This window comes from Mya arenaria, chromosome 10, assembly GCF_026914265.1.
Source record: "Mya arenaria isolate MELC-2E11 chromosome 10, ASM2691426v1".
Classification (NCBI taxonomy): Eukaryota; Metazoa; Mollusca; class Bivalvia; order Myida; family Myidae; genus Mya; species Mya arenaria.
Genome location: NC_069131.1, coordinates 8045817 through 8117905, shown reverse-complemented (window position 1 = coordinate 8117905; position 72089 = coordinate 8045817). Strand labels below are relative to the sequence as shown.

General features: G+C 34.1%; 2 protein-coding genes, 1 long non-coding RNA gene and 1 pseudogene across 3 annotated transcripts in view; all 4 read right to left on the bottom strand.

Annotated features, from left to right (window-relative positions):
- The window catches only part of LOC128207046 (multiple epidermal growth factor-like domains protein 10), a 16428-nt gene extending 14941 nt beyond the window's left edge, over positions 1-1487 (bottom strand). Inside the window, exon 1 of the mRNA XM_052909859.1 lies at positions 1380-1487. Within this exon, the coding sequence (XP_052765819.1) occupies positions 1380-1446 (67 nt within the window). The 5' untranslated portion in view covers positions 1447-1487. The remainder of the gene's footprint in view (positions 1-1379) is intronic.
- An 11122-nt stretch (positions 1488-12609) lies between these two features.
- LOC128204282 (receptor-type tyrosine-protein phosphatase kappa-like) lies at positions 12610-28154 on the bottom strand. Its single transcript, XM_052905692.1, has 21 exons — positions 27851-28154; positions 26622-26751; positions 25885-25961; positions 25423-25557; positions 23904-23967; positions 23640-23775; positions 23376-23463; positions 23116-23180; positions 22931-22967; positions 22512-22615; positions 22012-22137; positions 18384-18532; positions 17323-17458; positions 16811-16939; positions 16403-16508; positions 15770-15846; positions 15372-15503; positions 14994-15131; positions 14597-14745; positions 14220-14355; positions 12610-13827 (listed from the first exon to the last, which is right to left on the bottom strand). Exons 1-21 carry the CDS (start codon positions 28152-28154, stop codon positions 13744-13746), a joined length of 2502 nt encoding a protein of 833 aa, XP_052761652.1. The 3' UTR covers positions 12610-13743.
- Positions 28155-42946: 14792 nt separating this feature from the next.
- LOC128206819 (uncharacterized) lies at positions 42947-47077 on the bottom strand. Its single transcript, XR_008256592.1, has 5 exons — positions 46892-47077; positions 45237-46390; positions 44343-44487; positions 43980-44065; positions 42947-43645 (listed from the first exon to the last, which is right to left on the bottom strand). It is a non-coding gene; the product is annotated as an uncharacterized LOC128206819 (long non-coding RNA).
- A 5935-nt stretch (positions 47078-53012) lies between these two features.
- On the bottom strand, positions 53013-70500 carry LOC128204281 (receptor-type tyrosine-protein phosphatase kappa-like; annotated as a pseudogene).
- Positions 70501-72089: the final 1589 nt, after the last annotated feature.

The window sequence follows — 72089 nt, the reverse complement described above, 5'->3', positions numbered from 1 at the left end:
CTATTTTTTGTTAAGTGTCTTTCTGGTTTATCAGTTTAATCAGCAACTATTTGTTTGGTGCAGTGTGTGTTTGTTTTGTTCTGTGTCTGTTTGTTATGTTCAATGTATGTATGGTTTGTTAATTTACGGTAGTATTCGTTTAGTACCAGTTTTGTGTGCAGTGTTTGATTTGTTAATACACTGTCTGTTTTTGTGTTGTGTCTGTTTGGTTGTTTCAGTGTTTGTTTGGTTTGTTCGGTGTGCGCTCGTGTTTTGAAATGTTTTATTATGATTCGATAAGTTTCTGTAGAGTTTGTTCAGTACCAGCTTTGTTTGTTAAGTGTTTGACTGGTTAATTCATTGTTTGTTTGTATGTTTAGTATATGTTTGGTTGAGTCAGTGTATGTTTGGATTGTTCAGTCTCTGTTTTTTGTGTATTGTACGTTTGATTTGTTTAGTGTCTGTCTTTCAGTGTATGTTTTTTTATTCAGTTATTATTGGAAATGTCCAGTGAGTCCGTGGTTTGTTCAGTGTCTGTTTTGTTCAGTGTGTTTGTTTTGTTCAGTGTGTGTTTATTTTGTTTATTGTCTGCTGTTTGTTTGGTATCTATATGTGTTTGGTCTGTTTGGTGTATTCATTTGCTAAATGTCGGTATGCATTGTAATTCAATTATGTAAACAACTATATCATTATTATTTAACAAATGTATATGGCCACCCGCTAAATCATTTATATAGAGTATATATCATTGAAACAGGTATCCAAGGTATAAAAGGTAAAGCAGGTCCGACAATCTCATAATTATGTACGACAGCATAGAATAAAAAGACATAAGGAAATAGTATAATATTGTTACTTTGATTTAGTTCTTCTAGTATATATCTAATGCAATTCTAATATAATATAAATTTTGTCAGCTACATAAGAATTTCGCAAGTTAAATGCATAATATACAAATAAAAATCTGTGTTTTCAAATTTATTAATTCTGACATGACAACATATTGTAAAATGATCGAAAAATTGGATATTTATAATTCAGGCTTGGTACATATTTAATCCCTAGACTTGGAAACAATTGACAAACAAGTAAACAAATGGATTCGTCTTCCACAATCATTTCACAATATGGAAAAATATCTTTAATACATATGCATTTTTCGACTTCATAATTATTCTTTAAATTTTCATAAAATAGAATGGTTTACTGAGTATAAATGAATACACACATGTAGTGAAATGGTTGAGAATTTGGAGGCAAACAAATTACTGTTATTGTTTGAGTCAATTAGTGATAATTTTATTAAACGAGGATTGGCTACTTCAGAGAATACATTATTCTAATTCACTTCATAGCCAATTAATATCGCATTTTTATGTAAAAGTAACGTAAACTCTTACCAGTAGACTTGCATATATCCAAAGTCAGGTATAATGTAAAAATAAAAACCACCGCGAATCGATTCATCTTGTTAAAGCATAATATTGATGAAACATGAAGTCCGAATAGGTTCCTTGTTTAAGGTAACTCGAAAGTCTTTTAAACTTTAAACAAGGTTAAGTAGGAAGTTAGAATGTAACATAAAGTACGGTATTGTAAGGCAGAGTCTATGTTACAGTCAACTGCACATTGCCAGTGAATTTAAGCGAGTACAGGCTCGATACGCTTATAAAAGAAAACCATGTTTTATTCGTCAGAAAGGATCTTATCTGATAAATACTATATATAAACATAATTTGGATTGTACTATTACGGGAGTTGCCATTTCTTAAAATGAAAGAAACCCACTGATACTTTCGTATCCAAACGTTTTAAAAAACTGTAGTAAGTATACTTTTGTACAAAAATGAACTCCGAAAAATATTCTACCACAACAGAACATAACATATCTTATTACACGTAAACTTTACATTTTATTTGGGTTAGATTTACATATAAATATATTAATATTACAACTAAACTATGCGGTGAGCGACTCATATTATTGACATATCAAGGATGAACAGAAAAAAAGTACTATTGCAATTATCAAAGTAGTACAAGAATATAATTTGACTTTCGTATATGTATACATGTTGGAACAACCATTTTCAATATATGATTGAATACATGACGAACATAGAATTAAATTCTAAACATAAGGGTAAAACGTGATCTAAATATTCTAAATGATAATGTAAGATACTTATTACGATGCACAATTAATGATATATAAAGGATAGTATGATAGGACGCTTTTCTTGTGACCTTTATCACGTCGAGTTTGGTGTGTAAACACGTATCTGTCGAGACCGCAGACATGATACAGGTCACAAGCGTTTTATCCATTTTTATTCCATTTATTATATACTTGCCTATTTAATTATTCCCTTTTTCTGTTTCAATTTGATTTACCGCCATCTGTCAATTGCGCGTATGAATTCGAATGTGTTATGTAGTTTTGTGTGATGAAGCCAAGGGAGGCTACTACAGCGAAACGAAACCAGAAATTACAGAATTCACTTTATTGAGCAAGTTAAGAACAAAAAAGTTTGTGTTTTAGCAAAAATAACAAATTGCTTGTTCGAGAACAATTATTACATGTCACAGCACAAAAGAAGCCTTCTTCTTTGTATTGGCGAGTTTCTTATATTTATGATAATAAAAATGGATAATGCATCAATTTATAAACTTCGAAATGGCAAACATCTAGTTCACTGAAGTAGCAGTCTAAATTAGAAGTGTAAATTTTTATCTCTGCTTCGTGCTTATCCTGATGGTTCTTTGAAGAACTTGAGAACCATGTTCCTGTATAATTACATGCTAGTTAGATAGTTTAATGTATTTAAAAGTTGACAGGTTTTACCATTTGATTTTGGTCATGCTATTTTTACGTGAAAGTAGTTCCGAGATTACACACACGATACTCGCATGATACGGAATCAGAAAACGACTGTATCATGATACGGAATTTTCAAAACGGCGTGCTGTATTTCTGTGCTTACTAATGCCATCAGCGATACTATTTTAATTTCTCGGCACCCACTAAATCGCGAGGTCGGTATTATTTGTGAAACATATGCCGGAAATACCTAAAGCTAATTCGTGCAACTCTAACTTGGGACTGCTTGCTTAACTACTTGCACACACGACTGTGAGTCGGAAAACTATTTAACAGACTGATGAGCATGCACATCGCCATGAGATCTAAATGCAAGAAAAAAAACCCCGCCTTTAGCTACCTTCAATTTGATTTTTTTTGACAATCTTCGTAAGACCACATAATCATGAGAAATAAAACCTGGACAATTTGCAATGTACGCACCCAATGCAAAACCACTAACATCGCACAAGACTTTCAACACATAAATTGATGTATCTTTACTCAAAAACCTATTTATGTTGTCTATACGATCCATCCAGAACTCAACTTTTCAAACACACCAATTTTCAGACGATAAAGCAATTCTTTGATCCCAAGAAATCTTAGAGATAATTTCTAAATACAGAAATATAGTTATGAGTCTAGCGATATAACCAATAATGTGCACCATGGAAACCATTTACCCTGTACATTTTGCAAGTGACCTGTTAAACGGAACAAAGCCGTTTTTAAATCTGCAATTCTCCTTTCAGGAATGCAAATAGGAAAATGTGCACTGTCCGAGACTAAACCTATCCATTCAAGTCTTTGTACTCTATCCAAACTGACTTTTCTTCATTTACCACAAGACCTGCATCAGATAAACGTTTTCTGACAAATAGGGAATCCTTCATTGTACTTTCAAAATTCTTGTTAGTACCCCAACCATCGTCGAGAAACATTGCAACCTTAATTGCATTGTATCTCCAATATTTGACAATTTCACGTAATGTTTAAACAAAACAAGAAGGGGCACAGCTCAATTCAGAAGGTACGACTGAATAACAATAGTATTTTTCCTTTAAACTTAAGCCTAAACACGTATGATGCTCTCGGAAATTGTCAGTATCTTTTAGGCAAATCAAACTTAAAAAAACAACATTTTTCGTTGTCAAAATATTCTATTACTGTTTTTCCAATCTTCAAATGTCTTTTTTTCAAATACATTTATTTACAATTCTAAGATCTAAAGTATATATTTTATACATAATTAATTGACACTTTTAAAGGACTCACCACGTGTGGAATTTTGAGCATATCACAAACAGTTTCCTCAACAAAGTCCATATCAGACAGTGCCGATTTATTATTGTTTTGAAATGATTCATCAGGACTTTTCAAAAAAGGGACTTTTATACCCATTTTCTATAGTGTCTATAAGATATGGATATGCGCCAAAACGAAACATGTGCTTTTAAATTCACATTTACACGTATGCCTAAAACTGGACTGTACTTGTCTAAACGATGCATATCAATACCATTTTGGCCCCAACAGTCACTAAAGTCATGAACATACCTCACATCGTTTAGGCCCTGCGATGCAGCATTTTCATTTGACTGACGAACAGCCGACCAACTCGCAATCACACTGGAAGTGTCATTTGCGTCCGCAACCGAAGCGGAAGGCGTTTGCGTTGGCGTTGGAACTGGCTTGGTTAGTGTGGTAGGGGCGAACAATTTGCTGTCTTTCCCCACACATGACCATGGATTTCACTCGATTGGAGAACGTGGTACTGGAAAAGTAGCCCTTGGTCAGAGTCTCTGACGTAACGGTGGCCGTTGGCGGTGTTTGAATTATCAGATTTTAGTTTTTGATTCCCTAGGACACGGCCTTGAGAATTTTCTTTTAATCATTGCTGTCTTAGCCCATGTTTGGAGTTTCGTAGTCCCTGACCCCGTTAGAATGATCTGCTAGACGCACAAGTTTGTTTCTATGATTATTTTTCTTTAATGATTCATTAGCTTTTGCTTTGGCCGTGTCCAAAATCGCGCAATCAATAGCAGCATGGCAAAAAGAAGAAATTTCCTTCTTTTCCTGAATTCAATGTTACACGTGTACAAATGTTCTAAACACTAGGAATGGCCAGTTTGTCCTACGTTCTTTTATTACTACAAAGTTAGTTGTAAAGCGTGTCTGTGTGCATCAAAGTATTCTCGGAAAAGGCAAATTACCTTTAATACATCTTCTTTGTGCGCCGAGGGCCTACCTGGCTCTCCATGGCCATGTGGCATGCCAGCTCCCCCTTTCGGTATGTCGCTGCGCCCTCCTAACGACTCCTTCCGCAAGACACTGCCTTCTGTTTAAGTTCCCGCAAACATAGCCTACCAGTGGCTTATTTAAGTTAATAAGTAATATTAAGTATTTAATTGCCAATGCCCAATATGAAAATGTTCAAGAAAAATAAAACACGCTATAAGTTTACAATGACGTAATCTTCATTGTACCCCACTGGCTTATCAAATGTTTTACCAAATCAGTACATAATCCAATACTTGTAATTTTTTCCCGTGGAAAATGTCGCCAGTAGCGTAGTCGATAATGCTATTGATTTCAGACCCAATGGAAAAAATCGAAGATTTGTTTTATATCTTATCTGCCTTGTGTTTTTTTTTTAAATTATCATATAAGTAGTTTAATTCGTAACAGTCTTACCTTATCATTTGAATGTTTAGTTAAAATGTTGAGTATAGGCTTTAAACAGGAAGTTAATAAGAGCAAGCTTTTATAAGCTCGAAAAAAAACACAGTGTTGCTTAAATATAATATTTATCGATTCCGTATTGCATTTACATCATCTTTTGGTACGTTTATAAATCACTACAGACAATAAGCACACCACCAACCACTTCAACGATCCAAGAACCACTTCCCGTTCCTTCTTTTGCCCATTAAGTTGGTTGGTTATAAGTTTCCTCAAGTTAATGCATACTTTGATAAGATTATCTTTTGCGTTTTATCTTTATTAAGAATTGTTGGGATAAGAGTGAGGTTTGTGCACATAAACTGGTTTAAACCCCCAGTAAATTTAAATTTAACTGACCGTTCCAGGGCGGTACCTAACAATTCTTGATAAACATTCCAATTAAATATATATATATATATATATATATATATATATATATATATATATATATATATATATATATATACTGTGTTGTTTGTAGAGTTGTGTGCTGTTCTATGTTTCTTGTTTGTGAATTTGTGTTCTATGTCTTTGGCGTTGCCCATTGCCACTTAACCGGGTTTATGTTTAAACTTTTTGCTCCTGAGCATGTTTCTGTATCTTTTTGCATATATAATGAGCTTCTAAAACCGCAAGATACATTAATTATTGCCCTATACTTATGAGACGTTTCAGTAACATTTCCTGGCACGAATTGATCGATTGGATCTGAAAATTATACACAGTTTTATTGTATTAACGTTATTGTAATAACCACCAGTCTAGAAAACTAAATATTAAATATCCGTTTGCAGTAACAAGTTTCCTACAAAAATTAACAACACATGGCCAATTAATTCATTATTCTATAGCCAGTTTCCGGTTAAATAAAACCATCACGTTTTACTCTGTTTAACATATGACACAACAGTCTTGGAATTCTACCTCATTGGCTGACATATTGTCAATGCAAACTGTATCACTGGGATAGTGTATCGGTTAAGTGGCAGTAGGCGGACCTTATAAACACCCGTAAAAATACTTAATGATTACGCCTAGTACTAAATGATTGCATTTCTTGATATTTATTGTCTGAAAATGTAGGTTGTATTGTAATGACTGTATGTTGTGGTAATTGTTGTTCTTATATTTATTTCCAATTCCTAAATATAACTTTGTTTTTGTTTGATCTGGCCGTGGTAAATGATGATTGATCAGCCTGTCCAACTGAAGTTGGTGTACAACATCATGTTTTAATATTTAACATTTACATTTTGGAAATGTTTCAAAACTGTTTTAATGTGTGAAATTTTGGTTCTTTAAGTAAATTCATTTTGTTAATTTTATTCATTTATGAATTGTTTCATGCCGTTTGTTGACGCCCAATATGTCTTATATTTTTCATTGCTTTGAAAACGACTTACGTTTCTTATTAAAACGACTTACGTTTCTTGTTTAAACCGACTAACTTACTCATGTAAGCTTACGTTTTGCTTATCAGGATTCTAATGATTGAATTTTGTGGTAGTTATTATTGATGATATATATTATCCAATTCCTAAATATAACTTTGGTTTTGTTTGAACAGGCCGGGGGAAATGATGACGGACCAGCCAACCCAATTTAATTGGTGTACAACATTAAGTGTTAATATTGTATTATATCACATTCACATTTCAAAATTTATCAAAACTGTAGTTTTATATGTGAGTTTGAATCTTCCATGCCGTTTGCGGGGGCGGCTTTGACATAATATCATTTTTATTTGATCTTTATCATTGGTCAGAAATGTAAATCCATTTTATCTAAAGGAATGCTGTTTTAAAGTTTTATGCGAGCATTTTATTAAATTCAAATTCTATTATAAGTTGAACAAACCTTACTTCATACATGATGTAAAATAAAGATTAATGTAGTATATATTAGATTTTCAGCTTATAGAAAAGAAAAAAACAACACAGCAACTTCAACAATCACAGCAAAACACCCCCATTGATAGTCCTTTTTGAGGAGAAAATATCTTCATTTCAATCATTTATACATTCAGTGTATTCCATTGAATATCTAAGAGTTTCTTAACGAAAATGGGGGATAGTTTTCCGGTAACATTAAGTGTATTGCTTTTCCCCTCCATCCCCCGTAAATTCACTCAAATTCCTGTAAAACATACAAATGTTTTGTTTATTTTTCTATATCCAGTCTGGTTGCCTGTGTTCAAGAGAACCTTTTAAGGACAAGAGACTGTGCTGGTCAAAGAATAGTCCTGTCCGGATTTTTATACCTCAAGAGAAAGGAACATGATCTGTAAGTTAGAGGAGATTCTAAGCATGTGTGGTTTGGACGCACCAAACTGCTTCTGTAGTATAACTACATAGTTATAGAGTTGTGTATGCCTCAAGTGATTGTTTACAGGCATTTTGCATACGTTAACAGTAGGGGTGTGTATTTTAAATATGTGTTTAATATTATTTTGATGTTATTTGCAGATTCTGATGTGCCAAAAAGCTGCCATAGATCAAGCAATCTGAAGTCGGGAGATGCAGCCCTGAATTCCATATTTCAAGAAAATGAAGATGTTAATCACCTCTGCAGGACTTGATTGTGTGTAAATTATTCAAACTTGTGACATTAACAGCAAATGTTATAGATGTATATATGAAAGACTAGAAAAGGACAAAGTTGGCAAATTTATGCATTTCAGTAAGCTTATATTGACTTAATTCATAAAATCATAATAGTTGTTCAAAATTTGCAGCTTTTTATTTGACCAAAAGGGTTGTTATGGTTTGTTTTGTCTAATTGTTTAAAGTATTGAATAGACTTTTGTCAAACTTTGAGTTGTGTTGCATTTAGCCTTAAATGAAATGAAGACTGTTTTAATCTCGGTTTTGTCAAAAACGATACTGTGATTTTGATTATATATCTCAATAACTTTCTGTTGAAATAGTAAATGTGTCGACCAGCTACCAGGAATTCACTTATTTTACCAAATTGCCACTTGATCCGTCTATTTTGAACAGCAGCTGGTTCCTTTTGAGAACACTGAATATGAAAAAATAAAAATGAAAAAGGGTGAGAAAGGTGCTGTTTTTGCTTAGAATAATATGGCGCTGTATTGCAAACATTCATCCAGATTAATCTATTTGAAGCATATTTTAAAAATAACTGTAATTTTTGTCTTAATATCAGTACATAATAAGCCTCAAAAAAGAATTAAGGCATTTTGTGTATTTAATGTAATCTTATCACTGTAAAGAATATGTAAAAATGAATGAATAATTTTGCTAAAAGTAATGGCGCTTGCTTTATTTGTATGTACAGTCAACAACAGAATAGCAACTTAACCTAAAATGCATGTACAAGTATATAATAGTGCATACTAAGCTCAGCTGCAAGTTATGATATTTGTCCTAATTCTTATTTCATAGGAAATCAGGTTCTAACTTTAAGGTCCGAAATGTTTTTTAACCTTTAAAAAATAAAAAAAAAGGTGTGTATAAACTATGATAGTCTGATGAAAACCCTGTTGTCCACACAATGCTTTATTAAACAGAAATATATTGAAGTTTCCAAAAGTACCACTGACTCGACTACGCATTCGCTTTATGCTATTTAGGCGCTTTCGGTTCTGTCTAACATTAATTATAATTGAGATAAATGCATTTCTTTTATGATCCTGTGGGTGAAATTATTTTGAGAGGATACAGAGTAGTCGTTTCTGTATAAATACTCGTTGATAAATCGGCACAACTAAAACACACTGGGATTTTAAGAAAGTCATACGATATACAAATTTGGTCTTTACTTTTTCCTTCCTAAATTTAAAATATATGTCAAAAAGGTTAAGAGAAGTCATTTGGATATGCATTCACTTTAATGTTCTGTGTTATGTATAATCAGAATATTAAGTAATTAAGTTACTGATTCTTGTGTATGTAAAGAAGTAAGTCAGACCCGAAACGGGATTTGTATAATAGGTTTATTCTGTACAACAGTTTAACAACAACCAACTATGATTCTTGAAATACATGAATATAATGCAGGGAATGCTATTCGCCGACTACTAGCTGGTAGGCGGAGCTTATCAAATTATGCAGAGTATATCAGAGACCACTACACATTTTCCTTTGTTCAGACATAGATTGTATTCATAATATAAGATTATATAACCCAAAAGTTCAATTCATAAGATGCATACAAAAAACAAGTATATTGAAAACTATATCACGTACTTTATTTCTTAAAGATGCACTCTTACTCCCAGATAAGATTTACCACAAGTAATACTATTGTTTAAATGTTCAAAAAAGGATGAATAAATGTCGAAAACAATGGTTCTTATGAAGGATACCGAGTTTAGTTTTAAAGAAATGAGCATAAAACACGCTATATCTACCTTAGGAGACTATAGTAGACCACAGTAAATATTTTAGCATTAACCAATCATTTAATGTTTTGGCGCTTTCTGCAATTAAATACACGGTTACAATCTTGTCATCAGTTATTATTATCATCCATAAATGCATTATTTAGTAAGTAGTAAAAGGTTTATCAGTCAAAATTGATGAATGTTAAACATGTGTATGTATTGATTTTGAATAAGAGTGTCTCTTTAAACACAAGTCAGGTATTATGAAACGATATTCAATGATCTATTTACATGTTTTGAACATTATCTGTAGACAGTACTATGTCCAATGTTGTATTGCATTTACTTCAATGTAGTTTGTGTTGTCCTTTTGCATTTTCTGTCAACTGTATATATCAGATACTGGCGGTAGATGGGAGAAAAGACAATTTATTGAATTGAATTGAACAAAAGTCAGCTGATCAAATAGTTGTGGCCTGTCTTAATTTGGGTTAACTTCTACAATAGCTTTGGCTTATGAGTACCTATGGTCACTGAGTGCACTCATACGTCATGAGTTATCAACACATTATTTATCTCCAGACCGATTAACGAGAAGTAATGTCACTATTACAGCTAAGACGTCTATATTTAATTTTCCATAAAGATAAAACCATGCGTCTTTATTTTCTTACAAATACCCTCAGTTAATAAATAACTTTACTTCTTAGTAAATGTATGTTTATAGATATGAAGTTTTCTTTTCAAAATGGCCACAATATTCATAAGATCACACGTTGACAAAAGAGTTGAACTTGATACAAAGCCTAAGTTTTGATTCGTGACATAGCTTGTATCATATTACGATTAATGCAATGCTAAATGTATCATATAACGATTATTGCAATGCACAATGTATCCCATAACGTATATTGCGGTGCTAAATATATCATATAACGATTATTGCAATACTCATTGTATCAAATAACGAGTATTGCAATACTCAAGAAATCATATTACGATTGTTGCAATGCTCAATTTATTAAATAACGATTACTGCAATGCTCAATTCATCATATAACGATAATTGCAATGCTCAATTTATCAAATAACTAATATTGCAATGCTCAATTGATCACATAACGATTGTTGCAATGTTCAATTTTTTATATAACGATTATTGCGATGCTTAATATATCATATAACGATTATTGCAATACTCATGGTATCATATAACGAGTATTGCAATGCTCGATTTATCATATAACGATTGTTGCAATGCTCAATTTATTAAATTACGGTTACTGCAATGCTTAATTTATCATAAACCGATTATTGCAATACTCAATTTATCATATAACGATTATTGCAATGGTCAATGTATCATATAACGATTTCTGCAATTCTCAATGTATAATATAACGATTATTGCAATGTTTAATGTATTATATAACGATTATTGCAATGCTCAATGTATCAGAAAGCGAGTATTGCAATGCTTAATTAGCAACGAATCGTACTTTTACATTTGTAATTGTATTTACTCTGTCAATGGTTTCTTATCAAAAGGAGTATTAGTGTTTACTGTGTAAAGGTAAGGTTAAAACGTTTACATGCATTTAAAACTGTTTGAATAATTTAAAGATTCCTTTTTAAATAATTGACATAGATGCCATTGTTCGAGTTCATGTATACATAGATACGAGTATAGACCACTATATCAAACACTTGCACATTTAAAAATACTGCGGTGATTGTAATGGTATTGCTACTGGTATATGGTGATAATCAAAGAGAATTAAAGCGGTCTACATAATTGATAACATTGCATAAACCATTGTTACTTAATCTATTCATTTAGTGTATTATGTTAGGACATATGTAAACAAAACTGAATACGTATATTAAGTTATTCATACTTACAATGTCAAAATAATGTTCTTTAGTTGTTTAAATATCTTGTGAATACTTGTTGGGTATTATCATAACTTTAGAGGTGATTCCAAAATATTACGAAATTGAAATAGTAGTTAAAACATGAAAAGCAAGTGTATGTCTTAATGCCCTATATCGTGCGTGGGACGCGGCTCATTTTCATGTTAGAATTGAGCACTAATACGATCGAAATGTTATTCATTTAACATTACATAGGGTGTTATTTAAAACATTCCTTACCACAAACACTGTTTTAACAAGCAATAAAATGTATTTGTTAAAAGTCATAGTTGCCTTTATCATTTTATTATTCATGTGATGAAAGAGTTTAAATTGTGTACGTTTGGAGCCGAGTTATAACCTATCTATTTCGTATTTTGTATACTAACAATATAATATTATGTTGGTCGGTTGGACTGACTCATTGTATAACTCCTTTTAGGTTTTATACAATCCAGAAAAAAGCGAAAAAGCAGCATTTTATAGACATTCAGATGTTACATTACTTATTATTATTTCTATGTGCGAAATCAGTCTCTGACGTAGTCGAAACTGTGTACGTCCTGAGTATGAACACGATATTGCATATACGAATAAACCCATCAACATGTTGCAGAAGTTCTTTTAATTCTAATAAGTTTACACAGAAAGAAAACACGATCAGGTTTATAAAAGACATAAGGCTGATGAATGCAGGGACTTGTTTATGAATATATCTCATCTGTTGACAAAGTAACAGATTAAGTTTTACTGGTAAAAGCATAACTACAGCAAAACAAAATCCAAATACGAAGCGTTCATATGATATAAAACGAAGCAATTTGTTTGATTTTACATAAGTACATCATAGTTATAGCTAATAAACGTGTAGATATAACTAGATATGCAAAACGTATGTTCACATAAGTATTTTGAGAAGATACCATTTCAGCTGTCCCCGTTTGTACAGAGTTGATAAAAAACATTTTAGTTCAGGAATAAGTGGCGGCTGAGGTGGTAGCCCCAACTAACAGTTGGAATTGTATATTTTAAAGAACGCCCTAATAAGTGTATTGACTGATTGAACTTTGGGTAATATGTTTTCGTGGGAAACGCTTAACTTCAAGTGCCCAATGTATAATATAATGGTATGCAATATCAGATAAACAAATATATATATCAAAGTGACGACATGATGAGGACTTATCTGAAAAACTACAGAAACAAGCTCAGTAGCCAAAAGTTTTAACATAATCCCCGTTTAATGGCACAGGATAAACGTCAAAGACAAAGATTACAAAAAAAAAAACACAAACAAGAAACATCGATCAACAGCACAAAACTCTACAAACAGCAGGGTATATATACTTTTTTAAAAAACTAGGTGTGTTTATAAAGGATTGTTAGGTACCGCCTTGGAAAGGTCAGTTAAATGTAAATTTACTCGGGGCTTAAACCAGTGTACGTGCACAAACCTCACTCTTATCCCACCCATCCTCAATAAAGAAAAACATCGTAAAAGGTAAATCTTATCAAAGCATACATTAACTTGAGGAAACTTAATAATAAAACAAATAATAATAAACTAATAAAGGTAAACCCCGAGTACTTCAATGATTAGAGATCCCAACTCTATCTGAAACGGAGGAATACAATTCAGAGTACCGAATGCATTTTTTTTAAAAATACGATGCAGTCATTGTTTGAAACCATGAACATCACACACAGTCTGCCTTAGAAAATAACATGTTTAAAACTGTGTGTCCATAGAGTTTCATAATAAAAAGCATCATTGTTCTAAAACTGGGAACAAATAATGTAAACATTAACATTAAAAGCGACATATATTAGTTAATGTTTTCTTTCAAATGATTACCTATGTAAATTATTTGAAAGCATAGGAGTCAAGATGGTTAAGTAATGTTTTAAAGGCGCATCATATATTTCCGCCGAAATTGGAGTATGTTTTGACCGAACGGACGAACTCCAGAACACAATCATGGCAGAAGTCGAACTGTGCCTACAAATAGAGAATACCAAAACACTTAGGTTACACGCAGTAACTTATGTTGTGAGTAACAGTTATTTGCATCATTTCTTAAGGATATTAGGTTTAAGATATTATATCGCACACTACTTGAAAATATTGGGGTTGTCATCGTTATTCACTGCAAATACTTAGCTTACATTACGCTTACTATTTACAAAAGAGAAAAAAAAGGTTTCAAAGAAAACCAAACATGATTTTATCCCGTATTACGCATACATAGTTTGCGTATAAGCCATTACCGTTTAAGGGTAACATATATTGGATTTATTTACAATGAATATTTCATTCATAGGCTTAATGCCCAATTGAAGAACAGATATTTTGGATTTCAAAATCAAAACCAATTAAAATGATTAGCGTACCTGATTGGGAACGGCGTTTGGTCTCCTGGCCTTGACCTTCCTGACGGCGTTAACCACACTGACCTCGTGCTCTACTGCCATCTTCTCCAAGAGGAATGCCATAACACAGAACAGCCCGCTCTTACTACCTCCATCCCTAAAAGATATAGTATAGGAGATTGATTAAAATGAATGTAAGTTGAAATGAAACCATATTTGGTCCAAAAATCCCGCAATCCAGATATGTAAAAAAGTTAAATCCCTTCATAACAGATAAATTAAAACAAGTCAAAAAATTTGAAATTAAAAATGAGTGTATTAATAAATTTCATTTAAAACGAGTTCGGGAATAACATCCAATGATAACGCATGGATTCCATAGCTCGTATTTGTACTACCTGCAGTGGACAAGAACAGGCCCGTTGGACGATGCCATTTTGACATCTTTCAGAAATGCGACATAGTTAGCAGTGCTGCATGGAACATTTCCAGTCTGGTTCCAGTCTGTAAACTCAAAGTGTCGCAATGTGCTCTTGCCACCTTCACTCTGTAACGAAAACCAAAGCTACAATCATATTTAAACGTATACTTTCATTAATGTCATAGAAAAACTTAATCGAAATCAATAAAGGACATTTTATTTTTTTATCAAAGCAAAGCAAGTATTAAAAAAACTATCAGTTATTAATTGCATCCCTATACATTTTTACGTCGAAATTACCTTCTTGTTTTTAAAAAGGTCATCTTCTTTCAAATGATGTAAATATAGCTATATTTGAACGATATGAAACTAACCTGTGTGCTTCCCATGAACTCAATAGTTAGTCCTTTCTGGATACTATACTCGTTCGCGACCTTATCCCTACCACATGCAACAGACAGTTGACCTTTCTTGAGCACTTGATTGTCCGCTGGATAATATTCACCCATATCCTGTTGAAATTAATGTTAATGGTTTTATCAATGTCCGTAAATAAGGAGAACATAAGAGGTATTTTATTAAGACTTTAAGGATATCTTCTACAGTGTGAGATTAATGAAAATTATCATGCTCTTCTGTCTGGGTATAAAATGGCAGCAAAAGAGAACAGTTCATATCATGTCCTTTCATCGAGTCGACTTATTACAGACTTTTGACGATGAGGCAAGGACTATCAGTTTTCTTAATCGTACCTTTGTGCCGTCACTATGCTCAAAGCTGACAATGCAGGAGCAATTTTCTTGGTATGCCAAAGTAAGGAAGTCCTGTACAGTATTTGGCATCGGAGACTGGGCGAGAATGTATTTCCGATTCGCCTGAAACGCCTACAAATCAAAATGAAAGTACGGCGATAGATACACGAATATATTTCTGGAGATAAAGGTGCCGGTATGACATTTTTATACAAGTTAACAGAACGTCATTTTCAAACAAATGTTCTCATAACGTTAATATTCATCACCTTTAACTGGCTTTATATGTTTAGTAAAACTGCCATTTATATGAGCAAATATTATATAAGAGCCTGTTTGAAAATAATTATATTCTTTGAGAGTATAATATATCATATAATAATATTATCTACCCTTACATGAACAAAGACAGCGTTGACATAGTCTGAAGCTCCATGTCTTACGCCTAGATAAAGTCGAGGGCGGTTTTCATCGCCTGAAGATAATAAACCTTTTATTATATACATTTTAAGTTTAATCATTTTTAAGTCGCGTTGTTTAACATTATTTTACATTTTGATAGGACACTTTTTCATTGCCGGACGTCAGTTCTACATCGCGCAATAATACTTGTTATGGCATGAGGTCCGATACGTATGGCTTGTATATATGATTTGTATATCATAAAGTAGGTTATTGTTACTCCATTCTGATCGTGGATTTAATATTCGTCTCGAGTAATTTGTTGCAGATCCGGACTTCCCGAAATGCAATAATTGCATTAATTGCAGCTTTATATTACATGATGATCTGTGGTGCATCTTTCATGTAGTGTCCATTGTATTAATTGCATTTGTTCAACATGCGATGTGTCAATTCAGTCATTTTTAATACTCGCTAGTGTATATTAAACAATGCATTGTCCATGATGTAATGCTCAACCCAAAATTGTCAGTCATAATTAGGTGTAATAAATGAAAACAAAATGATACTAAAGAAAACAATGGGAAACTTAGCAAAGAATGTGCGCGATATACTTTACATAAATGTACCTGGAATATCTGCTCCACTTCTGTTCCTTACTTTCTCAGACTTGTTTCGTTCTATAGCAACGATTTCATCGTCAGTGTGAACGTGGGGGGGAGTGTCCGTTATTTTCTGCAAAAGAGTAGTATTTTGAAGTACCATTGCGTTTGCGTTCTAAGCATAGACATATGCGTTCTGAGCATATATACATATGCATATGTTTCCCAGAAACAGGAAGCAAATACATTTAGAATTTAACTTCCAATATTAGCCTGATGAGAGTTTTGTGCACATCACTTTAATTTGAGTGTTTGTATCTGGACAAATACACTTTAAATACCAAGTTAACAGCGACATATAATTTTAAGAATAACACTACTTATAGGCTTATTTCATACTTTTACTTACATTTAGCAAATATTAAGTTTCGTTACCTTAAACTGCGTGATAAGATCGTCCTTGTTGGTCTCGATCATGTAGTTCTGGAACTGTTTTCGTGGTATCTGCTCACTGTTTAAGGTCAGGGTGTGAACCAGGGCAAGGTGTAGAAACTCGTACTGTTCCTGAAATCAGGAAACGAATAGATAATATACTCATGAATCGTTACTGTTTTCATTGGTTCTATGGAAACGCATATCAGAAATCAAGCATAAACAAATATGACATGTAAACGTAGACAAACAAAAATTTTCGAGAAAAACTGATAAGCCATTGAGGCTGCAAAGGAACAAAATGTGTACAGTACTTATACAATAGGCATATCTTCAAGACGTTCATGACTGAGTAACTAAAATATAGCACTCAATATCTAAGGCACGATATAAAACAAGAATTCAGTTTGTATCGATATTTCCTGAACATTCCTACAGTTATATATGCACTTCTCTATTACCTTGTCATTAACAGTATGTTCTATGAGGTTCATGGATTTCAAACGTCAACCTACCGCAGTCTGGACCATGTTTGGCCTGTTCTGTCTCATATTGATGATGCATCCTGGAATCTCAACGGCCTTGTTCGAATTACCTTCCTTTGTTAGAATATCTAACGCAATATATGTCCCTGTTCGACCGATTCCCGCACTAAAAGGTAGAGCCAGATATGAAGATATCATTCGTAACATATGGTAAAATGTCATGAGGTACTTATTTATTTATACAAATATAATTTCAGCTCCATTGTAAAGAGTGCTGACAGTTAATATAAATCATTTGAGTCCGTTCGGTAACCATACTGTGTCATATTTTAGAGGCCAAGAAATGGTTCCACTGATGGCGATCGAACACACGACCTCTTGAGTAAGAGTTGGACACCAATACCACTAGACCACTTAAAACCTTTTGCATGAGCTTTTCTAAGGGGACCCACAATCATAAAGCTTAAAACGTGTTTATCGCTGGTTCTGTTTCAACGCGTACAAAGAATACACTCAGGCCATTTGTGATAACTTAATCTTTTTCTGACTTTATGCTCATGAAATTGAGAGCGATTTCAGGCCCCTTATTAATGTGTTTCTTTTAAATGGTCCGTAATATCGTTATCCGTGTTGTAAGACATTCCGTTCAGGACAAACTCATTATAAGAGAAGTCAAATATGCCTATGCTTGACCAGCGTTGTACAAGGGCAATCAGAAATGAGAACCATCTTTCTTAACTTAACCAGCACCGTGACACTCGGCTTGGCAGATTTTGATATAGAGACAGTTATTATAATGAAGGTATGCAGTCTCGCTTAGGTCGATTTGTCGCCGGAATATTTTCATCGGACCCTGGGAGTTTGAGCCAACGGTGCTCGACTGTAACTTGCGTTTGGAATCCAATATAAGCAAGAGCAAAGAGTACAATCTGTCTCAATTAAGTCAGTGCATTTACGTTCCGCTCTTTGACTATCATTAACGGTACAATGATACAATATATCTTTATACATGGACCGCTCAGTGACGCTCTCAATTAGTTATTTTAAAACAGGGCAAAGGCCTAAACAAATGAACAATATACAATCTACACCTGCAATGGACCAGCGTTGGACCTCCGAGATGGGCAGGAGAATGGATCACTCTATGTCGGAACTCAATCAGCGCTGTAACGTCCTCTGGAATTCCCCTATCAGGCCAAGCCTTGAAGTGGAAGTGGTGCAGCTGCCTCTCAGATTTTCCCTGAAATTATTTGTATTAAGATTTTTAGCTGATGGTCTTTGTCCCGAATATAATTATAAAAATACATAATTGCGTGATGTACTTTCTATCAAGTAATACCTACATATTTGTTGAATTGCATTTTTTTTGTGGACTCTATACTGGTATAGTTTTAAAACTTTAGCCCCCCCGTTCTCTATCTCACTATTTCTCTTTTTTTCTCCCGCTCCTTTCTCCTTTCTCTCTTCTTAAGTTATTGTAAATATCTTTGAAATGATTCAAAGGTGGTGTCCCAACAATTTAACAAGAGGGCCATGATGACCCTAAATCGTTTTTCAAGTGTTAAACCTTTAAATGACAATAAATGAGTCTGCTGCTTAATGGCGATGCAATTGGGATTAAACTATGGATAATGAATAAGTATTGTCAAATGTTGTAGTGGTTGTGTTGTTTTACGTGTTGACTTTACAAATTGATACGGGTTGAGCAAGTGTGGAAGATTGGAACATTCTGAAATATGTTTAAATACAAAGTTGTGTCTGAGTGGAAATGTTTTACGACGAGTATACATTTATTAATAATTTTAAAAAAGGTTTGCATAAATAAGATCTTGATCTCTTATTAATCAAGTCTGTACAGTATAATTTAGAAAATAAATTGCACAATGATCATAACTATTGACTGTTATCATCTATGGTCAAAACAGCACAAGTCATGTTATCTCACAGTGATGCATGTTTTTGCATTATACTGCAAATCAATATTACAATCACAGTCTTGCAATGTCTCTTTGTATTCGATTGCATACGTTTTGCTTGTATCCTGACAGGACTTCCCGCATACACTCTGACACGACTGTATTCAGAAATTACATTTTGCCTGCACCCTGACAGAACTTCTTGCCTGTCTACTGACAGTACTTCTTGCTTGCATGCCTGCGTTGTCAGAACGATTATAAAACGTCTTGCATGCAAAATAATTATTCATATTGCTTGCATAGTCACTGACAGGACGTGATACTTTTGCCTGCACACTGACATGATTGAGACAGGTTCCTACGCACCGACAGGACTTTGTGCAGTTGCCTGTACACTGACAAGACTTTGTTCAGTTTGTCAGAGGTGGTACATATTTATTCATTGTATATATAGTCGAACCCCGTTGGCTCGAACTCCCAGGAACCGGCGAAAATACCTCGAGCCTCGAAAAATTCGAGCCAAGCGGTTATGTTTTCCTTCAGTATAATGAATTCGGCCCGTTAACATCTGTTCGAGCTAACGGGGTTAGACTGTAACTGAAACAATTGATCGTTGTTAGTGTGGTCCTTTTGTTGATTTCATACAGCCATGATGCCGTAGTCCAGGGGAAGACATACTGCTGCCAAGTTTCATTTGATATAGTTCTTAAATGTGTTGAACATATGTATCCTGACCGACCTAATTACCTTACTCTATTTTATAAAACGCCATTAAAGAAGTGCATTTTTACAATATTTAAATGTCAGTGTACTCTAGGTATGATATATAACGCAACTTCGTTTTGAACAGCATTGATCCTTGTACAAAGAAAACGTTTTTGTGGAATGGTGTTTTGTTATGCATTATGTATTTAATGCTTAAACTAACTCACGGCTTTTGATCTTTCAATAACAATATCATTATTTAATTGGTTTGTATTTATTGTGTGATATTTCAAACAGTTACCCATCATAAAGCTTATAACGAGTAAAACCTGGTTATCTTTCCTGGTAATGTTTATATTGATATAAATGTCAAGTGCTTCTTCTAATTCAACAAAGCACTTTAAGCAGAATCACAAGGACGAATATATTTAAAAGCGTAATATAATACGTAAATAGAAAGGAAATACGAATTGTATTGCTTCATTCTCATTGAACGCGGAAGTTTAAAAAAATCTTCATTAACGTGTGTATCGCTCCGTAAATCTGTCGTATTTATTTCGGTAGCATGCAATCAAAATAATCATCAGCATTTAAGGGCCCTTTAAGTTTTGTTTTGCGTACTATTTAAACTTCCGTGCATTTTGCTAATACTTTCTTTAAACCTTGTCAAACTACAAAGTGAATGGTTTAGATGTTGAAGCGTTTGATTTAAAAGTAGAAGTAGAAGTATCCGAATCATTCATTTGATGACTACGAATATGTTTCTTAAGTTTTAAATTTGTTTTCTAAGCACACTGGTTAATATAGAAAATACATAAAGTATATTTTTAACGCGCTACAGAAACTGGAATCTCGAAGTGAGGGCGCAGCCCGAATGTGCCTTTACCTTGGTCCAAAAATAAGTGCAAACACTAAAATAATATTCTAATTCGAGTATCTTGATTCAGCCAGTCACCGTCACTTTTTAATTTCACTTCCTCGCTCTAACAGTGAAACAGTGATGTATGTTCATTGAATGACATTGCATATGAATATCATTTTGTACTGATATGTGATTGAAATAAACACTTAAGAGATCATTTTATACCTAGTTATTATCAAACACGACCTAGTATGTTAAAATTTATTACTCTTCTTTACTCTTAAAAAAAGGAGTTGTTACACAAACTGTCTATATTTACAATTAAGGCAAATCAGATCAGAGACAATATACTTAATATTGCAGCCTAACTTAAGCTGGATGTTATTGCCCCCTTCTTGTTGTTTCTTTTTGTTTGTATTCATGTTAATTTATATATCCTGTTGTGCATGCTATGATGATTGTTTTGATGATCATAAGCCGTATATGCTTGAATCGAAATAAACGTTCTGTTCTGTTCTGTTCTAACAGGTGACCTTGACCCCGCTGTAGTTGACCGTAAAATTATTGTTTATGTGTGTTTTGTTTCATTAATAACTTATATAGTATTAACAAAAGATATTAAGTTATTGCTTTTAAACTCGGGGAGTTGGAGTGTCACCTACATTAAAGGTTGCGTGCGGAAGAAAACAATACCAAAATCTAATACGATCGAGTACATATGTCAGTTTGCATTAATTTTTATAATTTAGTCAACGACCAAAACTCAAAAGAAAGCTCAAAACAAGTAAATTTGTGTTATCTGTCCTTGTAAGTTTATATTGATATCACTATCGAGTAATTCATGTAATTAAGCAAAGGACTTTAAAGGAAACATGCTAATAGCAATTTTCCATACAATGACAATCTATTTCTGTTCGTTTAGTGTGAAGTGAATCATCAGCATTTACGGAAACTATTTGTAACGTTCAAGTGTTTAAATTGTAAAGTACGCACATCCGTCTAACTGATTTTTGTTCATGTATATGCTAATAGTTGTCGAGATCTTAATTGAAATGAGAGATGAATACATTGAATACATTGAAAACAACATAAACTCATATTAAATAATTTCTTCAATTTCCCTTCATTCACGTGTTCAAAACAATGTGATATTTAGATACGGATGCAAATTATGATTGCAATAAATAAAGATAGTGTATGTCACAATATGTTAAAACAACATTGAAATATGCCTACATCATTTAAGAGCAGCAACCTTCTCGTGAAATCTGCATACTCATTGTCGCTCTGACAGGTAACCATCACCCCGCTGTAGTTTATAGTGATCCCAATATTGGGCCAGTACTGCTCGCATTTTTCTTTCTGAATGAAAAGAAAAGGGATTTAATTTCCAATTATATAATCTGATTTCAATTTAGTTATCTTGTTATGTTGCCGTGGGTTATTGTCATCCATCGCACCAGAGAGTGCAGTAATTAAATTTGACTGATCACATTCTTGTATGTCATATTCAAATGTTAACATTGCATATATGTTATACGTTTAAGTAGCAAACATTCAATAAGCAATTATTTAGTGAATGAAACCATTTAAATAGATTGATACTTTTTATAAATGTTGGTGTACTTGAATGTTATAAATAAGAGTATCTGTTTCATATACGTGTACTTATAAACGCGGAGTAATATTTGGTCCATCAATACATATTTATCATAGCAATAAAGATGTCTTCAGACCCCTTCCTCCATCAAGTTCGTAACCATGACGATCTTCTCCACCTTCTGTTGCCAAATCATATTCCAGAACATAGCAAAGTCGCCCATCTGTTTCGACATTGGACCTAGGAATAGATAACCATACAAACCGTAGCAATCGTCTTCCACATGCTGTGTCTCTTTGTTCATACATGTATATCATTTGTGTTGTTTTTGTTTCTGTCTCTTCGATGAATAAGTGTTATAAGTTATTAGTCTGTCTTACTCTAAGAAATATTACATAAGTGTCTGATATGCAATGCATCGTGTTAAGTGTACTAACTTAGTCTGTATCACTCCTGTTACACCAAATAACTGGAGGATCAAAGATAGAACGACACAATGAAGGTTACATGAACATTTACACATATAAAATGTGTATATATGACGCATGTTCTTACCAAGCGAAGCAATATACGCATTTCTCTCTTTGAAACCCTGCAAATAGAATAGCACTATAAGTATAATTATTGTTATTAATGGACTTGGTACGTTTGTAATTTATTTCATTTTAAGTTTTCATTTCCACTTCAAAATCAAAATGAAATTTTGTCGTCATCGAATATTCGAATAACATTGTACATACATCGATGTAGTTAGCATTGATGTAATCAGTTTCAAAACCAGCCACTTTCACCCTTGTAGCATCATCTGGAAACACAATTAACATCAAATTACTATGATATCAAGGTTAAGCTTATAATAGCAACTGTGAGTTCATGATTCCATTTAGAAAATAACTTTAAAACGATTTTAGAAATGAACTACTATGTACTCTATGTTAATTAGTAATTCATGCCCATAGATCGTTGTATTTAAATTATCTAACTTCAATGGTATTGTTACATGCATATAATCCCTTGTATCTGTTCTTCTGCCTGTTATGAGGTAGTTTGGCAGCGCCACAGCTCCTTGTGAGGCCGTCAGAGAATTTCTGCAGGAAAAAAAGGCAAATATAAATGCTAAAATTGTTTGTATTACATTTAAAATGATAAAAAATGCTTTTTAGTTATTTATAGTTTATTTTTTATTTTTTTACTAGCGTTACGTATTTGATATACAAAAACAAGAACTAAATATATTCGTGATGTTTATGTGAATGAATAGTACATCAAATTCTTCCTCATAATAATCCAGAGTCTTTCCAGCCACAAAATCCGCCAGTTCCTCCACTTTCACTTTCCGTTTCTCTATGTCCTGTATACCGATGTAGTAAACGTTCTCCTCTACCTTCTTGGTCAGTTTTCTTTTTGGGACCTACTCTCTTCGTCGAAATCTGTTAAGTTTATATATGGTTAGATAATAATTATATAAAAATACGAGGTTGACGATGGCTTTCAGTTGATAATAACCCCAGTGGATAGAATAATTGACCTAAGGTTATTATATTTCACTTGGGTAGTTATCAATCGAAAGCCATGGTCAACCATGTCTAATCCTGTATAATACAAGTTTTTTTGTCATTAGTCAATGGTTTAAACCGGTGTTGAAATTTATATTGTGGAATAATATAGGATTTGAAAGGCACGAAGTATAAAAGGTAAAAAGTATGAGTCATAATATATTTGCTTTTGATGGCATGAGCTATTAAAATGATGAGTGATTGGAAATTGAAATAGAAAACCTTTTCTCATGTATTTTCGGAAAAAAGATGGCAGTATTTCAATTTTTCATTTTTTTTATATCGGCTAATTTTTATAATCATTTCAATATGTGAACATAGCCAGGGTTGATCACGCCTAGGAGCATTTTGATAAGAATTGGGGCTTAAATTACCCTAGCCATTTCGTTGGAATATTTTACATTTCTCGGTAGAATTTATCTTTTTTTTCAATAAAACACTTCCTTGTCTCACTTATTTTTAACCGAATTTCGGTACTGCGGTACACGGTACACAAGGTGGGTAGGTTTCATAAACGTCAAAACTGATTTCCATTGCCTTGCACCGATAGTTCCGTTTAAAGCCTTAAAAAGCCTTGCCAGTGTGCGGATTTGCCTACCAGGTATCCGTCGGCCATATTTATGTCGTGAAAATGACGTCATGGTGCACATTCTCGTATTCGTCGGACAATTATGCAATAACCGCGATCACGTACCGTGATAATATCACGGGTTTTCAGGGAAAATAATTCTTATTGTAAAATGTGACTATATAAAGTAACAAGTATATCATATTATGTGTTATATTATGTTCGATTCATTTCAACTGTCTCAGGTGCGTAATTACACGGGCAATGCATATACCTAATTTATCAACCGTCCTTTCTCGATTCCGCCCGAATATTTTAATTAGACATATTTTGTTTGTCGTAGATTGTTCAATGGTTTTATCATAGAGCTTACATTTTGGACGGTGTGAATTAGAGCCCTACAAAATATTTTGTTGTTGCAAATGTTCTTATTATCGCATTTTTATAGAATATATATATACATATATGTTCAATATGAGTCTTGGGAAATTTAGCTCTTGCAATTGTCGGGAAATCTAATGATGACGAATTTTATTGCCCGAAACTATAAGATCCATGGGGATAATAAGGATTCTAATTCTATATGGGTTGAACACAAAAACATGTATTTCAAAAACCTGAATAATGCCCGAGTCGAACTTGCATCCTTTCTCAGATATAAAGTATGCATTAAATAACTGAATTATGACGAACAGTTAGACACGAGTCGTACTTGTTCTAAAAGTTAAGTAATTTGGACAATATGTTTTGGGAAGTTTACATACAATTGAACTCAAACACAACTATTGGCTATATTCAATGACACACTTACTGTGGTTGGCGTCGAACACATTGCGTTATATGACAAAACAAACATATATTTATTTGGAATTATCAGCCTTATACCCACACAAAAACCTCATTGGTATATATTTTGAACTAACCAATTTCTAGATCATCATCATCGTCCGTTGCTGTTTCTAAGCCACCGTCGAGCGTTATTGTATCCGATACATGGTGGTTGTAACTAGCGTTGGATGTTGGAAGTGCAATACTAGCTTTTGCAGTACCTTCCATCACTGGAAAATTTGTATCAGAAAACCTTAAAAGTGGGACATACTAAAAAGAAGTGGGGTTTGGAAGGTCCTCGTAAGTCTGACAATCTTTATTTGCAGTCATTGATTATTAAAAAGGTTAAGAAATTGAAAATGTTCATTTAATTGAACATATAATTTCTACAACGTCTAGTTTAGCTGATAAACCCAATGAAACATGATAAGTGATTTTGTTTAAAAAGTAGCCTTGTAATATCATATATTTATGGTTTATACATAATATTTCAATATTTTAACAAAAACAAAACATTTTTGGACGCTGGCAAAATGTAAAGAAAATAAACGTTTTACCTCCATGCAAAGGCTCTATTGTGTGGTATTCATGATCAGTTTCTTCATGTCGATCTTCATAAGGCTTTCTGTTTCCTCTGCATACAAAAATAAATGAAACTAGTTCACGTAAAGACAAGACAACTTGATATATAATGTTGTTACCTTCGAAGTGAAAATAATGTTAGTATTTCAAAATTAAACATTTGAAATATGAGTTATAAGGGCTTTTTTAATTACGAAATTATACAAAATCGTTCCGCAAATATATGTTGGACTGAACACTCTTAATGCATATCTATTTCTTTTATCTGAAATGTATGACCATATAGATCTCTATTATATATGCTCGCTATCTGCGTCCGATGTCCGCAAACGTTGAAACAATTTTTCGTGAGCATCCTTTTCTTATTTAAGCGCAAAATGTGGAAATTTACTAATGGCAGACAGGGTTTGTCTTGAAAAATATTTAGAAAAGCATGATTGTAAGAAAAGAATGGGATAATATTTTTTTAATAAAACATATGCGGTTTTAAATGAATAAAATTGGTCGTCGCTTCTAGCTACAACTACGGTTTTCTTTATTTCCTTGCGGACATAGGAATATAGTTTCCTGTTAAGAATAACAATGCGTAACAACTCTACGGACTACGGATCCGACGGCGTTTAAGTATCATACGCATTTTAAAAAGCAGTGAATACATGAATGAGAGCGTTTTGTGATAAAGAAACCTATAATCATCTCACAAATAGCTCACCTCTTTCTCAAGAAGATAACAGTCATAACTATGACAATTGCCAACAGCACCACACCTCCTACTGCTCCTCCAATAGCCACTACAGGAGAACCAGGTTTCCCCGAGATTTGTTCATCGTTTTCACCGGTCTCTGTATCAGTGAATTTCACTAAATGACATTTAAGCATACTCTATTTCGTCTCCTTGCACTCAAGTACAGAAGGCAAACATTTATGGAAGCTTTAAACTACTTGAAAAGAATAATTGAAACTAAATGAACTAGTGTATGCGATGTACTGTAATAGGACTACATTACCTAACATAGAAATACAACAAAACACAATATACCTATAGAACACTTATCTCCAGTGAAACCATCAATACATCCGCTGTAACATGTTCCTGTCAAGTCGCAAATTGACTTTTCTGTGGAGTTTGCACATTTTTCAGAGCATATATTTTTACATGTCGAACCATAATGATTATGGATACACCCATTTTTGCAGTAACCGTCTTTCTGTTTACATAGTTGATCTTTACAGCGGTTACTGCATGTCAAGTTACAAAACGGCCCAAACACCGTATCTTCCCTGCATGATTTACAAGTACCTGTGTGTCTTTCGCAACCTTCCGGCGAACATGAAGTGCTACATGAGATGTTGCAGTAATCTCCATAATACGATGATTTGCAATCCTCACAACGACCAGATGTTATGGCACAATGGCCATCTTTGCAATTACTACTACACGTTGACGAACAAAGGAAGCCGTAACTAGAACCCTTACATTCAGTGCACGTAACATTGTCTGTACAGCTAGCACATTTCCAGGGACATCGAACCTGATGTTGACACCAACCGTCCATCTGGTGGCAAGTATTATTAACACAGTCACTAGAACATGAATCATTACAAAATAATCCAAATTCCCCCACATAACACGAATCACATTCCCCCGCTTGGTTGCAGTTACTGTCACGACAATATGTGCATTCGTCGACGCATTGCAGTCCAAAGAGGCCTCGAAAGCACGCATTGCAATTACCAGAATTTTGCTCACATCCTCCATTACATTTGTTTGAACACGAATAGTTACATTTGGGACCATACCAACCATGACCACACTCCCTGCAGTTATCGCTGTCAACACATTCTATGCAATTGTTTGGACATGTTTCATCTTTACATACTCCAGTAACTATGTCGCATCTACTGAAACACTGACATGAGCTACCACAATGGATTCCATACTTTCCAGGCCGACAAACGGAGCATTTCGTAGCATCAGTGCACTCTTCACAGGCCTCGAAACACTCTCCATAGCATGTGACTCCGTAAAATCCGGCATTGCATTCACATTCACCGTTAGGTCCACATGTATCTGTGCGGCAGTTTTCAGAACACGGAGTTTTACATGTCGATCCATGAAAACCTTGTTTGCAGGAGCAAGACCCATCCAACAAACTACACGTATTTGTGTTACAACCAACAGAACAAATCGTTCCGCATTTAGCGTCCCAAAATCCTTGTATGCATTGGCCGCAATGTGTTCCATTGCTGCACGCAGCACAGTTCGTACCTATGATCGAACAAGATTTGCAGGCACCATTCGATAAGTAGTATCCTGTCTCACAGGATGTACACAGTGTTGGAACTTGGGCTTGTTCGCACGAAGAACAATAGGTTGGACAAGTTTGAACTATAAAATACAATGATATTTTTTAATAACTAATTAAGTACGAAACATTTTAAATATAGATTTAGTACTTTTTTAATTATAAATTGAGACACCTTTTAACACACTTGGTTAAGTTTAGTTTCACACTTTTATTAGTAAAAGAACAGGTAACTCTAAAAGAATATTTAGCGCCATAAAACGCAGTTAACATCTTTGCTTTACAATAAATGTTTGTATATTCTGATTAAACATTCGGGACGAAGCATAACGTAAACAAGCTGATGTTGCAAAGTGATAATCTAACAGATTTTTTTAAGTTGCATTTAAATGCCTAAAAATATGAAATGAAGTTTAAATGTTCGCCATAGTTATACTACACCTGACGACAAAACTATGAAAAAAGATGGTAGTAAATGTTCGCATTAAAGAAGAATAACAGATAATATTTTTTCAAGGCAAATTATTCGAATGAAAGAAACGGAAACAACTTACTTGCAAGTGTATACGTATTTAACAACATGTACAATATACAAATTGTGATACGAGCACACGCGTCGTTAACCATCGCTTAATGAAGTTTAAAATAAATCGTTAAACAAAATATAAGCATTTGAAAGTTGTAAATATTTCCAGTACAAATATTGTACGATACAGTAAACATGATATCCCAACATATTACATCAATTGCTCTAGCTTCTGAATAAACAAACAGCGCTTTAATAAACACGGAAGTGACTTGAATGGTTACTCTACCAAAGCAATGAATCATATAAAGATACAAGCAACTACACATACTGAATAGCAGACAAGCAATGGGATACAACTCGTTGAAATAAAGTATTTTCTTTAAGAATATATTATAGTAAGTGAATTGGTTCAGATTTGCTCGTCTTCGGTTGCTTTCGGGATTGTCCTGGTTGAAGTTAAAGTATTAAGGTATTATCTGGGCCTGGAGGGAACTGCCGTTTTGATAATAAAAACAAGGTTTAGATCAAAGATTTTAGTAAACGCTATTCGAGTTTGGCATATTTTTGTGACTTCATCAACGTAAGCTAAACTATAGTGTTATTGAAGCGATCTGTAAGTTAATTGATGTATTACGATCTGTGTAAAATAGTATTAGTTGTGGCACAAATACAAACTGAACCACTATCTGTGAAATTCCGTCTAGTCTTGTTTTCATAAATTGAATAAATATAATAATACTGAGTCAAAACAAGTAGTATAAAAGAATAAGATTTGGAACGGTCAGTGGAACAGTGGTACACTTGGGGTTTAGGCAGATGCATGGATCTAACTTCAGACTTGTTTAAACATATATCAACATACAGTCGTACCTGGATCATTTTGAAGTATACGCCCATATAACTGATTGAATCAGCCGTGAAAATTTGAAGGATTCAATTGGTATTGTCTGCAAATGTTATATTGGTGAGAGCTAAAGTGGTGACCCATCCCTTTGGAAAAGTTTAAAAACTACAGCAATAGAAGAACAATGTTCAAGCATTCTTAATATCAACTTAAATGACTTATTTCCCAAATGTTTAATTTGCTCAAACTGGACTCATGTTTAAGGTTTCAAAAGGACAAGATGCGTATTAAGTACATCCAAGTGCATGTTGTTCTAGGTGTAGCATGACACTGATCAGAAAAAAAAAGATGTATGATTGATCACAGAAAGAAAACAAAACACTTCCTGACTTGCGGACTAAGCTGAACTAGAGATTCCGATAATGAAAGGGCATATAAGGCTGAAATGTCAAAGACGTTACGCACCGCTGATCTCGGCCTTAGTTACTGAAATCGATGAGCGTCAACAAACTTTTGCTACTACAGTTGTTTGACTTCCTTCCTTCGTTATTTTTCAGTTTCAATTTTTTTTGAATTGATTTACAAATCTGACTATCAATTTTGTCCGAAATTATAAACTAATACTTCATCAGAGTTATCGCATTAAAATTTCTGCGATAAAAAGTGATTAATAAGCGCATTGTTTGGAAACAAAGTGTTGTCCAACATGCCACAAGTGGACGATAAACTTGACTTTGCAGATGTTAACCATTACCTTATTCTTCCAAATTATCCAATTTTTCATTCACCATGCAACTCTTTAACATTTGTAATTACAAAACATATGCTTGCGATTAAACTGTGCCATTCATTCATAATATAGGCATCTTCATTTCATGTCATTTTAGGAATGACCCATTAGAGTAAAAGTGTTTTTTTTCAATGTTTCGTTATCATTTTTATCTTTTTAATCTACAATGCGTACCTCTTACACATTTCCTACCATTACTTCATTTCCACCTGCAATATCAAGTTTGTAAGTAAGCACCAAATACTTGACTTCTCATGTTGATTGTATGCAAAAGTTTTAAACATATATACATCTAGCATTTCATTCCCACTTTCATCGCTACCAATTGCATTCAAGTTTGAACCAGTTTATAACATTATTTCTTTACTTTCTGTTTCTGTTTCTGTAAACAAATATATAAATTTGTATTCGAAATCTTCACCGAATTTTCCCCTTTTATTCTGAAATGTTGTGCTTTATTTCGTTTTTTATAACATTCCCAAATCATTTTCTTCATCAGATAACTTCTTACAGTGAATGTCAGTCAAAAAAGTCAGCTCTAGCAGTTAACTGTAGCCTTCAGTAATATACTAGTTAAACCAATGAAAATTGTCATGAATAAGCCAACAAGAAATATTGGGATATGAAGCTGTGTTACTTCGGTATTTAGATTTTTGAGAAAAATGCCGAGCTATTGACGTCAGTGTTGTTGTCATCGTCGGAGGCGTTGATTAAGTTTTGCGTTTAGGTCATTACATGGAAACAATCAAAGCTATCACTTTTAAACTTGGGGAACATGTCCATCTTATACCCTTCTTCACATTGTATTCTAAAGAGTCTATTTTTTGGTGGTAAAAACATGAATTTTGATGGATTTTATGAATTGGACATAGCTTTTTCCTTTTTTGCTGGATTTATTTCAATTTTCTTCGTAGACAATAAATGGATAATGCCTTTAATATATCAAATGGGTTTTTGAGTCACACTTTTGGAAGGGTAGGGTGATGGTGGGGGATATTCTAGTTTTTTCGGACTGTAATATTAACCTTGTCTGATGTTTTTAAGTTTAGTGCTTGGGTCACTAACAAGCAAACTATCAAAAGAAACACTTTGAAACTTTGGAATACCTGTTCACTATCAAATGTACAAAATGAAATAAATCAACCATAAAAAGATAAAATCAGGCGAGCGTTCATTACCTGCAGGCGGTGCTCTTGTTAAAAAATATTTTCACCTCTACAATAACTATCAAATCCTCATTCTAATGTTTATTGTTTTATTCATATGTTTTCCAATACTGTATCGTTATGGATTGTTTTTAACATTTAAACATCTATGTATTTAACCTGTTAAAAGTAAGGTGTGTAAAAATCTATACTTTAACTGTGCATATTTTACAGGCTTACCTGCTATTTCATACTTCATGTTGTTATTTTCCTAATATTGACAAAAGTGCTTGCTGAAATCACTTGAAGCTTTGTAAAACTTATTATAGAATGATTGATAATGCTAACACGTGTATTTTTTGTTAATCATAATGTTATTGCTGTTTTCATTTTCCCTAACTCATCATGTCAGTAGTGCTTGCAAATAACTCATGTTTTTACCAGTTGTTGTTTCATACTGCTACTTTTATGAAACAATGGTATATAAACATTTTTATGGAATAGTTGTACAAAACACTGATAACACATTGTATCTGATTGTTTTAATAATACTTTTCTACAATTATGCTCGGTATATGTTGATAATGTAAATACATGATGATACATGTTACATGATGTATAGATTAATTGTCACCCTCAACATACAGTTTTTCTACACAGACAATTACTGAACTTTTTGTAAATATATTTGCACCATAAAATTATGTTTACATTCTGTTCTGAATTGTGGTTTATTCTGTTAAGTATTTCAATAACATTCCTAAATTATTTTGTTCATAAAAGTCCTTCTTACACTGAATGTCAGTCAAAAAGTCTACCTAGCAGTTCACTGTAGCCTTCAGTAAGATGCTAGTTTCACACATGACCAGTTCGTGTATTTCACACTGAAATTAGCCAACAAAAACAATATATGTATTGGGATATATAGCTTTGTTGTTTTGGCATGTAAAAAATATTTTCACCTGCATCATAACTAATATATTCTCAATGTAAGATGGATAATTTATTCCAGATGTTTTTCACATACAGTTTATGCTCATTTTCTTTCATGTATCTATGTTTAATTAATTAAAGTCAGTTGTGTAAGATTCAATATCTTGACATTGCATTTCTTACAGGACCGCAATATCTTATTTTATGTTCATAATTTCCTCATTTTAACAATAGTGTTGGAAGCTATTGCTTATATCATGTGTACACTTTCACTTTATATTATAGACTGATTGATAATGCTTACACATGTATTTTGTGTTAATCTAATTGCTGTTTTAGAACTCATCATGCCAGCAGTGCTTAATAACTTATGTGTGCATATATTTTACCAGTTGCTGCTTTATACTGATGTTTCATCCATACATTTATAAATGTCTTTTCAGTGTATATGTTGATGATGTTAATACATATTACATGTGCATTTACACATGTGTTTATAGCCAACCTTATCAAAAGATGCATAGTTTGCTCATATACATATTTACAACACAGACAATAACTGAATTTATTACTACTTTACATTGATTTTGATATGTAAATAAAACATAGTACTACTCGTTTGTACAAAACGCTTTTCATCTGCTATGTTGTTAATTTCCATGTTCTGATTGCACACAGATGCCATTTTCGAATCAATTTTTCAACATTTACATGATATTCAATTCCATTGTGAAACTCTTCACTTGAAAACAATATTAACATCTTGCAGAATAACTGCCTTAATGTGTTACAAAAAGATGATCATATTATGCATACTTACTGCATTAAAATATGCAATGACATTCATTTCATATCAACTCGTGTATCTATATTTTCCTTTCAACAACTTCAAAATAACTTCCAAATCCTAAAAAGTTCAAAGTAGTCTACATACATTACTTTTATCTTACACTGTATGTACTTTCTATGTATATATATATATATATGTTTGTAGAGTTTTGTGCTGTTCTATGTTTCTTGTTTGTGAATTTGTGTTCTATGTCTTTGGCGTTTGCCCATTGCCACTAAACCGGGTTTATGTTTAAACTTTTTGCTACTGAGCATGTTTCTGTAGCTTTTTGCATATATATTGAAAATAAAATGACAATTCACAATATATAAAACAGTTTCTGTATCACCGATATAATGTAGGAAATGTACGCAGTCTAATAATACCATCTAGAAAACCTATTTATCACCATGTGTCTGTTTATGTATCCCAACAATCCTGAATAAAGTTCAAACGTAAACAATCAATCTTACAAAGAATGCATTAGGTTGAGGAAACTTATAAATAAAACAAATAATAATAAAGTTATAGATAAATCCCAAGTACTACTATGATAAGGGATCTCAACTCTTTCTGCAGACGGAAAAATACAATTCAGAGAACCTATTACAAATACTTTTTAAATATATGAAATAGTTATTGTTTTGAAATTAAAAAATCTCACACAGTATACTTTAGGAAATAAAAGGTTTAGAACTGTGTGATTCACACGCTGAAACAGTGAATCAAAAAAAAGAAAAAAAAATGTTTTAAAGATAACACGAATCTGCAAATTCAAAGGACTGAAAGACTTGTTATGTAATAACGTCATATTCAACTTTATTTTTTATAAGGATATTATCCTCTAATACCAGAAGGCAAGTACTCTTCAAAATGTTTGGCATCATATCCACGGCTTAAATAAAATCCCAGCAAATTCATTGAGTCTGCCCAACCAGCTGCTGGAGACATTTCAATTTTACGATTCTTTTTAAAAAATAACATAAAATTGGGATGAGCAATAATGTTAGCAATCAGCGATTCAAGACAACACTCGTATAACACCAAGCTAACCAAAAGCCATGGTCAACCATGTATTATTCTATAAACAATGCATGCACTATTTAAAACATATCTGTGTCAATGGTCATGTTTTTTTTCTCCTCTTTAGTATATGTTTTTGTCGTATACATTGTCGATATTTTAAAAGAGGTCATAGCTAAAACTTCTAAGCGTTATGTCCTTTGCACATGTCCCCCTACATTATTGTAGTATGCCTTTTCGTTATTGTAGTAGACGCCATCTTCTGTTCCTTCGTTACGCCATCCAGACATTGGTTCAGAATCGGAAATCTCATACGACGGTGTGGATGAAATATGATATTTGCGTAAATCATTTGATGCATAGGGTGGTACTCGACTCGAAGGCATGATAAATGCTTGCTAGTCTACTTATTTCTTTAGTTCAAAAACCATCGTTCAACTTTTTTTTGGAATTTTAAAGACAAGTTTTACTTTGCAATTTTGTTACATGCAGAGCCAAATTTGCTTGTTTCAAAGAATTTGACAAACTGAAAATCTTGAACATGTAACTTGAAATACGGCTACATCTGAAAGTATAACGTATTTTTTAAATTACTGCTGATACTATCATACAATGCTATGGATATTGCATTCTGTTTGGGAATGTGCACAGCTCTCGGAGCAGGTTTTTTCACCAAAGTTTCCATAATATGTTGATTTAAAGTTTTCACAACGTTCAGATTCTAATTCACAATTGCAACCCTTGCACGTTATGCTACATGAAAACGTACCTGGAAAGCCGTAATAAGAGTTCTTGCGTTCAGTGCATGTAACATTGTCTATACAGGTAACACAATTCGTAGGACATTGAACCTGATGTTGACACGATCCATCAATATGGTTACAAAATATTACCAACACAGTCCTCAGGACATGTTGTATTGCAAAACGATCCTTATTTCCAATTAAAACACGACGAACACTCACCCGCTTTGTTGCAGTTACTGTCATGACAATATATTCATTCATCGACACATTGTAGTCCGAACTAGCCTAGAAAGCAAGCATTGCAATTTCCAGAATTTTGCTCACATACCCCATAACAAGAGTTATGACACGCATAGTTACATTTTGAACCATACCAACCATGAACACATTCACTGCAGTTATCACTGTCAACACATGATATGCAATTGTTTGGACATGTTTCGTCTTCACATGAACCAGTAACTATGTCGTATCTACTGCTTCACTGACATGAGCCAAGACAAAGGGTTCCATTCTTTCCAGGCGGACAAACAGAGCACGACGTACCATCAGTTCACTGTTCAGAACAGGGAATTTGACATGTCAATCCATGAAAGCCTTATTTGCAGGTACAAAACCCATCCATCAGAATACAGGTATTTGTGATACTACCGACTGAACAAAATGTTCTGCGTTTGGTGTCCCAAAACCCTGGCACGCATTCTTCACAATGTGTTTCATTGCTGCATGTAATACAGTTTGTACAAGATTTGCAGTGATCATTCAATAAGAACTATCCTGTATCACAGGATGTACACCGCCCTTGACCTTTGGTTTGTTCGCAAGAAGAGCAATAGGTTGGACAAGATTTACCAACTGTAAAAAGAATGAACATATTTAAGAACTAATGAAGTAAGAAAATTTCAATTGTAGATTTATGGACTTTTTTATCAATCGAGACACCTTTTAATATACTTGGTTGAGTTTAGTTTCACATATCTATTAGTAAAAGATCAGGTAACTCCAAAAATACCTGGCGCCATAATACGCAGTTAACATCCATGTTTAAAAATATATGTTTGATTATTCTAATTAAACATTTGGGACCACGCAAAGCGTAAATGTTTCAAAGTAAGTACAATGTATAATGCAAACAATAACTTCAGGTGTTCTTGCTGGTAAAAATCTAACATATTTTCTTTTTAAAATTGCATTTAAATGCCTAAAGTATACGACAGGATTTTAAATGTTCGCCATAATTATGATACAGCTGACGCATAAACTACGAGATTAGAATATAGAAATGGTTCTTATTAAAGAAGAATAACAACTAATATTGTTATCAATGCATATTTATGAATAGATGAAACGGAAACAACTTACTTGCAGGTTTATACATATTTAACAACATGCGTACAACAATTGTGATACGAGCACACGCATCGTAAACCATTGCTTAATGAAGTTTAAAACCAATTGTTTAACAAAAAAATAGGCATGGTAAAAATGTAAATATGTCCAGTACAAATATTGTACGATACAGTAAACATTATACCCAAACCAATTTCATCACATGATACAGCCACTGAAAAAACAAACTGCGCTTTAATAAACACGGAAGTGTTTTAACTTTTAACTTTTTTAACTTGAATGGTTACTCTACCAAAGCCATGAATCATGTAAAGTTACAGGCAACTACACATACTGAATAGCAGACAAGCAATGGGATACAACTCGTTGAAATAAAGTATTTTCTTTAGGATTATATTATAATAGGTGATTTTGTTCAGATTTATTCGTCTTAGGTTGTTTTCGGAATAGTTCTGCTTAAACTTAAGGTGTCAATACAATATCTTGGCCAGGATGGGACTGCCGTTTTGATATTAAAACAAGTTTTAAATCAAATCTTAAAATTATTTTACTAAACGCCAATACGAGTAGGTTTAACTCAATAGTAATTCAAGCGATCTGTAAGTTACTGTATCATATAACGATATGTATAGAATATAAGAAGCTGCGGCACCAAATACAAACTGAATCTATAGTCATTATATATGTGAATTTTTGCTAGTCAGTCAAGTTTTAATAAGATGAATAAATAATTTTGTTTTTTTATGCAATACTGAAAAATAAAAACAGATGATATGGAACGGTAAGCGAAACAGGAGTACACAGGAGTACACGGATCAGGCAGATGTATGGGTCCACCTTCAGACTTGCCCAATCAAATATCAACACATAGTCGTATCTGATTCATTTTGAATTATACGCCCTTATAATTGAATCAGCCGTAAACAAATGACGGTATTCGATTGGTGTTGTGAGTGAGGTTTGTGCACATGAACTGGTTTAAACCCACAGTAAATTAACATTTTACTGACCGTTCCAAGGCGGTACCTAACAATTCTTGATAAACATACCTAGTTTTTTTTTATATAAAGTATGTATGCATTGTGCTGTTTGTTGAGTTTTGTGCTGTTCTTCTATGTTTCTTGTTTGTGATTTTATGTTTTATGTCTATGGCGTCTACCCAGTACCATTAAACCGGGTTTATGTTTAAAAAAATTGCTACTGAGCTTGTTTCTGCAGCTTTTTGCATAAATGTTGTCTTCAAATGTTATATTGGTGGGAACTATAGGGGTGACCCTTCCCGTTGGAAAAAGTATATCAGGAAAGAGCAATGGTCAAACATTCTGAATATCAACATTTCGTGAAGTTACAATAAACTATTAACAGTTAAACGTAGCATGAATACACATCGTTGATTTATATTCCCGACTTCTATAGATAAGCAAGCGCCTTTTCGGGGAAACTAAACTTGATTTGTATGGCAGGGCGTACTGGCGGATAGTATTAATGTAAACACTGAGGAACTCATTTGGGGCTCGAACTAGACTCGTGTTTCAGATTTAAAAACAAATTAAAAGAAAAGATGCCTACGAACAAGCTGAACAGAAATAAAGAAGATGTCTGACTGATCAAAGAAAAAAAGGTATTGACTTGCGGACTTACTAGAGACTGCGATTACGAAAAGCGCATATAAGGCTGAAATGTCAAAGACATTACGCCCCGCGTGTTCTCGGCCTTAGTTACTAAAATCCAGGAGCGTCAACATACTTTTGCCACTACAGTTGTTTGACTTGCTTCCTTTGTTCTTGTCCGGTTTTTAAAGATATTGAATTGATTTACAAATTTGAATATTAATTTTGTCCGAAATTATAAACCAATACTTAATCAGAGTTATCGCATTCAAATTTCTGCGATAAAAAGTGATTAATAAGCGCATCATTTGGAAACAAAGTGTTATCCAACAAGCCACAAGTGGACGATAAACTTGGCATAGCAAATATTAACCATTATCCTTACAATTTTGCAATCAACCTTTAAAAGATAGTGCTTACCAAAATGAAAAAGGTGCTATATATAAGTCATAAGAAGGCATGATCTTTGCGATAAATCATGAAACCTTGAGATTGTCTTAAGTCACACAGATCACACAGAGACACTCAACGAGACTTTGAACGCATCAAGGACACAAACACATATTACAAAATATAACTATAATGCTATTAATAAATGATTCGGTGGAATAAGGGCAGTTCACTGAAGGGATCAACCTGTTTACGAGTAGTTATCCTCACAATTGTCCTTTTATTTCCTGATTAAGAATATAAAAAAAGTTTAATGCATGATGATGTACAGACATAATTATACCAAAAAGGGATCGAGTTAGCAGTTTAGTGTGCTCACTGAGCACTTAATTCAATATAAATAGTATATTCAATTGACCTAATACATAATGTGTTTTACGATATCCTTTAAATAGACTTACCTATTAACCTTTTTCAAAAATACTTAGTTCTTTTCAAAAAACGTTATAAGTATTACCTCAATTTTTCAGAATGTAGGTTATCAATTACGTTAGCTTTATTATTTTGCGCTTCATAGGACTTGTGTATACTCACACAGGGTGCATTACATACCTGATCATCTCATGCAAAGCTTAGAACGATTTGTTCAGTTAAACGATAGCGATTCGTTCAGGCTGATAGTGATGCATGCATGTTGATAACGATTCGTTTATGATAAAACATAAACAATGGGAAAAATATATATTATAAAACCCACTGACGACTTTTTTGGTTACACACAAACACACACACACACACACATGTAAAGTGATTTAAGATATTCACATTCGCCCGAGCTTGTCGATAAAAATGCAATCCATCTTATATAATCTGATTGGATTAGCGCGACGTCATGTAGCCAGTGGTTTACGGTGTTACAGTTACCGGCTATGTTTTATACAAACATATGCAGTGGATATGTTTTCTTTACGCTACTGCGCTCCACGGAGTTTGCTCGCGTACCCTACTGCGCTCACATAGTATGGACACATGCTCACTGTAATAATCCTTAAAGGGTCTAGACACCAGATGGTACAATTACAAGAAAAAACATCATGAGTTTTAGACATACACGTTGAAAAAAAAATAAACATCGCAAAATCATCCAGTTTTCATAAACATTTTTCACAAATTATTATGTAAACATGAATGATAACAACACAAAAAGTTGTTCTTCGTAACATTTTTTATCTAAGATTAACACTTCATATAGTACACCTGCTATTTTTTATATAGTGATACTTTGTAAATGCGTATTAAAAGAAAAATTCAGTTTAAAAATTACCAAGAAAAATACCATTCCAGAAATATGCCCATCATGAAGTATGTTTACAAACAGTTCATTTGACCAACACCAACACCAACCCCGTTCTACGTAAGACATTGTAACTAACACGATACATTGTTCAATTTTAATGCCTGATCCTAATTATGGCTATGTATGTATTTTTGTATGTGGTGTGTATACGTTTATTTCTCTTGTTAAAATTTGTGATTTAATAGTCAAAGCATTCGGGAATAAGTTTTATTTTAAGTGTTCAAAAACATTTGTTTTTGGATAGCCTTTTCGCAGTCGTTTTCGTAAGGGAGAACGATATTTGGCCGGACTGCAGCCCGGGCGAGACGTTGTCTGCTATTGATGCTTGGGCACTGAGCGCTTTACAAACGGCTTAACAACCGTCATACAGCAGGAAGCCAGATTCATGGGTCCAAGGAGCGAACGGACACGGGTAAATCATCAGAGCTGACATCAAAATGGAACAGCCGGACATCTCAACCAAGCACTGAACATTAATTGGCATGTTCGGTACGTTATGTAATTATTGGATGTTTTTGAGACGCATATTTGATGCATTTTCTTAGTGATATACTATAAGTATATACATAATTATAATTATGTACACTTTGAAATCGATAATCTGTTTGTATATTCTATGACTATCAACCGATGCTTTGCACTGTGATCAATGAAAGATCGTGTAGCAAGGAAGAATACCGTGTTTGGTTATGTAATGCCGTTTTGTTTATAATGTTATGTATTTTTTATGCAAATAAGCGATATGTGCTTGGAAAGTGTTGTGCAACAATTATGCTCTGTTGTGATTTTATGCCACATTGTGCTATACAAGCAGTATTATGCCACAATTGTGCTCTGCAGTGGTTTAATGGTGTAATATCACATTTGTGTGTGCAAGTAGTGTAATGTCTCAATTGAGCTCTGCAGTGCTCTTATTCCATAGCTGTGCTCTGTAGAGGTATTATGCTACATTAAGGCTCTGCAGTGGTATTATGTCACATTTGTGTTCTGCTTTCGTGTTATGCCACATTTCTGCTGTTGTGGTGTTTTACCACATCTGTGCTCTGCAGTTGTGTTATGCCACATTTGTGCTTTGCAAGAGGTACATTACTACTATCGGATCATTAAATCGTGAAACGTCACAGTTGACACTAATAATGTTTCAAATATATTTTATGTCAAGATCATTTTCTTGGAAATAGCGTTATTTCTTGCAAATGTCACCCATATATTGCTGTTGTCGTGGAGCCATATTCTGTTCAAGAAATTACAACATATGTTCTAAAACATTATGTTTATAGTTCACTTGGAAGATTGCTTTTTTGTTTGTTTGTCAAATTTCTAGGGTTTGCGGCATTTATTAGGTAGGGAAGGGTTACCCGAAACAAACAATTATTTATTAGGCCTTATATGTCGTATGTTTTTAATGTGAACGCCGCATATTATGTAAAGGTATTATTAATTATTATTTATAGATTATTGTGTTATATATTAATAGATTCTATTATAGCAAACGCATTTTTTTTCCTGAATTTTACATTCATAGCTTTTATTAATAGTGTAAAATCAATACATGATAGCCTAATCATATGAGTTTCAGGTCCTTTGCCGCAATATAATGAATGCTCTGCGTACAAACCAACCCGCTCTTCATGAGAACCCTAGACAACGCACCTACGCACTCGGCGAACTTCACAGCTGGTAATCGATATTCTTGGTTTCAAGCGATTGCAATATGCCCCGTACTTGATCTTCATCAGATCTTTACTGGATTCGAACTTCAGACCTTTAAACTGTTCTTTTAATTGTGGGAAGTAAGCAGAATCAAGTTGGCAAGGGGGAGGACGTAATTTCGTTTCATGCAAACATTATGTAAACAAAATGTTTCATGGCAAACAAAATGGCGAATTTAGAATGAAAAGTACCGATTCAGGTATCAACTTTTGCCTGGTTAGTGGACTTTTTCTTTAAATTTTGAAAAATGTATGCAAATAAACGTGTTGATTTTATCCACGATTGTTCGTATTTTCTAGGCAAATATGGCATATCTGTGCATGTTGTAACTGTGCTTTCATGTATATATTCCTACTCTCCAAACTTCATGGTTATTACTCGACTACACAAGTCCTGACCGATTTATTGTTCCTCAACACCCCCCCCCCCCCGTACACGTTTGTTATTGCAAGCATATTACCCACATTTGGTGAAATGCAAACAAACTTCTACACAATTGTTTAGCCTTGAGAGGATACGTTTTTAGCTCCGAGAATCGTTCAGTCTGGAATGTGATGTGTATCATAATTTGAAGTCAACGACGATTTCACTTCAGGAACGGACTTGAACGGACTTCACCATGGCCCGATTTCGAAAGCGAACGACCCTCACGTTATACGGGAATCCACACAAAACCACAGTGACAAAGAAATCCGTCAATACAAGCACAGAAAAAGATAGCCTGTCGCCGATGAAAATTTCAAAATTAAAAAAAGTCCACTTACCAGGCAAAAGTTGGTACCTGATTTGATACTTTTTATTCTAAATCCGCCATTTTGTTTGCCATGAAACATTTTTCTCACTTAATGTTTGCATGAAGCGAAATTACGTCCTACCCCTTGCCAACTTGATTTTGCTTACTTCCCACAATTAAAAGAACAGTTAAAAGGTCTGAAGTTCGAATCCAGTAAAGATCTGATGTCTGCCATATTAACATTTAATAGGCATTTGCCTGCTGACTGGTTTGGTAATGTTTCTCCAGCTTGTGTGCAACGCTATCACAGATACATGGGACACCGGGGGTTTACTTTGAGAAAGGCGCATAAATGGACTTATGTCAGAAATGTCGTCGACCGTGCGCCGCAGCATATATGACATATATGACAGTAAATTTAATGTTTTGATACCAAATTGTTATTTACAACGTTTTCTGTCTGAATTTGTCTGTACATTATTGATATGCTCAAAAAGAGTGTCGAAATCGCGATATCAAATTATTCCCCTGTTTATATACTTAGCTTGTCACAGAGTTTTTGGACAACCCTTGTATAAACGCTAATTCATAGTTAAGGCATCATCTTTAGTACCTACATTTTGGAAATAGTTACATAAGAAGAGAACACAGTTCAAACTAAATATTGATGTATTTTTTATTATAAATTCACTACAAAAATGTTCTCCGGGCAATATTGCATATTAAATGTACACGTGTATACACTGCCGAAAGAACCTGTGTTTATTTATTTACAATCCTAATACAAACATAGCATCGAAATACACATAACTTGTTGTTTTGAGTTTGTGTTTATCTATGATTTTCTTTAGGGTAAAATACTTACGGAGACCAATATTTTGTCATTGCTTGTTAGATATGTATTAACAACTTTAGAAACGATGTCATAGATTAAATGTGTCTTAGTAAAAATTCATTGAACATAATGCGCCTTCCTAATTCTTCGCATCGACAAGTCGTGATATATTTCAAGACTAAGAATACAACGGGTTATATACGCCAAAGTTAGATGAGTATGATACATAGCTTTATGGTCTTACAACCCAGTCTTAGTTTTGAGGCACATGGTTCAAAACCATACAATATATGCAATATCCACAACATATTTGTTTCAATGGTCATGTTTTCTGCTCATGTCCTTTAATTATATCATCGATATATAATAATTGTAGAACTTGTCATGGTCAAAACCTCTAAACGTTACTTTTTATATTGTAGTATACATCGTCGATATTGTAGAACTGGTCATCGCTAAACCTTCTAAGCGTTAGTCATGTCATCTGCACACGTCCACCTACATTCTTGTAGTATGCCTTTTCGTCATTGTAGTATACACCATCGTCTGTGCCTTCGTTACGCATGCCTGACCTTGTTTCAGTATCGGGAATCTCATACGACGCTGTGGATGAAATATGATACTTGCGTAAATATTTTATGGCTGTAATTTAAATGGTAATATGTGTCTAGAATGCATGGTAAATGCTTGGCAGTCAATGTATTTCTTTAGTTAAAAAACGTACAATCGTCCAACATTTTTATTGTAAAGTCAAATTTTGCTTTACAACGTTGTTACATACAAAGCGGAATTTGCTTGTTTCATAGAATTTGACTGAAAATCTTGAACATGTAACTTGAAATACGGCAACATCTGAAAGTATATTGTATTTTATAAATTACAGGTGATCCTATTCTACAATGCTATAAATATAAAACGAATGAAAACAAATGTGTACTCGTGTTTGTCTCGTCTAACTTTGTGTAGGGTTTATCCTGGTTTTGTTCTGGCGATATGTCTTCATATGTCTTCTGCTGCGTCTTCCTGTAAGCATTAGAACGTTTCACTTAATTTATGATACAAAGTAAAATCTGGGCGGTCAAAATAATGCTTAGATATATCTGCCATTTGTAAGATTATTTAATGGAGTTTTCTTTTTCTATTTCAACGTATGGTTTGAAATATGTTCGTATAATACACAGTGCAAATTGGGTATACAAATCAATAATGAAAATACGGCCTACATTCACACGCAGACCGAAGAATGCAACATAATTATATTCCATCTAATGTTAATAACTTAGAGTGTGTACATATTTACCAAATAATGCCTTTCTTCTTTAATATTAACACCACAACCAGTGATATAACAACAAATACGCCAAGAGTACCAATAACTGCTCCAACGATCATCAAGCTAGAGCCAGTTCCTTCTTCAGGGCCATCATGTGATTGGTTACCGGCTTCTGAAATCGTAGGCTCAAATTATTGTTGACCTTTAATAATTGCTCATGGACATATTGTAGTGATGAATGGATGCTTAAAGGGAAACAGGTTTACTTTATGACCATTACCTTTTAATCACAATAACGCATTTAAACGTGGTTCTTGTGGTTGCAAGCGTTTTCGGAAAGAAATAATTGTCAAAACAATTAGGAAAAAAACTGAAAAATAAATGTTTGTTTGAGTTGGATATTACTTTCATTTTGATATGAACATTCGGTTTTCACAAAATGAAAAAAAGACATATTTCCTGCTGAAAAAATAATCACTTTATTTTAGACCTTAAACTAATTAAACTGACGAAAAGGAGTGTTGTATGACAAATGCGCCAGATTTATAGCCTCAATTCATTACGAAAATGACGTTACTGATCATTTGTCATAGATTTGTTCGCAATGACGTTTGATTTAAACAGTAAAATGGGCCACAGTTTCAAAAACGTGAGTGAAATCAAATTGGCAGTCCACTGTTTAAAGTTAAAAACTCTATACACCGACGGAGTGTATTAACTTAAATAAATACACACCGGTCAGTGGAATACTGCTTGGTACTTTTAAGCTTTCTTGTGGTAATGTGATCTTATTTCCGTAAATGAACAGACCGAGACCCCAACCTTTCCTCCAACACTACCTACACAACTTATTTTGACATTTGCTATCAATTCAATAATTAAATATGAATTTGCTATTTCTGTATTAAAAAAACAACATACCTGTAGTACACGTATCACCAATGAAACCATCAATACATCCATTGTTGCACTTTCCTGTTGGGTCGCATACTGATTCTGTTTGGGAATGTGCACAGCTCTCAGAGCAAGTTTTTTCACAAAAGTTTCCATAATATGTTGATTCGCACTTCTCACAACGACCAGATTCTAATTCACAATTTCCACCTTTACACGTACTGCTACATTCAAACGTACATAAAAAGCCGTAATAAGACTTCTTGCATTCAGTGCATGTAACATTGTCTGTACAGGTAACACACTTCTAGGACATTGAACCTCATGTTGACATGATCCGTCTATCTGGTTGCATCTATTATCAACACAGTCACTAAAACATGTATTATTACAAAATAATCCAAATTTTCCCACATAACACAAAACACACTCCCCCGCTTTGTTGCAGATACTGTCACGGCAATATATGCATTCATCGACACATTGCAGTCCGAAGAAGCCCTGATAGCACACATTGCAATTTCCGGAATATTGTTCACATTCCCCATTACATTTGTCGGAACACATATAGTTACATTTTGGACCATACCAACCTTGATCACACTCACTGCAGTTTTCACTGTCCATGCATACTATGCAATTGTTTGGACATATTTAATTCATACATGCACCAGTCACTATGTCGCATCTACTGCTACACTGACATGAGTCACCACAAAGGGTTCCATACTTTCCAGGCGGACAAAGCGAGCATGTCGTAGCATCGGTGCAATCTTCACAGGTTTCAAAACAATTTCCATAGCATGAGCTTCCGTAATATCCCGCTTTGCAACCACATTCACCGTTAGGTCCACAAGTGTCTGTGAGACAGTTTTGAGAACACGGAACCTGACATGTCGATCCATAAAAACCTTGTTTGCAGGCACAAGACCCATTTAACACATTGCACGAGTTCGTGTCACAACCGTCTGAACAAATTGCTCCGCAGTTTGTGTCCCAAAACCCGGGTAAGCATTTGCTACAATATGTGCCATTGCTGCATATAATACAGTTCGTACCTATGTACGTACAAGATTTGCATTCATCATTCGATAAGAAGTATTCTGTTTCACATGATGTGCATTTGTTTTGACCGAAGGTTTGTTCGAAAGAAGAGCAATAGGCTGGACAAGATTGACCGACTGTAAAATAAAATGGAAACTATTTAAGAACAAATGAAGTAAGAATATTTTAATGAAATACTTAAGGACTTTTCCAAATGAAAATGGGGACACCTTTTTAACACAGTTGGTTGAGTTTAACACTTTTATAAGTAAAAGAACAGGTAACTCCAACAAATAACTAGCGCCATAAAACGCAGTGAACATCCTTGTTTTACAAAACATGTTTGTTTATTCTAATTAAACATTTAGGAAGACACAAACGAATATAAGCTGATATTACAAAGTGCGTATAATGCAAATTTAACTTGACATGCTTTTTATGATTTTGGAAATCTAACATATTTTCTTTCTTAAAGTTGCATTTTAATTCTCAAGGATACGACAAGAATTTTCGCTATAATTATGATACAGTGACGCAAAAACTACGAAATGAGAATGAATGAAAGATTTGTATTAAAGAAGAATAACAGATCATACTTTCTATCAAGGCAAATTGATTGAAAGAAAGAAACAACTTACTTGCAAGTGTACACATATTTATCAACATGTATACAACAATTGTAATACGAGCATACGCGTCGTTAACCATCGCTTGATGAATTTATAAAGACAATCGTAAAACTAAATAAAACCAGGGTATACTTTTAAATATGTCCAGTATAAATATTGTAAGTTACAGTAAACATAATATCCTAACCTATTTCATCAACTGATCTAGCTACTGAGTGATCAAACAGCACTTTAATAAACACGGAAGTATTTAACTTGAACGGTTAGTCATCCGAGCCATAAATCATGTAAAGCTACAGGCAATTACACATACTGAATAGCAGACAAACAATGAGATACAGTTCGTTGAAAGGTAATATTGTAAAGATCGAGTTGGTTCAGATTTATTCGTCTTAGGTTGTTTTCGGGATTGTTCTGCTTGAAGTTAAAGAGTCATGGTATGGACCATAAAAGAGAGCCGTCTTGATAAATAAGTTTTAAATCATAACTTAAAATATTTTTACTAAACGACATTCGAGCTTGGCATATTGCTGTGAGTTTATACTTCATTCGCGCAGACTAAACTATAGTGTTAACGAAGCGATCTGTAAGTTAATGTATTTATTACGATCCGTGGAAAATATTATTAGTTGTGGCACAAATACAAACTGAACCAATAGGCATTATATCTGTAAAAATTCGGTCAAATCCAGTTTAAATAAGCTGATTAAATATTTTGGAATTTTCTAATGAAACATAACTTACTGAGTCAAAACAGGTAGTCTAAACAAAAAGGAAGATTTGGAACAGTTAGTGGAACAGGAGTTTATCTGGCCCCAATTTCTCGAAACTTCTTAAGTCCCTTATAACAGGATTAAGCTAATCTCACTATTTTTGTTGTTCTATAAAATGTGTTATATTTACTTCTTCAAGCATTTTTAGAAATTATGTAGGAATAATCTGTATGATTATCAGAATAAACCAAATTTCATTCATCAAAATCCATTTTCAGTATGTATTTTGGCTAATTGAAATAAGCGACTTAAGCCTGCTAAGCTTAAGAAGTTTCGAGAAATTGGGGCCTGGGGTTTAGGCAGTTGTATGGGTCTAACTTCAGACTTGTCCCAACATATATAAACATAAAGTCGTATCTGAATCGTTTTCAATTATATGCCCGTATAAGTAAGTCCGCCGTGAAAAGTTGAAGGAAAATCATTGGTTTTGCCTGCAAATGTTATATTGGTGGGAGCTATAGGGGTGACCCCTCCGTTGGAAAAGATATAATAACTACACCAATGAAAGAGCAATGTTCAAGTGTTCTGAATACCAACATTTCGTGAAGTTACAAGTTACCAGACTAAACGTAGCATGTATACACACTTAAAAGACTTATTTCCCAAATGTTCAATTCATTTGGGGTTCAAACTAGACTCTTGTTTCAGATTTCAAAACAAAAAGGACAAGAAGCGTATTGATTACAACCCGGAAGTGCATGTTGTTCTATGTGTAGAATGACACTGAACAGAAATAAAAAAGGTATTGATAAAGTTAAAATAACAATTGTGTAGAAATAAAAATATTGTACTATTTTATTTTACAAAATCATGTTGTACGGAATTCATCTTTTTAAGCATTATTATGCTAGGTAAGATTGTTTTATTTGAGAATTCTACTTGGAACGTACATTTGCAATGATTGTTTTCGAAATCCGTTTGAGTTTCGTGTTCTCTAATAGCCATTAGTCCTGAGAAAAAGAGAGACCAAGGCATATTTTGTATGTTTACAATAATTTAAAATTGTGCTTACTTATGGTTTACCTGCATAAGACTGAATGGGTCTTCAAATTTGTTCTACTTTAGGCCTCGGCTGCACTGTAAAATAAATCACTGGTAAAATGAACAAGTCCATTTTTTAACAAAATTTAATACCTTTAATAGGAAATGGCAACAACTATAAATATATTTTTAAAAAAGCAGTTCGCTCTTACTTAAAAGTATGCTTTCAGGCTAGAATATCTATATAAAATACGGACATCTCTGTTTACACATCATCTCTCCCATGTCTTTACTATTTGTTTGTTTCAAATAAGTCCGAAATATCAACCTGTTTGGATCAATTAACTGTTGTTTAATGAACTGGTTTGTATTATCTGTATTCACTTTAACGCTTTGTTTTGTATGACATACAATATTGTGTACTGTTTGTATGATACCAATTTGGGCAACACAAACATAAACCAGGCCCCGACTTCTCGGACTATCCCAAGTCCTTTATAACAGTATAAAGTTATTTCTGTTTTTGCGTGTAATATGTTGATTCTGGGGACAATTAACTTATTTGTATTTAGAAATATCAAGATAAAGGAAAACAGATAGATGAAATAATGAAAAAAGCTACTTAAGAATGTAATTGGTAAGATCTATCCAGAAAATCGTTTTTTATCTTATCACATTCAAACTCGAAACATAAAACAACTACCAGAAGATTTCTGCCATTTTGAGTTCGAGTTTTACTAAAAATAGATGTTTGATTGATACAACGAATATATGTCTTTGAACGAAGAGAATATATCGGTTGACATTTATATTGAACTTTAACTACATGTATCATAAAAACAAAATTAAGTAAATTTAGGGCATAATTCAGAACAACCACTCTCACTCAAACTCTTAATCTAACGCTTGAGTTTATCCTCTGTAATCACAATGTGGCTCAGAAATTTTCGAGTGAAAGGTATATTCGTACTCACAGGTGTGAGTGAGACTCAAGTGTTTTGCGTGAGTTGGACATTTGTGAGTGCTCGGCTAGGCCGCTTGAACCGCCCTCGAGGATTGGTTGTGAATACGAGTTTGAGTGTCAATTGTACATGACAAGTAGAAACGATTATATATATCAGATATTTGGAACAATAAGGGACATCCTCGTTCCCTCGTTAAAAATTTAAGAGACCGTGATAATCCAATGAAGTACATGTACTTCAAAAACGTGGACTTCTATGAAAAAAAAATATGATGATTGCAATTCATCCCTGACTACAAAAGAGGCAGCTTTTTGTACGTGAAGTTAGCTGCCTAGCGGCGTGAAGTAAGCGGCCTAACGGCGTGAAGTAAGCGGCCTATTGGCCTAGCGGCGTTAGGTTAGCGGCCGAGCGGCCTAGCGACGTGAAGTTGGCAACATATCGGCCTACACTTGTTCTCTTTTTCAAATCAATTGTTCATGCGTTTTCTTCAAAAAAAAACCCATATAAATTTATGTTTTTTATTCATATATTAACATAGCGGTCTTAAATTGTTTATATATTTTTTTCAAAGAATTTTGCGTTCGAAACCCTTAATTTATTAATTGCTTTATGCAAAAAGAAAACGCAAAAAAATATTTAAAATAGGAAACAGTTTTAGGACGCTAGGACGTCAACTTCACGCCGCTAGGCCGCTTACTTCACGCACTATGTCGCAAGGCCGCTAGGCCGCTAACTTTACGCCGCTAGGCCGACAGGTTGCTAATTTCATGTGTATGGTACCTTTGAGGTTTTACGCAACATGTTCATTTCAGAGCGTGATCAGAGTATTGGTATGTATTTCCCAGTCTAAATTCAGTTATTATTATTATTATTATTATTATTATTATTATTATTATTATTATTATTATTATTATTATTATTATTAATATTATTATTATTAATATTGTCATAATCCAATTTGTCCTACATTTTTTGTATTCACTCCGTGGTGTAATTTCCCCAAAAGACGTAGAATCATTCGCTTATTCTATCAATGAGCTATTTCAAATTAAGTATTTTTATCTTTCATTTTTTTTTATTTTAAACGCGTTATGCAGACTACAAAGGCAAGATAATATACGAATACATATTTAAAACGCGTGATACAACGAAAAACGTAAAATATAAAAAAGATATAAAAAACAAAACAAGAACATCAACAACAAAATGCTCTTTAGTGCATTTTGCATCAGTTATCTTCAATCCAAAATGTTTATTTTTATTTACAAATTCTTTTTAAAATGTTAATTTAAGTTTGATACTACCGATATGATCATGAATATATACATGCATTTGTACTGTATTGGTCACTTAATAAAATGGAGTGTTAGCGAGGCGTGTGAATACGAACAGATCACTTGAGTGTCACTCCCCTTGTACCACTCAAGTGATCACTTGAGTGTTCCTTACGGGAATGTGATTGGAGTGTGAGTGAGAGTGGATGTTCTGGACTCGGCCCTATGACTGTTTGCTTGATCTAGAATTGATTTTATAAAATTGCCTTTGATCGATATACAATTTGTTTTATTATTAAGTATTCTCAAGTTAATGTATACTTTGATATGATTAACCTTTTGCATCTTTACTTGATTCAAGATTGTTGAGATAGGTTTGAGGTTGTGCACGCATATTAATTTAAACCCCCAGTAAACTTAATTTACTGACCGTTCCAAGGCGGTACCTAACAATCCTTGATAAACATACCTAGGTTTTATATAAGTTATATACACTGTGACGTTTTTGGAGTTTTGTGCTGTTGTGTCGTGTTTCTTGCTTGTGTTGTTTGTTTGTTTTTGTGTTCTATGTCTTTGGCGTTTACCCTGTGCCATTAAACGAGGTTAATGTTTAAACTTTTGGCTACTTAGTTTGTTTCTGTGGCTTTTCATAAAAATATCAACATATCATTCAATAATAAAGCTTGTCACTTTCGTAGCGTAATTATTTTATTGAAGCTGAGAGCCTAATTAAGCAGAATGACTTCCAATGTACAAAAACAGATAATTAAATAGTTTTTTTATTTCGTATTACAGCTGTCGTAGAGCTTTTATTCCGGGTCTGTAAAGAGTCTCTGATTAAGTGTAGTAATAGTACCTGTATACCTTAATTTTAGTAGGGTTTCATATGAAGGTAATCTAACTGGATGCACCGGAATTCTTTGCAGAAGGGCGTGTGTCCAACTGGTGACGCTTAGGGCGGGGAGGGCTAAGTTAATTGACAAACTTTTGTGACAATATTATAATCAGATTGATGGATTTTGGGCTAGCCTCTGAAGTTACTCACACTTTTGAAATAGTAGGTTTGGTAGATTTAAGGGATTGAATGGATATAATAAAAAAGCTGAACAAACAATGTGTTGTTCCGCGTCTTTGTATCAATCAAGTTTTGTGTCACTGTCTCATCTTATGTTCCCGGCATCATTTTCCTCGATAGGCGTCATTTTGTTGATCCATGATAACGCTCCAGTGATCCGGACACAATCGTTTGGCCAACTACTAAAAGATAAGGTTAATACGTGCGCTGCCGCTTTGGGTGTGGAGGGCTTGGTAAAATAACAATCTTATGCCACTGAACTATACATTTAACACGTGGTGCACATTAATGTACATGAATGCTGAAATGCACATATTCATTTGAGGGTGTATCTAATTGGTGTACGTTTATCAGACAATCATAAAAGATAAGAAATGTACATTTGACACGGTCTGATCGTTTGAACGTCACTGAATGATTCATCAAATTTTAAAAATATTATGTTTGATAAGGACACGTTGTTCGGATAATAACAAAACTACTTAGTCAGTTGTATTAGTTAGAAATTAAATATGCATGTCATTGCAATGTCAATATAATGTTCTTTGGATGTTTAAGTATCTTGTGAAAGTTTTTAGGTATCATCATAAAATGTTCAGGTGTTTCCGAAATGGTATGTAATGAAAGTGGTATATAAAACATGAAAATCCAATGTAGGTCTTCCTGCCGCATATCGTGCGTGGGACTCAGCTCATTTGTAAGTTTATATGACTCATAAATACGATGAAAATGTTATTAATTCAGCAGTACATGGGTTGTTAATTGACAAACATTGTTTTAACAAGCATTAAAATGTATTGTGCTCATTGGCCTTCCCTTTTTGACTATATTTGTTAAATATCATTGTTGATTTGATCATTTTATCATTCATTTGCTAATGTTGATTAAAGACATAACGTCTGGAGCCCATGGCCGAGTTATAACCTATCTATTTCGTATGTTGTATACTTACAATATAAAGGGAATATTACGTTGGTCGGTTGGACTAAGTCACTTAGATTTCTTACAATTCATATCACAAGAGTCCGCATGTTGATGTAATAAAAAGTACCTCACACAACAAATGTTTAGATTTTTATTTATTACACCACTCATTCAAAGCATGTTCATCACAAAGCCATTATGTCATTTATAGAAAAAAGCGATAAAAAGCGGCAGTTAATAGGCGGTTTTACATTACTTATTACAATGCCGGAGCCTTGCCTTTGTACGGAACCAGTCCTGGGTTTATTCGAAACTGTGAACGTCCTGGGTAGTTATGAACAATATAGAAAAGTATCTCATCACTTCATTATAGATACATTTGTCCATATTCAATTTAACGAATGAACCTATTCACATGTTGCAGAAGTTCTTAAACATTTTATTAAGTTTACACAAAAAGAAAACACGCTCAGATTTATAGAATTAAAATAAAGCAGATGAATGCAGAAACGTGTGTATAACTATAAAACATCTGTGAATAGATAAAGCCGTACTCATACGGTCAAAACTACAGCTTAACAAAATCCAAATACGAAACGTTCATATGATGTACAAACGAAACAATTTGTTTGATTTTACATAAGTACGTAGTAGTAGTAGCTAATATACGTGTAGATATAACTAGATTTGCAAAAATATGTTCACATATGTATTTTGAGCAGATAGTATTTTAGCTGTCTCTGTTGGTACCGCGCTAATAAATATAATTTTAGTTCAAAAATAAATCGAGGCTGGCTGGGAGCGGTGACCCCAAATAACTGTTGGAATTATATATTCTAAATATAGCCCAGATAATTGTGTTGGCTGTTTGAACTTGGAATAATTATATTGTGGGAACCGCTAAACTTGAAGTGCCCCGAACTTTACACATGGTATGCAATTTAAAACAAACAAAACATATGAAAATTTTACGACAATATAACAAATCGAGGTAATAATTATTAATCAACTATTACGTATTTGACGAGATACAGAGACAATTGCGGTATCAATACCAGACAATTGAAGACAATATATGCCAGAACTCGCTCAATATCGACCAAACGCGGCCAATATGAATTTCCTCCGTTTTGATTGGCTACAAAACTCGCCTTATATAGGATTTGAGAAATGGGCCATTTTCATTGGCTGTCGAAACTCGCCTAATATGAGAAATATGCTGGAAATTATTTTTAAAGGTAGCCATTTTGTTTTCCGTTTTCCGACTGTTTTGAAAATTCTGTGCTTCGTATAAACCTATTTGGAATACTTGAACCTATTGAACGATTGAACCACTTTGTACGGTTTGATATTACAGTTGTATTTAACCCGTTGGTGGATATTACGACTATTATGATTTTGTACACCGACAAAATGGACGACGAAAGTGAACGATTTGACGTTTTGGCAAACGATTTACGAAACTAAGACGAAAAGACATGCTTCCTTACAATGTACAGTGCTATATTCATAAGTATGTGCAATGTCACTTAAAGGATGCATAACAAAATCAGCAAAGTTAAATCTAGAAAAGCAGACACCATGAATGAGTAAGGGATAAATACGGTTTCAATGTGAACTAAAGGTAAATTATAAGAATGTTTTTAACCAAAATGGTAATAGTTAATTAATAAAATACTTATTAATTAGGTGATTTCACATTGGCCAAGTTATTTGTCCTCGGTCCGCTGTATTTGCCTTCGCCCTTTCGGGCTCAGGCAAATACAGCTAACCTCGGACAAATAACTAGGCCAATATGAAATCACCTAATTAATAACATTATAGTATGGTTTTCCAATCAACATTATATATCTCCTGTGAAATTGGAGTATGGTTTGAACGAACGGACGAACTCCAAAACACAATCATGGCAGAAGTCGAACTGTGCCTACAAATAGAAAATATCAAAACACATTGGTTACATGCAGTAGAATAAGCTATGACTCACCGTTCTTTGCATTGTTTGTAAAGGACATTAAGTTGAGTATATTACACTACTTAATGTTATCGGGGTTCTCATGGTTATTCCCTGCGAATACGTAGCTTATAGTACGCTTACTTTTTGCCAAAGAAAGAGGGTTTAAAATAAGATCAAACATTAATGTACATATATATTTGATTGTTTTATTTTGACTTTTATGTTAATGGGCGTAATGCGCACTTGTATTAAGCGCAGATATTTGTTATTTCGAAATTTAAACCAATTAAATAGGTAGCTAACCTGATTTGCCACGGCGTTAGGTCTCCTAGCCTTGACCTTCCTGACGGTGTTTACCACACTGACCTCGTGCTCTACTTCCATCTTCTCCACGAGGAATGCCATAACACAGAACAGCCCGCTCTTACTTCCACCATCCCTAGAAGATTTAGTATATGAGATTGATTAAAATGAATGTAAGTTAACAAAGACATATTTGGGCCCAAATCCCTTCATAACAGATAAAACATGACAAAGTATTTAAATTCAAAAATAAGAGTATGATTGATGCAGTGTTTTCGGTAATAAAATCCTTTATTTTTGCAACCCAGTTATCTAAAATAAGTTCGAGAATACACTCCAACGATAATGCATGGATTACAAAGCTTAAATTTGTACTACCTGCAGTGGACAAGAATAGGCCCGTTGGACGATTTCATTTTGACATCACTCAGAAATGCAACATAGTTAGCAGGGTTGTATGGAACATTTCCAGTCAGGTTCCAGTCTGTAAACTCAAAGTGTCGCAATGTGCTCTTACCACTTTCACTCTGTAACGAAAACCAAAGCTACAATCATATATGAACGTATACTTTCATTAATTATATAGAAATCCACTGGTTTAAAAAGAAATCAATAAATGACTGTTCAATGAAAGCAAAACAAGTTTCAAAATTACTCTTCGTTCTTGATGGCATCGCTTACATGTTTACGTTGATATTACTTTCAATTTTTTTTTAAAAAAATCATCTACTTTCAGTTGATGTTAATTGAGTTACATGTATACGATCGATATTTAACTTACCTGTGCGTTTCCATTTACCTCAATAGTTAGCCATTTCTGGACACTGTACTCGTTCGTAACCTTATCCCTATCACATGAAACAGACAGTTTGCCTTTCTTGAGCACTTGATTGTCCGCTGGATAATATTCACCTATATCCTGGTGGAAATAATGTTAAGTTCATTTTTAATAAAATTCCATTAATAAGGATTCGATTAAGACTTATACAAAGAACATCTTCTACAATAGGAGATAAATGAAATTTATCATGTTCTTCCGTCTTGGAATAAAACAGCAGCAAGAGAGAACTGTGCATATCATATTATTTCATCGAGTCGACTCATAACAGACTTCTGACAAAATGACTGGAATATATATTTTCTTAATCGTACCTTTTTGCCGTCACTTTGCTCAAAGCTGACAATGCATGAGCAATTTTCTTGGTATGCCAAAGTAAGGAAATCCTTTACAGTATTTGGCATTGGAGACTGGGCGACAATGTATTTCCGTTTCGCCTGAAACGCCTGCAAAATAAATTGAATGTATGGCGATGGACAAACACGATATACGAACATATTACTGCAGTTAAAGGTAACGGTATGAATGTATTGATTTAAGCAATCAGAATTAAATTTTCAAACGAAGATTGTCATAGCGTAAATATGAAGCAGCTTTAACTGGCTGTTTATGTTTGGATAAAGTACTGTTTAGAATAGCAAATGTTAAATCAGAGCCTTTTTGAACTTAATTATGTTCTTTGAAAATGTTGAATAATAATAGTTATATACCCTTACATGAACAAAGACAGCGTTGACATAGTCTGAATCTCCATGTCTTATTCCCAGATAAAGTCGAGGGCGGTATTCATCGCCTGAAAGTAATAACCATTTTATTATATACCTTTTTGGTTACCATAATTTTACATTTTAATAGCGCAGTATTTCATTTCCGAATGTCATTTGAACATCGCGCAGTTATACTGGTCATGATATATAGTCAGCAGAGCTGAAGCGTTACGTACGGCTTGTTGATATATGTTGGGTGTTTCGTAAAGTGGGTAATGGGTACGCGATATTCTTTACAAACTTGTACCTGGAATATCTGCTCCACTTCTGTTCTTTCCTTTCTCAGACTTGTTTCGTTCTATAGCAAGGATTTCGTCGTCAGTGTGAACATGGGGAGAGTCTGTAATTTTCTACAAAGGAGAAATACTTTACATTGCCTTTTCGTTTGCGTTCTGAGCATATAAGCATTTACATATGTTTCAAAGAAAATATTACTAATACATTTTGAAATAATTATTAATTTGAGCCTAATCGGTTGGAAAATTACTTTCATTTGACTATTTTTATCTGGATAAAACACTTTATATACCAAGTAAACATCGCTGTGTAATTTTCGGTATAAAACTACTTATTGAGAGAACTGGAGATTGCGTTACCTTAAACTGCCTGATAAGATCGCCCTTGCTTGTCTCGATCATGTAGTCCTGAAACTGTTTTCCTGGTACCTGCTCACAGTTAAATGTCAGGGTGTAAACAAGGCAAGGTGTAGAAACTCGTACTGTTCCTGAAATAAGGAAATAAACACTGATATCCTCATGATTCAAATCCTTGTTTATTGGGTCTACGGAATGGCCTATCATAAATCAAGCATAAACAGTACGTAGTTCAAATATAACATGCAAACGTAGACAAACAAACTTGCAAGAGAAATTATAAAACTGATAAGCAATTGAGGCTGCAAAGGGAGACATTATATTTTTATCTGAGACAGTATATGTCCAGCTATTGTATAAGAAGCATATCTTAAAGACGTGCATAACTGAGTTACAAAAAAAAAAGAACACGCTTTCTAAGGCAAGATATACAGTTTTATCGATATTGCCTGTACTGTACTTCTCAATTACTTCGTCACTCACGCTACGTTATTTGTGGTTCAAGGATCTAAATATCAACCTACCGCTGTCTGGACCATGTTTGGCCTGTTCTGTCTCATATTGATGATGCATCCTGGAATCTCAACGGCCTTGTTCGAATTTCCTTCCTTTGTTAGAATATCTAACGCAATATAGGTCCCTGTTCGACCGATTCCCGCACTAAAAGTAACACCCATATATGACATATATCGATCGCAACAAATGGTTTAAGGCTATGCGCTATTAGTTAATTTATAGAAATGTATTATCAACTCCATTATAAAGAGTGCTGAAAGCTGATATAAATCACTCTCGAGTCCGTTCGGAAACCAATTCTGTGTCATCAGTGTCATAATTTACAGGCCAAGTAATGGTTCTAGTGGCGTTCGGAAACAGGACCTCTTGAATGAGAGGAGGACACCATTACTACAAGCCTTTACATTAGCCTTTTGAGGGAGATACAACATAGCTTCAGATGTGCTTATTGTTGATTCTGTTTCAACACTTACAAAGACAATCACAGTACTAAACGTACACAGTATCTGCGATATCCGTCTGACCTAATGCCAAGACCCTTGAGAGCGATTTTACTTTCCCTAGTTCGTTCTGTTTCTTTCTTTGAAATGGTAAAATAAAGCCTTACCAGGGTTGTAAAACATTTCTTGAAGGACATATTAATTAAAATAATGGTCTTATTTGCTTATATGCAGCGTTCAGACATAGACAAGTACAGGGGCAATCAGTAATGAGAACCATCTTTCTAAACTTAATCAGCACCGTGACACTCTGATCTTTGACGTTCATAACATGGCAAGGGCTCTTAAATATGCAATAAAAAACATCTCGCACTTGCAATACCATTCGAACCCCGTTAGTTCAAACAAGCTTGGCTTGAATTCCTCGTTGGCACGAACTGGTACAAAATAAGAACAATTCTATGTTCAATTGTTTGGAATTCCCTATATTACCCTCAAATATTACTTTTATAACAGGTGCAAACGTTCAATGACGATAAATAATCCACACCTGCAATGAACCAGCGTTGGACCGTCGAGATGAGCAGTAGAATTGAGCACTCTATGTCGGAACTCAATCAGCGCCGTGACGTCCTCTGGGATTCCCCTATCAGGCCAAGCCGTAAAGTGGAGGTGGTGCAGCTGCCTCTCCGATTCGCCCTGAAATAGTTATTGTTATGTATTCCAGCTGATGGTATTTGTCCCTATTATTATTAAACATACTAGCGTGTTGTACGTTGAATCAGGTCTCACTTGCGCCCTATCTCTGTCTGTCTGTCTCTGTCTGTCTGACTGTCTCTCTCTCTCTCTCTCTCTCTCTCTCTCTAATATATATAATGCCTATATTTTTGAAATGGCTCAAAGGCGGTGTCATTAAAATTTAAAGTAGTTTAATTGTTGCTTGGGTCTGAAACAATCAAATGTTTTCCGGTTATTAATCTCGTCGCGTTCGCTTTACGCTGATTTCCATTGCATTACGTTGCTAAACGATAGCGTAACACCATGAATCTGTTTTAAATGAGATTGTCAAGATTGGTGCATAGTTGTAAATTGTATATACCTCAAACAATGCATCATTATTAATGTTGGTCTTTTGTTGATGCCATACAGCCATGATGCTTTGATCAAGGGGATGGCATATTGCTACCAAGTTTCAATTGATACAGTTCTTTACAATCTTAAACATCACATACACTCTGATCCTGACACCAAATTACCTGGCTCTTTTTTCAAAAAACTCCATTACGGAAGTGGATTTTAACAATCTTTACATTTAAGTGTACTCCAGGTAGAAACATATACTTCAACTCCGTTCTTAAGAGCATTGATCCTTCTACAAAGTAATGTTTATGTCGGATAGTGTTTTGTAATTTATTATTAATTTAATGCTTTGACTAGTTCACTTTTTTCTACCTTTCAACATCATTATTATTATTGAATAAGTTTGTATTATTTGTGTAATATTTTAAACAGTAACTCATAAGGAAGCATATAACGAGTAAAAGCTGGTTATCTTTCTTTGCAATGTTTACATGATATTGATATCAATAAGCAGAATAATTGGATACATCGCTTTAAAAATGAAATATAATACGCAAATAGAAAGTAAATACACATTTTATTACTTCACTCTCAACTGAACGCAGGAGGTTAAAAGCTTCAATACAGTGTCTATCGCTCCGTAAATATTTGTGCTTATTCCGGTAGTGTGAAGTCGAAATAATCATTAGCATTTACGGGTGCTTTAAGTTTAGGTTTGCTTGCTATTTAAACTTCCGTGTATTTTGCCTATATTTTCTTTAAGCTTTGTCAAACTAAATAATGAATGATTGAGACGTTCAAGGGTTTAAACTAGTAGACATATCCGAATCATTGATTTGATTTGATGACTAAGATTTAAATTGGTCGTCTAAGCACACTGGTTAATATAGAAAAGACATAAAATACACAATGGCTGAAATATTTCATGCGCTAAAGAAAGTGTGTGGCCACAGCCCGAAAGTACCTTTTCATAGGTCAACAAATAATTGCATTACCTAAATTAATATTATAATTCGAGTACTGCATTTTGATTCAGTCGCGTCAACGGAACTTTTAAGTCATAATTCCTCGCTCTGATAGGTGCCCTTCACCGCGCTGTAGCTGACCGTTATATTTCAATTATTGTTAAGGTGTGTTTTGTTTAATTAATTACCTATGTATTTAAGAAACTTTCATAAGATACTGAAGTCATTGCTTTTAAACATTGTCCTTTAAGACATGGGCGGTACTGAAGTGTGTTTTTATGGACAGGCACTAACATTTGGGGTTGTTGGCGAAAAAAATACCTCTCTCTAATATGATCAAGTACATATATCAGTTTCCACTATATGTTATTATTTGATCAACTACCAAACTAAAAAGAAAGCTTGATACAAATAAAAGTTTGTTACCTTCGCTTGTAATGTGTATATTGATATCAGTATAAAGAGTGTCATGTAATTGAGCAAAGGACTTTAAACAAACACATTTAATACTATAGTAATGCTTGCACAGAGAAGGTTATGAATATTCTTCCATATAATGGCAATATTTTTGTGTTCTTTTGTGCTTATTTGAATAGCGTGAAGTGAGAATAATTATCAGCATTTACTGACGCTTAACATTAAGTTTTGAGTACTATTTAATCTTCCGGGTATTTTGCCTAATTTTCACAAGTTATGATGAATGCTTGTAATGTCAAGTGTATGAATTGAAAAGTACATACACCCGACTCACTGATGTATGTTAATGCATATTATAATAGTTTTTAAGATGTAAGTTCGTTTTTAAGGAACAATATTTCATTTAGAAAAAAATATATGCATTGTAAACAATTATTTTAATTGCAGTCGCGGCAAAAAGGTTCTAATTTTTCCTTTAAGTCACATGTTAAAACAATATTTCATATAGGTACGCATTAAAATTATTATAAAAATGACCAAAAGTTGTGAATGTAATAATACATTTATATTACAATATCATCGAACTACTCTTACATCATTTAGGAGCAGCAACCTTCTCGTGAACTCTGCATACTCATCCTCGCTCTGACAGGTGACCTTCACCCCGCTGTAGTCTTTAGTGGTCCCAACACGAGGCCAGTACTGCTCGCATTTCTCCTTCTGAATGGTATAAAACAGGATTTAGATACCAATTATAAAATCTGTTTAAAAAGTGTTGTGTTGCTGTGTGTTACCATGTGATACGTTCAACATCCAAACGCCTTAGCGATTGCGCTAATTGAATTTGACTTACACATACTTGTATATCGATGTCTTTTCATATCAATGGTAACATTGCGAATATGTTATACACTAAAATGGCATTCAAAAACTCGAAAAAAAATAAGTGAATGAAACCTTTTTCAATATATTTATACTTTTCGAAATATTGGTATACTTGAATACTTAATTAAGGTTTTCCAATGTTTACGTAAACATATATCCGCGGGATTACGTTTGGACAATCATTGAATTTATACCCCTTCTTCCATCAGGTTGGTAACCATGACGATCTTCTCCACATTCTGTTGCCAAATCATATTCCAGAACATGCCAAAGTCTCCCATCTGTTTCGACATTGGACCTGGGATAAAACAAACACCATATAAACGGTAGCAATCGTGTTGTTTATGCTGTATTTGTCATTCATGCATGTATATAATTGGTTGTTTCGTATTTAAAAATAGCGTGCAATAAAGTAGTCCGTCTCATTCTTAGAACAGAATAGTACTCAGGAAACTGATTTGCAATGTTCCAGTAAAATTAATAACTGGAGGATCGAAGCAAGCAAAAATGAAGGTTTCATTGACACGTAATTTTCTGAACCGTAAAAATGCAATGTTTGTTCTTACCAAGCGAAGCAATGTACGCATTTCTCTCATTGAAACCCTGCAAATAGATTATCAAAGTAAATGTCAAAATTGTTATAACTCTACTTGATATGGTTTTGTTCATTTCAATTGAAGCTCAGCACTACTTCTCAATACAAATGCTATAGTAAACAAGCATTTGATCTGTATTCGTATTATAATTTACATACATCAATGTAGTTAGCATTGATGTAATCAGTATCAAAACCAGTCACTTTCACCCTTGTTGCATCATCTGAAAACACAATTTGCATCCTATTAATATATACAGACAAACCTCAAATAGCAACTATTTTGATATTAATTCAAAAACAACTTCAAAATGCATGTTTAAATGATCAAAAATATAATTAATGTTAATTAGTGATAACTGCCCATTGATCGGTGTACTTCTATACTTTAACTAAATTATCTTCAATAGTATTGTTACATGAATATAATCCCTTGTATCTGTTCTTTGCCTTGTTTTGAGGTAATCTGGCAGCGTCACAGCTCCTTGTGAGGCCGTCAGAGAATTTCTTCAGGAGATAAAGGGCAAATATAAGCAAACGAAATTCGTATCATAGTGAAAATGATTTAAATTGAAATTAAAACATTTATAGTCATATTATTTGTTTTACTTCGTTACAAATTTGAAGTAATAACCAAACAAAAATAAAATGTACTTTTAATGTTTTGTAATAAGTTGCGATTTGTAATATACTGATAAGTACATCGAATTCCTCCTCATAGTAAACCGGAGTCTTTCTAGCTACAAAAGCCGCCAGTTCCTCGACTTTCACTTTCCGTTTCTCTATATCCTGTATCCCGATGTAGTAAACGTTCTCCTCAACCCTCTTGACCAGTTTCCTTTTCTGTGTTCTCCTCGCTTCGTCCAAATCTGTTATGCATAGATGTTGGTTCATATTACAATGTGGTTTTGTCCGGTTCATTTAAACTGTCAACGGTGAAAGCAAAAATTGGCAATTAATATGTCCTAGGTACATAATCACATGGGCAGTGAAACTGGCGTAGGCGCATAACTACACGGGCAATAAAACTGTCACATTTGCATAGCCGCACGGGCAATGAGACTGTCACATCCGCATAATTACACGAGCAATGAGACTGTCATATGTGCATAATTACATGGGCAATGGGACTGTCACATGTGCATAATTACACAGGCAGAGGGACTGTCACATGTGCATAATCAAACGGGCAATTGGACTGTCACTTGTACATTATTACATAGACAATGAAACTATCACATGTGAATAATTACACGGTCAAGAAAGCCGTCACAGGTAAATAATTACACGGGCAATGAAACTGTCACAGGTGCATAATTACACGGGCAATGAAACTATCACAGGTGAATAATACTACGGGCAATGATACTGCCACATGTGAATAATCATAAGGGCAATGCAACTGTCTCATATGCATTATTACCTGGGCAAAACAACTGTCACATGTGCATAATTATACTGGCAATGAAACTGTCACATGCAAATAATTAGACGGGCAATGAAACTGTCACAAGTGCATAATTACACGAGCAATGGGACTATCACATGTGCATAATTACATGGGCAATGGAACTGTCACATGTGCATAATTACACGGGCAATGGAACTGTCACATGTGAATAATCACACGAGCAATGGAACTGTCACATGTGCATAATTACACGGGCAATGGAACTGTCACATGTGCATAATTACATGAGCAATGGGACTGTCATAAGTGCATAATTACACGAGCAATGGGACTGTCACATGTGCATAATTACACGGGCAATGGAACTGTCACATGTGCATAATTACACGGGCAATGGAACTGTCATATGTAAATAATCACACGGGCAATGGAACTGTCACATGTGCATAATTACACGGGCAATGGAACTGTCACATGTGCATAATTACACGGGCAATGGGACTGTTACATGCGAATAATCACACGGGCAATGGAACTGTCACATGTGCATAATTAAACTGGCAATGGGACTGTCACATGTGAATAATCACACGGGCAATGCAACTGTCTCATGTGCATAATTACACGATTAATAAAACCTTCACAGATGCATAATCACACGGGCAATGGGACTGTCACATGTGCATAATTACACGGGCAATGGAACTGTCACATGTGAATAATCACACGGGCAATGGAACTGTCACATGTGAATAATCACACGGGCAATGGAACTGTCACATGTGCATAATTACACGGGCAATGGGACTGTCACATGCGAATAATCACACGGGCAATGGAACTGTCACATGTGCATAAATACACGGGCAATGGAACTGTCATATGTGAATAATCACACGGGCAATGGAACTGTCACATGTGCATAATTACACGGGCAATGGAACTGTCACATGTGCATAATCACACGGGCAATGGAACTGTCATATGTGCATAATCACACGGGCAATGGAACTGTCACATGTGTATAATTACACGGGCAATGGAACTGTCACATGTGCATAATTACACGGGCAATGGGACTGTCACATGTGCATAATTACACGGGCAATGGAACTGTCACATGTGAATAATCACACGGGCAATGCAACTGTCACATGTGCATAATTACACGGGCAATGGAACTGTCATATGTGCATATATTTACACCGGCAATGGAACTATCACATGTGTATTATTACACGGGCAATGGGACAGTCACAATTGCATAATTGCACGGGCAATAGGACTGTCACATGTGCATAATTAAACTGGCAATGGGACTGTCACATGTGAATAATCACACGGGCAATGCAACTGTCTCATGTGCATAATTACACGATTAATAAAACCTTCACAGATGCATAATTACACGGGCAATGAAACTATCACATGTAAATAATTACAAAGGAAATGAAACTGTCACAGGTGCAAAACCACAAGGGCAATGAAACTGTGTTTTCTGTAAACCAAACATCGATCGGAAAACAAAATATTCTTCGATTCTTAGTGCTCATAAGTGTTTATGATAGAAAGCGTACAGTTTGGAACCTAAATAGATAGTTTGTTATTTGTTTAAATTGTTTCCATACTCCAATTCGTATTTCTGAATCCTATCAATGTTTTTGTTGAATTAAAATTACGTTAAATGACCGAAAAATAGATACTTTCAATATTTTTCTCCGAAATTTCATTGTTGCGCCTGTTTGAAGCCCAAATATCATATGAAAGTATAACTAGTCATGGGGATAATAGGCACTTTGATGGAAAGCGTTTGAAATAAAAAATAAATGTTTAAGAACAGTTAAAACGCATGATACGAACTTGCATCCTTTAAGTTATTAATTCTGAATTAAATCACTGAATTATACGAAAATTTTAGAAAGTTATTGTAGTTGAATATTGTATAGAAAGATTCACTTCCCCATCACCTCAAAAGCGAAAGGCACCGATAGTTACCCGATAATAAATATGGCCAGTACATTGGCCGTGCTAATATACACCTTTGACAGTTTAAGTACATCGGACAAGTCTTCGTATTCTAGGTAATTTACATAAAACTAAATTGAATTGAAACAACGACTTCGCTATATCCAATGACATAGAAACTGTGGAAGGCGTCGATCACATTATAATTGCAAAACTGTATTTACATAATGTTTTTAAGAATCATCAGCCTTATACATACATACCTAATTATGACGTTTATTGTCATTATGTAAATTATATGTTTAAAACTAACCAATTTCAAGATCATCATCGTCCGTTGCTGTTTCTAAGCCACCACCGAGCATAATTGTATCCGAAACATGGTTGAAACTAACGTTTGATGTTCCCAACGAAACTGCGGTTGTTGCTTTCATGGAAACTTGCTTCACTATAAAATCCGTATCACAAAAGATACAAATTGGGTCATATGAAATACTAGTATGTCTTACAATTTTTATTTTGGTTTCCTATTAGTAATTTAATTCAGGTTTCCAATATACACAATATTGTTTCAGTTTGTCGAGACAATGGTGAAAAATGTTCAATTGTTTTGCCTGGTTACCCGCAATTTTTTGTATCATAAAAATGTTTGTTTGCTGGTTACTTTTATGCAAAAAAACAACAGACAATACGTTATTGACAATACGACTAATACTGGTATAGAAAATATGTTTTTACCTCCATGCAATGGCTCTATTGTGTGATACTCATGATCAGTTTCGTCAATTCGATCTTCATAGGGCTTACTGTTTCTTCTAAATACAAATGCAGGTCAACTATTTAACGAGAATCAATATAAGTACGATAAAAGCTAACAATATTTGGATGAAGGAAAGAATCAACTTGTTTCTGGTTAATATTAATCATTTTGAAATTGAAATTATCTTATCAGCCTGCTAGTCTTCAATTATTTCATAATTTAATTGTGATCGGTTTGAAAAGTAATTTTACAATAGTAAAATATGCATTTTACTTTCATTAACAAGAATATAACTCTGTTTAAAACATTAACATGATATTTTGCTTAAAAAGTTACCTTCTTTTCAGGAAGACAACAATCAGAACGATGATCACAACAAACACCAATACCCCAGCGACTGCTCCTCCAATTGCAGCTGCCGACACCTTTGCATTGGTTTTCCCGTTTTTGGCTGTTGTCCCTTTTACTGAAAGACATTCAACTTAACCTATTCACTTTCCTTATGCCTCTCGAGTTGGTTAATTGTACAGGGTACAAAATAGTTTGTGAGGTTTCCAAAGTTTAAGAAAAGATCCTAAAGGATACATATTTTTGTACTTTCATCATAATGTTCTGATAATTAAAATGCGGTATGCAACGTACCTTTAGTACATATATCGCTTATGAAACCGTCAAGACATCCACTAAAACAATTTCCAGTAGAGTCGCATTTTGATCCTGTTGTCGTATTTACACAGTTCTCGGAGCAGATGCTGTCACACATTGAACCATACTGATTAGGAATACAACCATTTGAACAATAACCCTCTTCTTGTGAGCATTGCAGATCTGTACAGTTATTACTGCAAGATAAATTACAAAACGGGCCATGAACTGATAGTTCTTTACAACCAAAACAAACACCAGTTTGCCTTTCACAACCAGCAGAGGCACACGTAAGGCTACAAGGATTTTCGCAAAAGTCCCCATAATATAATGAAATGCAATTATCACAACGACCAGTTTCTATATCGCAACGACCATCTTTGCACGTAGTGTTACACACTAATGCACACAGGTCACCATAATGATTCACATCGCATTCAGTGCAAGTATCTTTGTCCGTACATCTGACACAATTCTCATGGCACTGAAATTGCAGTTGACATGCCCCATCTACCTGGTTGCAAATATTGCCAACACAGTCCTCTGAACATTTTTCATTACACAGTGGTCCATAGTTGCCATCATAACACGAGGTACATTCCCCCTTTTGAGTGCAGTTACCGTTACGACAATAAGTGCATTGAATATTACATTCTGTTCCAAAGTAGCCAGGATAGCAAGCGTTGCAATCTCCGGAATTTTGCTCACAACCCCCTTTACATTTATCTGAACAAGTGTTGTTACATCGCGAACTAAACCAACCGACAGTACACTCGTTGCAGTGATCACGTTCTCCGCATGATACACACGTTTCAGGACACGTTACATGTATACACTCACCAGTAAGAAAATCGCATCTTCCATTGCATTCACACGAAACACCACAATTTGTTCCGTATTTTCCAGATGGGCACATAGAGCAAGATGAGCCATTAGAGCATTTCTCACAACCAGAATAACACATTCCATTACACTGATTTCCATAATACCCGTCTTTGCATTCACATTCACCGTTAACCCCACACGTGTTAGTAAGGCAGTTATCCGAGCACATGTATTGGCATGTAGGTCCATAAAAACCTTGTTTACAAGTACATGTTCCATCAAACGAGTTACAGAATTCTGTGTTACAACCTTTAGAACAAAATGTTCGACAAGTGGTGCCCCAGAATCCTGGCCTACATTCGTTACAAAATGTGTCATTACTGCATGTGACACAGTTCGTTTTGACGTACGTGCAAGCTCTACATTCTTCAGCTGACTCTAAGTAGTATCCCGATTCACATGATGTGCATTCTTTAAGGGATTTGCAAGAGGTACAGTTGGCGGAACAACCTGAACAAAATATGAAAATAGGTCATAAAGAAGACATTTTTTTAATACAGTGTCATCGTCAAATTGTTTCTTTTAAAAATACGACGTTTTGGATCATATTGTTGTAAAATCATTCCCTGATCCTGCACGGTTTGGTAATAATCATATCATGCAACAATATTTGATACAGTCAATACAGAATTAGAGAAAATGTTCAAGATTTTTGGAAATTATGAAATTAGTTTCGTGTTGAATACTATTAACTAGGTATGGCAACGAGTACACGAGTACTCGATCGATCGTCCAAGGACTCGAGTACCAAATCACTAATCAAGTACTCGAAAAAAAAACTCTATTAAAATCACCAAATACACGATTTACAGACGAAGTAACAGATCTGGTAAGTTGCCAAGAAAATTGACGGTCCCTCTAATCCCCGCTGTGTACACAATTGACCCTAAATAATTAGTTGAGAGTTGCAAACTGTCAACAAAGGGCCCCTATTTCCAATTATCACTGATGTCAATTAGCGAAGTTTTGATAGCGGAACTTTCACCTACACAATTCTATTGTTTACCAATTAGAGACCTTTCACCAACCAATGGATGCTAACGAGCGAACGAGTAGCGCATGTCCGGTAAACGGACATTTGCCCCCCCGGACATTTGCCCCCCCGGATGTTTGCCCCCCTTTTGGACCATGGCGGACATTTGCCCCCCCGCCGTTTTCGAGGGGGCGGACATTTGCCCCCCCTCAATGTTCGAGGGGGCGGACATTTGCCCCCCCCCCTCCATTTGAATGTGCTATTTTGATCTTGATTAGTGAATTACTTATCATACCATTCAGAGAACAGAAACGTTTTTTTTTGCTGTATATACTTGTATATATGAGTGCTATAAATGTGCTATATGACTTCTGATTTGAAATAAAAATATTATAAAAGGATTTACATTGTTGTCTTACCTAAGCCTACATCGTCACATGTGTGACCTGAACGGTGTAATCTGTATTTATATGTAATTAGTGACAAACATACAAACTGGTGTAAATCGGTTGGCAGTTTGCACGTAAATTGAACAAATAGTTAAAGAAAAAAATGTTCATTTTTTTTATATATTAATATATTTTTAATATCTTGGTATAAACTTATAAAACCGGGGGGGGGGGGCAGCTTTGATTTCTTAATTGGCGTATTTCAACTTTTTTTGTAATGATTATCACAATTGATTGGTTGATATTTTAAATAAAAAATATGAATATTAATGAGGTAAACAACAATAATACAATATGAAGTATTTCGTTCATTATGCTATTAATGTTCATTCATTGTAATTCTGATGTTCATTATAAATCTCGATTATCTAGACGCTCGAATAAAATCCGTGGCCGGGTTTAACATTCCAGCAATATTGTAGTAATTTGCAGTGCATACTTATATATAAAATCATTAAAGTGAAATGAAAAAGACAAAATTAAAAGCATGAAACAACATTTGTTTTCCTTTAATTCAATTAAGTACATAATGAAAGTCTGATTTAAAGATGAAAATGACCAATAATACGACCAACGCACAATATACGCCATGAACGATACATGTTTACACGATCTGGTCTTTCCCAAATACGAATTCATTTTTTTCCGAGTAATCGAGTACCCGAATACTCGATCGAAAGATTGTCCGAGTACTCGAGTACCAATTTTACTACTCGTTGCCATCCCTACTATTACCTGGTAATAGTAATCTAACGTGAACATTTCCTTGAACAAATAAGGTTGGTATTTACAAACGAACACAAAACACAAAATTAATACTTATAAGTGATATATAAGAAACGAATTGTAGTTGAATTTGTGATATTTTAACACATTTTATGAATATATTTATAAATCAAGAATATATATAAATCATAAAATAATATAAATGTATGTAGCGACTAAATTACAACATACAGAACACAAAAAAATAAAGTTGAACCAATCTATATACACTATATGCAATTGAAAACTAAAAGTTTAAGACATTAAAAAAAAATAACAAAATGTATGAAGTAAAAAGTTAGAAGCAAACTATAGAAATGTACTCACTCCGCGTAGAGACGCAGGAATAGGCTTTTATCAAGATTATAAATATACCAATTAGTGATTTGTTTGAAAAATTCATCTTTATATCCGAATCAGCTGAACAATCTATCTGAATGTATATGATTCAAGAAATAAGTCGTAGTCTGAGCTAACGTGTTAATAACTAAAAATACCCGACATAAACGCGGAAGTTTAAAAACAGTGGTTTACTTCTGAAAATTGGATCGTTTAAATTGAATGGCACATGAACCCAATGAATTCAGCTCGTTTGGGTCATATAAATATATGTCATTTTTCGAATATACGTTTATTGTATAGTATGCGCAAATGCTACATTGGCATAAATTCGATTGTGTGTTTTACTTTAGTTAAATGAATTGAATCATGAGTGTATGTGATTTTGTATATAGGTATTTCTATTCGTTTGCAGTTCATGAAAGGGAGGAGCAGGTGTTAATTAGAAATTAGAAAATGTCCTTGATCGTGTTTGCTTGATGCCTATTCCGCAATGCACATTGTCAGCTTCAAATCACAAACAATAATAACTTCATTCATTTTTCTGCACGCTCAGTGATGGAAAACTACTACATCCAAGTTTCAATTGGAAGATTCACGTCTTCCAACCGCTCTCTTACAAAGTCTTGGAGTTCCTCTTCTTAAGCTCGTTTACCTTTCACAGTGGATTGTAAGCTTCACCAGAGCATGAAAATGAGCATGAACCATCAAATTAACGACCTCAAAATGCACAATTGTAGATTATGATTTCAGGTTAGATCAAGAACAAGTATATATTAGTTAACTAACTACGTAAGGTATAATATACACTGTGTTTTATATAATTATTCAATTGTATATTTTCAGTATGCTGGCTTGTTATCTTCAGGGTTAAAACCTTCCAAATTGTAAATTGGAATTTATATCAAAACACGTATATAACGAAAGAAATGAACGTATTTTTCAGTTTATCCTCAAGATGTATTTTCCCACTCAGACATACATGCGATTCTACCATTAACTTGGCAACTGTTTCCTTGTGAACAATTGCGATCAAGCTCATCGGATTTTAAGTTTGTTTTAATTAGGCTTTTTTTAGAAGTATTGAAAAACATGTGCATTTCTTCTAAACACAATATCAGAACAGAACCAGCACCATCCACACCATCCACCACCACCAATGCTTCATTTAAAGAAATCTGTATTGGAGTGTTTTCTCATAAGACCGTTCATATTCCACGATACCAATTTCAGTTGGTTATTGTGACTTCCCAAGGTGGCAGATGTTGCTAATCCGTACGCTCTTTCCGATAATGTCGGCTGCTGATAATGGCGGTTGTTTATGAAAAGTTTTTCACGGATCTATCGTGCGTTGTGCATTTTCTGTTTGCATTGCCCCCGTCTTGTCAGAGAACACTTTATTATCTTTCTCAAGTTTGCCTATATAATGCTCTGCATTTTATAATAGTGTAAAATGAGCTTAAATAAAGTTCTTATGAAAGAGCATTTCCTTTTTACTTTTGTTATAATAGTTGCATTGCTGTTGACTTTCATTTCTATGTCGCCTAATTTTGCAATTATAAGCTGTAATGCTTGGGCTATCTTGTTTATGCTTGACAATAGTGATGTAAGCTGTTTAAAGTTTTCTTGTAACTGCGATGCCCGTTGATGAGGATGCGCCAGCTGGC

What these genes read in the sequence shown, in the direction of transcription:
- LOC128204282 (XM_052905692.1), bottom strand. Translation starts at nt 28,154, where the DNA reads ATGGAACACATTGCGGCCAATGCATACAAGGATTTTGGGACGCTAAAT. An exon ending in TCCGTTTGTCGGCCTGGAAA is followed by an intron (nt 26,752 to 27,850) that starts GTATGGAATCCA and finishes TCACTGATACAG; the next exon opens with AGACCGGTGAAAACGATGAA. An exon ending in GGTTGCTGCTCTTAAATGAT is followed by an intron (nt 18,533 to 22,011) that starts GTAGGCATATTT and finishes AAATAATTTCAG; the next exon opens with GGAAAATCTGAGAGGCAGCT.